The sequence below is a fragment of the Petaurus breviceps genome, unplaced genomic scaffold, assembly GCF_028583685.1.
Source record: "Petaurus breviceps papuanus isolate PSGF00001 unplaced genomic scaffold, PetGlider_PUasm1.0 181, whole genome shotgun sequence".
NCBI lineage: Eukaryota > Metazoa > Chordata > Mammalia > Diprotodontia > Petauridae > Petaurus > Petaurus breviceps.
Window position 1 is genome coordinate 17,454,554 of NW_027185784.1, and position 72,089 is coordinate 17,526,642.

General features: G+C 40.2%; 2 protein-coding genes across 2 annotated transcripts in view; one reads left to right on the forward strand and one right to left on the reverse strand.

Moving 5' to 3' along the window:
• The window catches only part of LRGUK (leucine rich repeats and guanylate kinase domain containing), a 127,847-nt gene extending 122,594 nt beyond the window's left edge, over positions 1–5,253 (forward strand). The window contains exon 20 of the mRNA XM_069087259.1: positions 4,629–5,253. Coding sequence (XP_068943360.1) covers positions 4,629–4,762 — 134 coding nt within the window. The 3' untranslated portion in view covers positions 4,763–5,253. The remainder of the gene's footprint in view (positions 1–4,628) is intronic.
• Positions 5,254–25,453: 20,200 nt separating this feature from the next.
• SLC35B4 (solute carrier family 35 member B4) lies at positions 25,454–58,113 on the reverse strand. Its single transcript, XM_069087260.1, has 10 exons — positions 57,808–58,113; positions 48,954–49,067; positions 45,106–45,208; positions 42,743–42,792; positions 40,177–40,258; positions 39,635–39,695; positions 36,436–36,545; positions 34,809–34,884; positions 29,733–29,808; positions 25,454–28,901 (listed from the first exon to the last, which is right to left on the reverse strand). Exons 1-10 carry the CDS (start codon positions 57,882–57,884, stop codon positions 28,655–28,657), a joined length of 996 nt encoding a protein of 331 aa, XP_068943361.1. The 5' UTR covers positions 57,885–58,113; the 3' UTR covers positions 25,454–28,654.
• Positions 58,114–72,089: the final 13,976 nt, after the last annotated feature.

The window sequence follows — 72,089 nt, forward strand, 5'->3', positions numbered from 1 at the left end:
GTAATTGGGAAATGTTTAACAAAATAAATAAAAATACAATAAAACATAGATAGTTAATGTGCTTTTCTAAATGACTCTGTGGCATGCAGGGTTCTTCATGTCCAGTTGAGTGGTTCCATTTCTACTTGAGTTTGATACCATTGTTGTAGACTGTTTGAAAACCTTAAGCATTCCTATGAAGAATGCTTTCTTGGAGAAGATAGTAGAAGGCCATTGAGCACTGAAGAACATTAGAAAATATTAAACTGACTGTATCATTTTGGAGGAGGACATCTAGATCTGTGATCTAGTTGACTTACTGTTGTAAGACCAAAGTCCTTGGCAACCCTTTCCAGGCTGTGAAAGTAGCAATTACAGTTGGTGTTTGGACAGCTCTTTAAGATTCACAAAGCACATTATCTTGTTTGATGTCACAACCACTCTGGGTGCTAGGTACTGCAAGTATTATTATCCCTGTTTTATAGATGTGGAAATTGATGTTCAGAGAGGCTGTGTTACTCATGATCATGCAGATAATAGGTATTAGAGGCAATATTCAATTCAACAAATATTCATTAAACTTCTACTATGTTCAAGGAATGATGCTAAGTGTTGGGGATGGAAAACCCCAAAGGAAACAGTCACTGGTAGGTAGAACATGTACAAAAATATCCATAATACAAATTATTTTAGGACACACAGAGAGAGTGCACACTAGCTACTAAAGGGACAAGGAAGGACTCTACACAGAAAGTGCCTGAGAGGAGTCTTGGAGGAAGGTAAAGACTCAGAGAGGCAGAGATAAGGAGGAAGTACAATCTAGGCACAAAGATGTAAGACTGTGGAGAGGCAGCTGCTGAATATAGGAACAGTATTGCCCACAGTCTTCAATTCTCTAAGCCAAACACCAATTCCTTCAACCCAGCTTCCTAGGATATGATCTCAAGGCTGCCCAACAATATTAGTTACCTCATTTGGACATGTTCTCTATATCTTGTCAGTGTCTTTCTAAAAATGTAATTCTCACTGGAAAAACATGATATTCTAATTGTCTGGCCAGTACAGTAAGACTACCACTTAATCTGATCTGAACATTGACTCTCTTAATACAGACTGAAATTGAATTAACTTTTTCAGCTGCCATGTTATCCTAAGATTGATATTGAATTTGTAGTTCAATAAAAAGCCCACATAGACTGTTTCATCTCCTTTTGGTGAACTTTATTATTTGAAGGAAAGTACAGGACTTTACCTTTGCCCTCATTAAATTTAATTTTATTAGATTTGGCCCACTGTTTTTAACATTTTAAAATCTTTTGGGATGCTGACGTCTCATTCAAAAATTCTTCCCTATTTTATGTCACCTGAAAAACTGACGAGCAATGCCATCTTTGCTTACATCCATGTCATTGATAAAAAAATGTTGACAAGCACAGGACCAAAGACAGATCCATTGGGGAATTCATTCTTACTGTCTAAGTTGTCATTAATTCATCAGTTGCTAGTCTCTTTGGATCTTCTTATTCGACCCGTGCTGAATCCACTGTACTACATCTTACTTAAGTCTCCATGTAACTCCCTCCTCACCATTTTGTTTGTAAGAATAGTATGAGATATTTTGTCAGAGATGTTCCTGAAATACCATTATATTGTGCACACAAAATTCTTTTGATTTACTATTTATACCTGCTCTGTGTAAGTAATCTCGTTACTTAGTCAAGAAAGGGAGGGGAAAGATAGGGTTGGTTTGGCTCTTCTTGCTGCCCACTTACATTTCTTTATTACAACATCCTTCAATTTCCCCAGGAATTTAAGGATTTTTAGTTTCCTTCTTAGGAAAAAAAGGTAGGGTGGTAGTGGTGGCATTCTATGATTCTTTCTTGATTCCTACCTTTTCTACCTACCTATTCTTTTCTTCCCCATAATTTTTAAAAGACCTCTTTCTGCCACTTTTCTTAGTATTCTAGGATGTTGTCCATCTCAGCCTGGCAGCTTTCACTCATTACCAGTACAGACCTGGTAACAAATTGTCACCATCTTTTCAAATAGATCTGGTTTCAGCTCCCCCTTAACCATTTTTGTCCTAGTTTTCCCCAATCCAAAGATCATTTTGCTTAGAAGGTAAATGTAAGATAAAAACGAATAGTTCTGCTTTCTTGTAGTCATCCATTGTCGCCATTCACCCTGGTCAATGTTTCTATCCCCTCCTTGATCTGCATCTCACCTGCAACATCTTACTAGCTTTTTTTTTAAGAGCCCTTTTCCTAGTGTATTGAGCATTGATCACCAAACTCCCTCATTCTGGTTGTTAGCACCCCTGACACTAACCTGATAGGATTGTATCACTCTTATATTCAAGTTTGATTACTTTCCTTTGTTCCTATTGTTTTAAAATTTTGAGTTGTCCAATGATCTCCAATTAAGTCTAAATAATTTCCCCCTTTTCCCTTTAAATTTCCATTAAATTCTTTTCCATTAAATTTCTTTTGGATCCTTCAGAATTGTATTCTAGAGAGATTTTCACTCCAGCCACTTGTTTACATCTTCATTCTGATTTTCTCTTCTAAAATCCCTTACCTTAAATTTGGGTGACAGTCATGACAACACTACCCTCGTCCCCAACATCTTCAGCTCCTTCCTCAGGACGGTGCAGTCCATAGCAATGCTTTCTGGATATCCTTTGGTGGGATCATTTGCCTGCACATGAATTACAAGAAAAGTATAGGTAGTGGTATTTGGGACATGCATCCCAGGCAGACAGCCGAAATCTTTTTTATTTCTGTCAAGTTTACAAAGAGCTTTTTGTCAGCTTTAGCAATCACCAATCGCTCCCTGTTTCATCTTTCTGTAACTTTTACTGGTAAGACCCTGATGGTACTCATGAATCATCCATATCAACAGCCCTCAAAGGCCAAGAAGCCACATCTTGCCCTCTCAGGAGGAGCCTTGTGCCTATTACTATAACTTAGCTTTGACTACTCAGTAAGTGGCCCTTCCTCTGCTTCTTTTTATTATGGTCTCCTGCCCTTTGGCCTTCTGATACAGCTTATGATTCTCCTTTCTGAAACTCTTTTCCTCTTTCTTTTCTCCCTAAAACACTTCTTCCATTTTTTTTTCAAAGAAGGCTTAATTTTTCCACTATAACTTGAAAAGCAGAGACATGTTATTCTCTAGGATGAAGACTGCCCTCTTCTTTGCAGAGGCATTTAGGGGGTGCCATATTGCACAGAGCACTGGGCCTGGAATCACAGAGATGAGTTCAAATCCAGCCACAGACATTTCTTGACTGTGTGACCCTGGGCAAGTCACAACTTCAGTTTCTTCAACTGTAAAATGGAAATAATGGTGATGATGATGATACTTCCCAGGGTTGTTGTGAGGATGAAATTATATTTATTTATACACACATATGTATATGTGTATACGTATGTGTACATACACACATCCATACATTTAATAACAGCATATTATCTGGCACATAGTAGGTGCTACATAAATGTTTCTTTCTTGTCCACCTTACATGTCCATGGTTACTTTCTGGTAGTTCACAGGAACTCTCTGAGGGGTCCCTAGATGATGGACCTTGCCCACCATATTTGCTAGAAGTGGGTTTTTCAGTCCCTTGTCATTTTTTGCTAGCAGTCTGTATGGCTAAATGTGTTGGTGAACTGCCCATTTTCCACATCTGTTAGCTCAACTATAAACTGGTACAAGGTTTATTTTGTCATTGGTGGCCTTCCCACCTTTTCTCACAACGTGAAGATGTTCTTTTCATCTGCTGCCTTCAGTTGGCAATTAATACTTTTCTGCCAAGCCCATATGGAAATAAAGTTACTCTGGTCGGTCCCCTGGGCCAGGGTCTAAAGCAAGAAAACACTTACCAGAAGGGGTGCTATTGAAATCAACCTAGTTATCGATCCATGGGTATATTTCTCTTCCCAATGAAACTCAGGCACATATTTGCTCCCCTAAGATAGACCTTAATCCTTTCATAACTCCAAATTATAAAGATATATCAGAACTCATACCTTCATGAACAAAAGGGTGAAGTTACAGCAGAGTTGATTTCAGATTATTAAGAGAAGTGTCCTTGCAATTCTAGCTTTCCGAAGTGGGAATGGGAGGTTGGCCTGGGAGCTAATAGAGTCACCCTCCCTGGAGATTTTCCTGGGAGAAGCTGGGTGAGCATCACCTTGTCAAGGATGCTGCAAAGAGAATCCTTGTCCAGGATTAGAGCGGCCTCAAGGCAGCTTCCTCCTCTGAGATGCTGGTATTCTGAGATCTTCCCAGTCCTGTTTCTAGAAGAATGTTTAGAAGGGGGAGGTGTTGAGGGAAAAGAAAAGGGATCTGGGCATTGGCACATTCCATTGGATACCCTCAGGGCACAGAATGAATGGCGGTGAAGAAGCTGAGCTTAACATCTCCTGCAACCCTTTTGCCTGTCTTTGGGCAAATGCCTAAATACCCTCTGGATCAATCTATCCCTACCCATACATGATGACTTCCACATGTGCTCACTGCTATTTAGCTCCCTCTTTACTTATGCTTCCCAATTTGCTTTGAAAGACTCTAGACCAGGAAAAGCCTCATTTTCCTCATCCTCCATACTGATGAGGGTTAAATATGTGTTTGTATTTTCATTTTTACAGATCAGTTAACTAAACCATCATTTGAATCATCTGATAAAAAGACCAGAGTAAAACCTGTCGCATACCAACCCACCATCCAGCTCGGTGCCAACACCAAAGTCGTCCTTCCTCCCATACCGCAATGCCGGAAATAGGCCAGTGCCGAATGTCTGCCTTCAAGAGGAAAAAATTGCTTTGCTCATGCCCACGCCCTCTATCTAACCTGGCTACTGATTCTAACTTTATCTTCTGCAACCAGATGCCTACAAAAGAATGCTCCATGTGCCTCTAGTACTCTCAATCAATCTCTTTATAACTCTCTGAATAGCTTCTGTCTTTTCAAAAGAAAAATGTGATTTATTTTTAGCTTCAAAAAATGACATTTCAGTTTTCTCCATAGCTATAAATGATTTTCCCAGCTGTTTCTTGCTTTGAAATGTCACAGAGAGCAGAAATCTCCTAAGATCCATGTGATGATATGTTCGTGGTGATTTTCAAATATTTTTAGGACTAAACTGGGGGCCGGCCTTAAGATTTCCCACTTGCCCCTTTGTAATATTGGTAGATATTCTATAATGAATTATTGTGGTGTTTAGATTAAGAAAGGATTAGGGAATTGCACATTATTTGTGGCTAACAGGCACTAACTATCTCTTTCAAAGGGAATCACCTTTGCATAAAATGTCTACATTTAAAAGCATTAGTGTGTATTTCTTAAATCTGATTTTTATTTTTAAGTTACATCCATTTTTCCCTTGAATAACTTCAATGATGTTAGGAAATAAAGAAAATAATGTTACGCCCTTCTGTTTCAAGTTAGATTCTTCTTGTCATTAACTAAATATTGTGGTCTGGCGGAAATGGTTTTCCAACCCACGTTCATCTTCATGACCATCAGAATCTTATCTTTATAGAAAAATCTAAGTAGTTAGAGAAATGCCATTGACTTTGTTTTTCCAGATATCTTCCACAAGTTGTTTTTAAGTCCCAACCAGTTCCTTTTGTGTTCTTCATTGGAGACCATCCGCTTAGCAGTTAGTCTCACATTTCACTTAGATTTGCAACTCAATGTTATGGATCCCTTCTGGATTGTGCTGTTAGTAGTACTTATTTTTTCCTAATATTTTTTCACTTTTCCCCTCACCTTGATTAAACTTTATATGAGTCCTGACCAAACTTCTCAGTAGGATCCATTATTTTAACTTAACTCATCATCATTAAATCAAATTAGTAATTGTTAGAGATGGTAATGGTAATTAATGGTGCTGGCCTCCAGCCAGGAAGACCCAAGTTCAAGTTCAATTTAGGACATAGACTATCTTTGGGGCCCTGGACAGACAAATCATTTAACCTCTCAGTGTCCCAGGCAGTGCATTAAAAGTTGCAGAATTTTGGCAAACAACTTCAGTTGCCAATTTGAAGTAGTAGAGAAAATTTCCCTATCTTAACAGAGCCATAGGGCCATCCTTATAGGTGCAAATCACACTAAATCTAGTGTAGCTTTATATCTCATGCTTGACTACATTTTTCTATTGATGCAAGTGGTGCCAAATACCAAAGAATTTCAAGAATTCAGCTTGTGAATAATTGCTTCGATTAAAATAAAACTGGCTTATGACATTCTGTCAATTGAAAAATCTATTAAACAGCATTTCCCATATTTCACCATCACCATAAAAATTGATGTTCATGATGATGTCCCCAAGTCACAGAAAGCTTTTTCAGGACCTTCACAAAGCAGATTTGGGCCCAATATAAAGAAAACGCTTCCTAGCAATTAGAGCTGTTTCAAAATGGAATGAGTCACCTTGCAAAGTAGGGACTTACCTTTCACAGAAAGTCTTCAAGTCAGGGCTGGATGACCACTTATTGTAAACATTATAAATGGGTAGAGGTTAGACCTTTACCCACAATTCTGTGTTTCTGAATAATAAAAGAGAAATGAAATTGTGTTCAATATAGTTTCATTATTAAATGGATTTTCTGGTGTCCTGCTTCTTTGAAAATTAATCATCTATATGTGGTAATTCACCACACCATATTTAACAAACCTTTATTAAATATTTTGTGTAAGTATGTATAATAACTTGTATAAGCGTAACTATGCTTATGTAGTAGGGATATAAAGACAGGAAACTTCTAGCACATGAATATTGGACCTAAGTGCAATGGAACTCTAGGAGCTCTGAGAATGGAGGATCTCCTTCATTTGGGGGCATCAGTTAAGATTTCATGAAGGAAGTAGCATCTGAATAGAGACTCGAAGAGAGAGAAGGATTTCAACAGACTGAAGTGAGGGCAAAATCTATTCCAGGCTCTGTGGACGGTAAATAGTCAACGAGATGAGAGGACATCATGAGAATGTGGGAAAGAGAGGAGTCTGGTTTGACTGGAGGAGGAAGGCAAAGGAGAAAAGACTAGAAGGGTAAGTTGAGGCCTGATAGAAGAGCTTTTTGGGTTCCAGGATCAGCAGTTCATATTTTATTTGGCATCAAGGAACTACCAAAAGTTTTCAAGCAGAAGCATGATCAGAGTAAGGTGCTGGGGAGCAAGAATATAAAGGGTGTATTAGAAGGTAGGGAGATTGGAAGCAAGAAGACCAGTTATAATAGCATTATAATAGACTTGGCAAGAAGAGATTAGAACCTGAATTAGAGGATTTGCAGTGAAAAGATGATTTGGATAGAGGCAGATTGATTGCTCGTTGGATGTGTGGCTTAAGGGAGAAGAGTCAAAGATACCCTCTAATTCTGGGCCTGGTGACTGGGAAGATGGTGATGGTGTAAGAAAGAAAACTCAGAGAAGGGCAGGTTCTTTGAGAAATGAAATGCAGATATGTTCACTTTGTGGAGCCTGTGGGACATTCTTATGGGGCTCTCCCATGGGAAGCTGAAAATGGGGAACTGCTGAGTTTTTGCCCATACTAAGTTGGTTGGTTACCCTGGTAGCTACTTAGCTCGTGTGTGTGTGTGTGTGAGTGTGTGTGAGTGTGTGTGTGTGTGTGAGCTCTCACTGCTTACAGGACACTCTCTTGGGTTCTTCCTACTCCTTCATTAAGTGCATTGCCTAACACCAAAGAGATTCTACCAAGTCTTCTTCTTTTTATTCTTTATAGTCATGACTGATTCTGTCAAGGGTGGCCTAGGTGCATTTGTAAAAGGCTCCTGCAGACCTTAAGCTACTGTGACTGTTTAGAATGTGAAATTCTGGCTGCCTGTAACCATCACAAATGCGGATTCATCTCTCCCAACCAGGAACAATATGGAGGGGCCCACCGTGTCCACCAACTGCTGCTAACGGGACAGGCAGGCCCGCCTGTCTGAAGCAGTGGGGCACCCTGAGAGAGGGACAGGAGGCAGCAAGTGCTGAGCAAGCAAAACCACCACCACCACTGCCTTTGCCACCATCTCCCCTCACAGCCTGATGGATTCAGCCCAAGACCCTGAGGCCAGGAACCGTGGGTGCAGGAATGCTTCCAGCCCAGCATCCACAGCCATCATCCTGAGAATCAGCTCCCATAGAGATGAAGCCAGGCAGGTGCTACATCCACACTGACTGAAGACCCAGAAGAGCCCGCTCTGGACACCAGAGTCCTTGGCCCATGGAAATGAGGCATTACCATCTGCTTTGCCCTTCTGCCCTAAGGACCATGACAATTTTCCATTTGATTTGTAGCTGAAACCTGCCACACACCTTGGTTCCCCCTTAGAACGTGAGCATCTTGAGAGCAGGACTGACTTTTTCCTTCTGTTGTAACCCCAGCACCTAGCACAGGGCTTTTTCACGTACTAAGGAATAAATAAATGCTTTATTTATTCATTTGTCAGCAACAAACAATTCCCCAAAGGTTTTAAAGCACATCACGATTTCTTGTTTGCTTTGAAACCCTAACTGAAGAGTCATGTTCAGTCTTGAGGGCCATTTTTTGGAAGCCCATTGACAATCTATGTAGTGACAGGGTAGTGCGAGGAGCTGGAAATCGGGTTACTTGAAGATCAGTTGAGAAAACTGAGGATGTTTTACCTAGATAACAGAAGATTTTGTGAGCACATGATAGGTGTCAGCAAATATTATAAGGGCTCTCTTGTGGAAAAGGGATTTATTTTACTTGACCACAAAGAACGGCCTAGGAACAATGGGTAGGTGTGGCAGAAAGGCAGTTTGAAATAAGGAAAAAGCTTCCTAACAATTAGAGCTATACAAGAGAAATGGACTACCTTGGTAAGTGGTCAGTTCCTGCTCACTGGAAGTCTTGTATCAGAAGTGGCATAGTCATTCATTGGGGATGTTGTGAAGGGAGTTTCCTGCTCAGGATTGGACTAGATGAGCTCAGAAATTAATAGGATCAGTGAGAAATTTAAAACTAGAAGAAACCTTAGAGATCACCTAATATGACCTCTGACTTCCCCAGAACACATTTGACTCAGTTGATCGCTCTCTCCTCCTAAATACTCTTTCTCTCTGGACTTTCATGACACGCATCTCTCCTGGTTTTCCTACCTATCTCAATTATAGTCTTTTGACTAGGGACTTTCCTTTCTTTGCCCCTTTATTCTCCCACTCCCAACATCCATTTCTAAGCCTTTGTCCTGCTCCACCTGACATGCCTCTACCCAGAGTTCTCCAAGGATGCTGTTTCATGGCTCTCTTGTGTCTCTTAGTATTGGCATAAATATGTACCAACTCAGCAACTCTCAGGTCATCTCTTGGCTCTGAAGCGTAGAGATGCTTGGGGCAAAAACAGATGGAACCTTTATGATCCCAAAAGTCATATATGTGAAGCTTGCATTTGCATGATGGCTTTTTAATGCTATTTCTTTCATGGGAGGGAGCTCAGATTCACTGGTACTCAGGCAACATTTTTCTTCTGTTTGGTTTAGAAAAATTATTGAGAAATCCATTATTCTAAATAATCAAAAGTGTCATTAACAGTGAGCATGTTATCCCAGATGACCAACAATTTTTCCTGGACAGAAAGGCTCTTTTGGTTGACTAGTTGTGATCAAAAATGTGCTTCTACGGGCAGCTAGGTGGAGCAGTGAATAGAGCACCAGCCCTGGAGTCAGGAGGACCTGAGTTCAAATACAGCCTCAGGCGTGTGACACACTTACTAGCCGTGTGACTTTGGGCAAGCCACTTAACCCCAATTGCCCTCCAAAAAAGCAAAAAAAAAATGTGCTTCCACTATAATTGGGGTAACTAGGTGTGCAAGTAGATAAAACTCCAGGCCTGGAGTCAGGAGGACCTGAGTTCAAATTTGGCCTTTGACACTTACCAGCTTTGTGACCCTGGGCAAATCACCTAACCCTATTTGCCTTAGTTTCTTCATCTGTAAAATGAACTGGAGAAGAAAATGGCCAACCACTTCCCTTTTCTTTGCCACAAAACCCCAACCAAGGTCACAAAGAGTTGGAAATGACTGAACAACTACCATAAGCAGTACAGGTTACTGTAGAGCAAAGTTGATTGTCTGGCAGGTTCTCCTTTTTACTCCCCCCTCACTTCTGGAAAAAGGAGCTGGTTTTTCCCAGACCTTCCCCGTTCTCTCCCACTGGGCCAGCTCAGGTTATAATATTCCCTTTGGTCCCCGCCCTTTCTGTCTTCCCTCTCCTTGCTTGCAGGCTCAGTTTTTGTTTTTGCCTAGGGCTCCCATATTTGAAATGACTCAGCCTGGGCTTGTGGTTTTTAGCCTACAGGCAAATTGGCTTAGATCCTGGTGGGTTCTTTCTTGAAGTTTAAAGAAAGCTTATTAATACACGTTATAGATGAAATCTTTTTATTTTTTGCCTTTTTTGGAGGGGGGAAGACAGGGAAATTGGGGTTAAATGACTTGCCCAAGGTCACACAGCTAGTGTCAAGTGTCTGAGGCAGGATTTGAACTCAGGTCCTCCTGACTCCAGGACCGATACTCTGTTCACTGTGCCTCCTAGCCACTGCTCAATGAAATCATAATAGTCTCCAGATCAGAATAAATTCTCCATCATCAGGACAGTATTTGGTACCATCATATATATACAGAGGCCAGCTAGGTGATTCTGCAGCCTGGAGTCAGGAAGATGCGAGTTGAAATCTGACCTGACACACTTACTAGCTGTGTGACTTGCTTGTGTCAGTTTCCTCATCTGTAAAATGAGCTGGAGAAGAAAATTGCAACCCATTCCAGTATCTTACACACACACACACGACGCTGTTCAAACATTTCAATTATGTCTCTCTGTGACCTCATTGGGGAGCAGGTGGGGATGCTTTATTTGCAAAGACCCTGGAGTGATTTGCCATTTCCTTCTCCAGTTCATTTTACAGATGAGGAAACTAAAGAAAACAGGGTTAAATGACTTGCCCAGGGTCGCACAGCCAGTAAGTACCTGAGGCCAGATTTGAATTCATGAAGATGACTCTTCCCGATTCCAAGCCCAGTGCCCTATCCACTCACTGTACCACCTAGCTACCCAATATGTTACATACATGTACATAGATACACATGTATGTACATATGTACACATAGGCACACCCCTGTACAGACATAGAGCGAGAAAGCTGAAAGTGATTTTCACACTTTGGGGGCTGTTTCTCAGGGGCTATCATTCAACAAGCTCTGCATGAATTCTTTTTTCCACTGGGAGGCTGCCTCAAGCTTAGCCTACTTACTGCACTAAGTCCTCAGTCCCAGCACACACATTCCAAGAGATCCTCAGGGACATTATTGCTGTGACCATGACATGTTTTAGGGTTTTTTGGGTGTCGCAGCTCTGCTCCCAGCCTGTCTCCTCTCTTTCTCCATTCTCTCAATCACTACTTCAAAAGGTCCCACTAGAGTGGCAAACCCTTGCCTCCAGCTATGGGTCCATGATGCACCCCTAGTCTCTTGCTGGGTCAGGAAGACTATGAATGCCAAGATCCCCAGCTGTCCTGTGGACACTTCCTCTTCCACTTGAAAGAGTCAGCTTCTCTCAAAGGCTCCCATATATGTGCATGTTGTGATGGAACCAATGGGTGCTTCCCCCATCAAAAAAAAAAAAATCCTGTTACCACCAGTTCCTGACACCATTTTTCATCCTTATAGAACTGAGCAATGACTTCAGAATGAAACCCAAATGGAACCCTGTGAGCCACATAGCTTTCTGATAGCTCATTTGATTTGCCCAAACCTTTTTCCTGTTTGATCATTTGCTCACAGCAACAAACTCAAGCAGGTATGTGTGTGTGTGTGTTTTTCTTTCTTTGAGTTTATTGTCAGTGATGTGTCTTAAAAAGAAAACAGAAACAATTGTTTTCCTTTCCTTCTACATTGTATAGCGAGGCTAAATATTCCCCAAAATCACCATCCTTTTTTGTAAGGAGATACAATGAGGGGCCGCTAGATGGCACAGTGGATAGAGTGCTAGATCTGGTCAGAAAGATTCCTTTTCCTCAGTTCAAATCTGGTCTCAGACACTTAGTAGCTGTGTGACCCTGGGCAAGTCACTTAACCCTGTTTGCTTCAGTTTCCTTAACTGTAAAATGAGGTGGAGAAGGAAATGGTTAACCACTCCAGTATCTTTGCCAAGAAAACCCCAAATGGGGTCAGACATAACTGAAATGACTGAACAAACAAACAACAACAAGGAGAGAGTGTGAGGGTTAGGGGAAAATGGAATATTGAGCATAAAAGTGGTGTTTTGTTATGGTCCAGAATAATGGGATTTCATGGTGATACAGAGGAGCTTTTAGATATGGTTTCCAGGGAAATGTCCTGAGCACTGTGATTTAGTCCAAAGATCACTGCCCTAGGAGGCAGGAGATCTGGGTTCTAATCTCAGTCCTTACAGAAACCATTTATTTGATCATGGGTAAACCAAGTCTTCCTCTCTGGGCTTCAGTTTTCTCATCTTTGAAATGAGGGGGCTGGTCTGGATAACACCTTTCAGCTCACATTCTACAACTTTCTGACAGCAAATGTTGATGGCATATAATAATAGATATAACATGGCATAATGCTGGGGTTCTTTGCCTTTTTGGGGGGTCATGGCAGTAGTCTTCAGTAGTCTGGCAAGCCTATGAACTACTCAGAACAATATTTTTAAATGCATGAAATAAAATACAATGGATTACAAAGGAAACCAAAGGCTGGTGAAAATATTTTTAAAATATTTTATTTTTCCCCAGATTACATGTAAAAACTATTTTTAACATTTATTTTTTAGAATTTTCAGTTCCAAATTCTCTCCCTTCTCTCTCCCCTTCCTGAGAGAGTAAGCAATTTTATATAGATTGTACATGTGCAATTCTGCAAAACATATTCACATGTTATTCATGTTGGGAAAGAAAACAGACACCGTCCTGCCATACCAGGGGAAAATAAATGAAAAAGAATACGCTTTGATTGTCATTTAGAATCCAACAGTTCTTTTCTCAAAGGTGGATATCCCTTTTTATCATAGTTTTTTGGAATTGCCTTAGATCATTATACTGCTAAGAACAGCTAAGTCATTCACAGATGACCATCACATAATGTTGCTGTTACTGTGCACAATGTTCTCCTAGTTGTGCTGACTTAATTTTGCATCAGTTCATGTAAGTCTTTCCATGTCTGTCTAAAACCAACTTGCTCATCATTTCTTGAAGCACAGTAATATTCCATCACCATCATGTACCACAACTTGTTTAGCCATTCCCCAATTGATAGGCATCCCCTCAATTTCTAATTCTTGACTACCACCAAAACACACACAATTTACAAAAAGGTCCTTCTCCTCCGCCCCCACTCCCCGCCCCACTCCTTCTTAACCTTGTTAACAGATCTAGTTGTGTTATTGCTGGGTCAAAGGGTATGTACAGTTTTATAGCCCATTGGGTATAGTTTCAAATTGCTCTCCAGAATGGTTAGATCAGTTGACCAATCTGTTAGTCTCCCAATTTTCCCACATCCTCTCCAACATTTATCATCTTCCTTTTCTGTAATATTAGCCAATTTGATGGAGGTGAGATGGTACCTCAGAGTTGTTTTAATTTGCATTTCTCTAATCAACAGTGATTTAGAGCATTTTTTCATATGACTCTATGCAGCTTTGATTCCTTCATCTGAAAACTGCTTGTTCATATCCTCTGACCATTTGTAAATTGGGGAATGACTCATTTTCTTATAAATTTGACTCCATTTTCTACATATTTGAGAAGTGAGGCTTTTATCAGAGACACTTGCTATAAAATTTTTTTGTAGCTTGTATTTTTTTTTAATTCAAGTTCATGGAGTCCCTTATACTTCTCCAGATAAAGAATTCCCAGCACAATGGATAGAGATCAGCCTTGTGGCTACAAGTCCTGTCTCCAACACTTCCTGGAAATGTGAACACAGGCAAATCACTTCCGATACATTCTGTGTGTGACTATAGGCAAATCACTTAACCTGTCAGTGCCATAAGCAACTATCCGTGATGATAAATTACAGGTGGCTAGGTGGTACAGTGGATAGAGCACTGACCCTGGAGTCAGAAGGACCTAAGTTCAAATCTGGCCGCAGACACTTACCAACTGTGTGACCCTGGACAAGTCATTTAACCTCAGTTTCTTCAGGGAAGGAAATGGCACACCACTCCAGTATCTGTGCCAAAAAAACCCAAATGAGATCACATAGAGATGGGCATGACCCAAATGACTCAACAACAATACTGATCTGCAATGATGGAGTTACTTACAGTGATGAAATCCAAAGTCTTGCTGCCCATCACACTACATTATAACCTCTTCTTTGTTTGCAACAGTGCTGTGAGTCAGCAATGAGGCAGGTCCTTAAGGCTGGCTGGGCATGCCACTGATCTGTGATCTTTCCATCGTCATGCCATTGGTAACACCCAGCTATGGAGCTTGCCATCTGCTCTACCACCACGTCTTTTCTCGAGAGCCGTTGTTTGTCTAGTCACCCTTCCCCCATCTCCACTTGGGAAGATGCCTTTGTGAATCCAAATGCAGAAATTGACATTTTTCACTATTCAGCCTCATCTTAGTAGATATAGACAATCATTCTTCTTCCTTAAGAATCTGGGGGGAGGGGGGGAGGTGCCTAGGTGGCACAGTGAATAGAGCACCAGCCCTAGAGTCAGGAGGACCTGAGTTCAAATCTGGCCTCAGACATTTAACACAAAACTAGCTGTGTGACCTTGGGCAAGTCACTTAACCCCAATTGCCCTTCCAAAAGAAAAAAAGAAGAATCTGGGGTGGGGGGGAGCATTCTGATTCTATCATCCAATGTTAATTGACCCTCCCAACTCCATGTCATGTACACATTTCATAAGTATGTGGTCTATTCATTTGACTTCTAAGGCAAGGATAAAAATGTTGAACAGGTCAGAGTCAAGGGCAGGCAGAGTTTTCTAACATTCTTTATTAATCATCCTCAGTGGCAACTGTCCTTGCTTCCTTCTGTAAGAATAATAGCTAGTGGGGCGGCTAGGTGGCACAGTGAATACAGCACCAGCCCTAGAGTCAGGAGGACCTGAGTTCAAATCTGGCCTCAGACAAAAGACACACTTGCTAGCCATGCAACCTGGGGGAAGTCACAACCCCAATTGCCCTGCCCTCCCCCCTCCAAAAAGAAACAAAAAAGAATAATAGCTAGCATCTGTATAAGACTTTAAGGTTTGCAAAGTACTTTCCACATATTATAGCATTTGTTCCTTACAACAATCCTTTGAGGCAGGGGCTGTTATAAATGGAAGCTGAGAGGGGTTAAGGGACTTGCCCAAGGTCACACAGCTAATAAGTAAGTCTCTAAGGCAGGATTTGAACTCAACATTTCCTGACTCTAAGTCTAGTACTCTTTCCACTCTGCCACCTGGTTGCCTTTATAAATGTGACCCAGTGGATAGAACACAGAACCTGGAGTTAGGAAGACCCAAGTTCAAATCCAGCCTTAGACTTTCCCTAGCTATGAGACCTTGGGCAAGTCATTTTGTCTGCTTCAGACAGATAATAAATAACACCTCCCTCTCAGGGTTGTTGTGAGGATCAAATGAAATAATAATAGTAAAGTGCTTAACACAGTGACTGGCACATAGTAGGTGTTATTTAAATGTTAATTGTTGTTAAAATCTGCATGGTTTGATGACTTCCCTGTGTAACCACATTGGTATTTTTAGAGGGCTTGACTTTTACTTTCCCTGTCAGTAGTAGTGGTACCATCTGATCAGGATTTAATTCTTGAGAATATCTCATGCTTCTTGAGTAGTCATTTCTAATGTTCTCTTTTCTGAAATGAAGGAGTCGGACTAAATGATTGCTAAACCAGAGACATGATTAGGACTGGGTGATTGGCGCTTTAAAGTTTTAGAACATTGAATTTTCAAGGGCACAATATTTGAAATCACGATCTTTTAAAAAGATTAGTCACTTTTAAAACCTTTTTACATTTACATATTGATAATACATTCATTCCTTCATTAGTGTAGAAACTACTGAGCTTAGGAGCTAGTGGGCAAGAATGGGATTGTCTTCAAGATGGCATAGGGAAAGGAAGCACCAAAGTCATCTCTAACGAGTACTCTGGGAAGGATAAACAAGGAACACCAGACACAGAAATGGTGACAAAACCCCAAGAGAAACTACAGAAAGCGCATTTTGCAGGCCCAGGTCCAGAGTCTGGGGGCACCAGGAAAGTAACCAGGGATACAAAGGCAAAATAGGGAAACAATCTCTGCCCTCAAGAAGCTTACCTCCTGCTGCCACAAGGCAACCTAAGTACCTTCCTAGATACAATGTGATCCTGTTGGACTGAAGTGAAAATCAAGTGTGACCATCTGTTTGGGAACCATAAGTCACCATGTAAACAACAACCTGCCAGAGGCATCAGGGAGAAATCCAAAATCACATTAAATTATTTAGGTCCCTCCACAAGAAAAAAATATTTACAGAGAAAAAGAGAAGAGACTTTTCGAGCTCCATCAAGGAAAGGACGCTCTTAACCCTGGAGAATGTGGCAATTGTCAGCTGCTTCTACAGTTAATCACCCACAAATGCCATTTGCTGCTTTCTTTAATCCACTAAGAATATTGTCTCTTTACATAATTAACAGGACTTTGCATCCGAGTTAATGGAGTAGGAAAAAGCCCGCAAGGGAGTTTATCTTAATAATATATCCATTGTATCCATGGGGGAGAGGGGAGCTATATGGCCCAGGGTAGGAGAGAAGTTAGATATCTCCTTTTATAGAGTTGTTGTAAACAGTTGGAAAGTAGTGATTGGAAAAGTAAGGAAGAGGGAATGAGTTACTAATCTTGGCAGACCCAAAGCTGCCTTCCTTGATAAACATTTGTGTTATTATACTTTGGTTGCTGACAAGTTGTAATTGGACATTGACACTGATTGAAGGGGAAAAAAGAGGTGACTTTTAAAAGAGAATTAATTAGCCTAATGAAGAAGGTAACAAAATTCAAATCTCAGGCTCTGGCAGCTGCAGAACAGAAGTGAATTGTCGGAGTGTTTGAATGGCTTTCTTCCCCTCAAAATTTTCCCCCTGTTTTGATGATTTTTCTCTTCCTAGGTTTAAAAGCAATTAAAATGTGTCATTCTCCTCCCCCCTCCCCCACTTAAAAAGGGGGATTATGTTTCAAAGAGAAAAAAAATCACAGTTTCCTACTTTTGCACTAGAAAACTGATTATTGTTGCTTCTGATAATTATAAATGTAGACTTTGCACCAATTTATACTTAAACTAAGTGTTTAAGGAAAATTGGGACAGCTAGGGGGGTGAAGTGGATAGAGCACTGGGCTTGGAATCAAGAAACTCACCTATATAGTTCAAATCCAGCTTCAGACATTTACTGATTGTGTGACCCTGGGCAAGTCACTTAACCCAGTTTGCCTCAGTTACTCATCTGTAAAATGAGTTGGAGAAGGGAGAAAATGGTAAACCAATCCACTGTCTTTGCCAAGAAAAACCCAGTTTGGGGGTTATGAGGAGTCAGACGTGACTGAACAATAAGCTAAGGAGAATGGTACATTTCAATGTGCAATGTTGTTCAAATATAAGTTTGTTTTCAAAAGGTTGGCCAGGGGTGGCTAGGTGGCACAGTGAATACAGCACCAGCCCTGGAGTCAGGAGGACCCGAGTTCAAATGTGACCTCAGACACTTAACACTTACTAGCTGTGTGAACTTGGGCAAGTCACTTAACCCCAATTGCCTTCCAAAAAGCAAAAAAAAAAAAAAAAAGTTGGCCAGTCCAATAAACATTAGGTACCTACTATCTGTCAGTCACTTTTAACAAAAATACAGTACCTACCCACCAGTCTACTGGGTGAAATCAGGCAGGAAAGTGGGAAGGGGAGAAGGTCAGGGAGTACCCAGCAGGGGAGCATCTTGTTCTACGGAGTTGAAACCAGGGAGAACAGCAGACATAGACTGGAGTAAGTCAAGAAAGTCCACTTTCTGCCCTCTATAAAAGAAGGTATTGGGAGGAATTTGGAAGGCTGCCCTCCGGCCCTCCTATCAGCTGGGAGAAGGCTTAGGAAGGTGGTGTCAATCAAGGCTTGAGTTAGCAGCATGCTGATGAGTTTAACCTGGGAGGAGTATCTTGTTCCTCAGAATGGAAACCAAGCGAAGCAGCAGGTGCAGAATGCAGTGGTCTCTTGAAGCTGATTTGGGGGGGGGGGGGTTGGGGAGAAGGACTGCAGCAATTCTAGAAGACTAAAAGCTAAGGAATGGAGGGATTGCAATATGCACTAGTGAGCAGATTGAAGTATAAAGATGCAAATACCACAGGTTCATGATACATTGACATATCACTGGCATAATAAATCCCACCCCAAATAACAATCCTATTGCCAAGTCATTCTATCCCTAGGTTTCTACATTTTAAAAGCTCGCTTTTAAGATGAGATGCTCCTAGGGGTTGGGGGTGTTGTGCCACACCTTAAACTCTTATTGGCTGACCCCTTAGTAAACCATCCAATCTCTTAAACCTATGATATGTCATGCTTTCCAGATCTTGGGGATTTTAGTGGCTTATACAAGGTCAAAATTACTTAAGAGTGGTTTCTGGCTGCAATGAGAGAAGCAGAATGAGAAGGGCATGGTCCTGCTGCACTCTCCTGTCCTTTTTGGCTACATCTGGAAAACTGGGTTCAGTGGGGGGGAAAGATGGGGGTGCCACGCTTTTTGAAAGGACGTTGAAAGCTGGCACCTATTTAGAACCCTTGTATCAGGATGAAGAAAGAACTTGAAACCATTCCCTATGAGGATCAGTGGGAAGAACTAGAGATACTTAACCTAGAGAAAGAAGACTCTGAAATGTATATGATTGATGGCTGTGAATAGAGGCCTGTGCTTGAAGTCAGGAAGACTGAGGTTCAGGTATGTGAGCTGATTGTTAAATTTCCAGTGTGAGCATTTATGGTTGGCCCCGCTACATATCAGGCCTTGATTGATTGCTTTATTGATTGTCTAGACTTGAGAAAATGATGGAGAAAATGTTAATAATGCAGGTTAAACTAAAAAGGGTGCCCTTGTGAACATTTCCCTCTTCAAAATCCAGTTGTTTAACATTTATTAGCACATCTGCCAAGATTCAATCTCACCTCATACACTTTCTAGGTAGGTGACACTGGACAGATCCCTTAACCTTAAGCTTTCTTCCAAACTCAAAACCTATATTTTGCAAATGAGATTTACATTTGTGTTGTTTTGCCTGAGAAAAGAGTAGAAATTGTAGTGAAGTAGCTTTAGGTTCACTCCGAATATCAGAGCTAACCAAGAAATGCTTCAGATAGGAGTAACAGGCACATAATGTTTAACAAAACATTTTGTGCAGGTCTAGCACACCAAGTAGTCATGTCCAAACTTTAAGGATAACCTGAATCCCAAACTCATCTGTGGCCCGACAGTCACCTGGAGCTGGACAGCTGACAGAAAGCTAGATGGCTAACATAGGCAGGGGAATCAGAATCTAGATAAGGACTAGAAAAATGGACTAAAACAAATACAAATGGAATTTAATTTAATCTTGAAAATCTTAAAATAAATAATTATAAAATCTGATTTTTAAATTAAAAAATCAGTTCCAGAAATAGAAGATGGGGGGAGGGGAGGAAAAGACAGAAACATGTGAAAAAAAGATCTGAATATTTGAATCCTCCAAGAATTTTTTGTTTTGTTGGTGTCAGTACTCACTCCATCCACAGATCGAAACCCTTCCAAACCTTATTAGATCATTTGTAGACCATCTTCAAACTGAGGGAGGGAAGGCAAAATAAAATTCATCACCCTGTGGCCAAATGAGTCTCTCCAAATTTAACTTGACTGATCTTCAGTCCACTGATAGGCCATACTTGAAGCCTTCCCAACTTGGTAGAACACACCAAAGCTTGGGCTTTGTCAATACAACCATTGGAAAATTCAGGGTCTCATCTATGCCACATATGTATGAGAAGAGGCTTTTACAAGGAAGAGGGGGTAGGTATAGTATCCACTAGTACAAATAGTGTGGGGGCAGTATCTTTTTGCATTCTTCCCTGGTCAGGCAACATCTGGGGTATTGTGTACAGTTCTAGATATCATATTGTAGGGAAGCCATTAAAAAGCTTCAGAGAAGGATGACACATGTGAATAAGCTGAAAGATCTGGAGGTGTCTTTAAGTATTAGATGGGCTGGTACAGTGAAAAAGGGATTGGACTAACTCTCCTTAGCTCCCAGTGGACAGGACTAGGAACAATGGGCGGTGGCTAGAGAAAGGCAGATTTTGATTGGATAGGAGGACGAGGTTCAATTACAACTATCCAAAAATACGTCTGCCTTAGGTCATGAGTTCATGATTTCTGGGTCTTTAAGTGGAAACCAAATGACCACTTGTCAGAAATACTGCAAAGGGGTTTCCTATTATTCCTACAGAGGTTGAATTCATTGAATTCTTAGATCTCTTCTGATTTCTGAGATTCTGTGAACAGCATGCTAAATCGGTAAAATGTGGATTAAGAAACAATGAGGAATTGAAATAATCCAAATGTTATGATGGAGCAATGATAGATTTCCAAATATTTATACATTATAAACCTATTTATGTAACAAGTTTGTTTGTAGTGTGAATATGGTATAGTGCAAAGCTTTGTATGCTGCATTGGAAAGAACAGTGAACATGGAAAACATGGCCTGATGTGTTCATTCTGCATTTACAGCAGCAACTATGGACATAATGATGGATTTAACATTTAACATCCCAATTTCTTCATCTGCAAAAGAGATATAATTCTGGTACTACCTACCTCCTCTTAAGGGACCTTCTTCATAGGCAAGTTTTAAAAAGAGTATCTTTGCTCTGTTCGTTGTCTTCTATCCCAAATCTACTATAATTGCATTTGGTGGTCAGAGAAATTTGAAGTTGAAACTTGTCTAAAAAAAAAATACATTTGAACACAACAAACAGTTCTCAACAAACCCTTAAGGAAGCTGTCTTAAAAAAAAGTTCACAAGACTGCTCACAGAAAAGAGGGATGTCTTTCTCACTTTTAATGTATGATAATGACATTTAATCCTTGGTTTGGACTAGTGTTGCTGCCTGGTCCAGTGGTCACCATTGCTGTATTCTGCAGTGCGCTGTGCTATTGGCAACACACAGAGGATAGTGAAGTTTGATAATGCCATCTGCTAAAAGTTCTCAGAAGTGAACTATAGTTTCTTCTCCTCAAGGGTCATGTTTACTTTTAGCTCTGCAATTTCAAACACTGGATGTAATACTACTCAGTGATTGGCAAATCCCATGACTACCAAGATATTATGCTTCCGGAGACTGATGGATCTTCAGAGGAGCCAAAAACTGCACCTGGTAGTAATTACAAACTCAGGACTGTTTGAGCATGTCATGGCCCTTTCTTTCTGACAAAGTTACTCTGTGATTTTAAAGAGATGAATTTCAATTATGCTACATTAAGTGCCAAATCGCTCATCTGCTTTTTCTTTTAATTTGCTGTATTTGTGGCTAGTGCACCTGAAAGAGCACACTGGCTGTGGTTAATCTTAGAGAGAACTGCCTTCTCATCAGATTTACCTGAAAGCAACTGGTTTTAGATTAAGATAGTCAGGACGTTCTGACTTTGCAGAGCTGATACCAGGGTCTTTTAAGTTTTACTGATGATTGCATTGAGCCGATAAAAACTTGAGAAAGTTAGACTGATCCTTTAAACATTCTGGGGCATAAATAAATAGGCTGAGAAGTGTTTCGTGGTTGATCCAGCTGGTAATCATTACAAAGAAGATACTTACATATGTTTATAGTAAAAAACAAAAACCAACACACACCCTCCACTCTGATGCCCACCTCCTCCTCCAGTGTGAAAAACAGAACATTTTAAAAGTTGCATAGGGGGCGGCCAGGTAGCACAGCGAGTAAGAGCACCAGCTCCAGTGTTGAGAAGACCTGGAGATCGAATCCCGGGCTCAGACACTTAGCACCCACCCAGAAACACCTGGATGTGTAACCTTGAGCAAGTCACTTAACCCCAATTGCTTTAAAAAAAAAAGTTGCATAGACTCTTGAAAAGCAATAGTAAACACCTGTAAGAAGTTTATCACTTAAAAAGCACAAATAATGGCTACACAATTCAGAATAGAAATGTTATGTGCCTGTTGAGTTATTTTAGAAGCTAAGAACTTTAGCTACATAATGACAAAATAACAGTTTGGCAAAATGATTTTATTCACAAACTATCCTTTCACCCTTAATTCACTATTCAAAATATTGATAAGACTGAGTAGTTCATGTATTTCATGACACAGTTCACAAAATGAATAATCACTCTGTCATTACCTGACTTTAGAACAGACCTCAGACTGCCCCAAACTCCATTTCTTCCACCCCCCACTACTGTTCATGGTGTCCAACTATTCATGACCCCCTTGGGGGTTTTCTTGGCAGGGATACTGAACTAGTTTGCAATTTCCTCCTCCAGTTCATTTTACAGATAAGGAAACTGAGGCAAACAGGATTAAGTGACCTGCTCAAGGCCACACAGCTAAGTGTCTGAGGCCAGATTTGAATTGAGTAAGAGAAGTCTGTTGGACTTCAGGCCCAGAACTCTATCCTATCCACTGTGCATCCCACAGGCTGTCCTGAAATCTCCTTTCATGCCTGGTTTTTTTGGGGGTTTAGTATCTACATATACCCTTTGGAGTGAAGGGAACTGCACATACAAGAACAGTCCTATCACTGTTTACTAAAACTTCCTTGCACTTTTTAACACCATTGTTTCTTTCTTCGGTTTTTAGAGGTCATTCATTGTCCATAAAAGTCAGTATCAGTAAGGTAACATTAACCCAAGTTTGGCTTAGGTGCTGAGTGCCTCGTGCTTTGCAGGTATCTGGCAGGAATCATACCCTATCATGTTCCTTAGCAGAGTGCCTCACTTTACCAAATGAGGAATTTGGATAATGAAAGTTTAAAAACTCAAAACACATTTCTGGAGTAATAATAGGACAAGCACTTCAGCGTGCTCTGTAAAGCCCATATTATCACACCACGCTCAAGCCATTACTTTCATTGACCCTTGGGAGTAGCAGGGACACTATCTTTGATTACAGATGGAAGGACCCATGACTAGAACCTCAATCTCTACTAGAGGCTGCCCTTAGAGGACACAGATGAGGCTTGGTGGGGGGAAGGTGAGACTATGAGAGGAACTGATGCTGGACAAATGAAATGCTCATTAAAAGAAAGAATATCTATTTGGAGTAGAATTTAAATGAAAAGCTTTCAGGAAGTGGCAAAATAGCTCGATGTTATATAAAATGCAGATAAGGTTTATCATTTTCATTTTTGAAATTTCAAAGGAAATTTTGCAGACTATTAAGAGGAAAAGGAATAAGTGAATACCAGTGTAACAACTGTGGATGATTTTTTTTTCCTCCAAGACCAGACAGTTACACTCAACAGTCATCAATGAGATCCATCAACCTCTTCATACAAACTAGACTAGACCACGGGAACATTAGGAAGGCAATTCCCTTAAATAACATTAATGAAACTTCGGTGCTGCTCTAATGGGTATCCATTTGCCCTTATATCCAGGCATTAATGAATGCAGGGTATGTATATTGTTCTACTCTTCTACCAGCTTATCTGAATAGCAAAAAAGCCCAATAGCTGACCGATTTACTGACAGCTATCCTGTTATGTATTAGTGAATATTTTGTTATTCCCCTCCTCCAGCAGGATAGTAGTGTCGCCTCCTATCCGCATCCCATCTCTTTTGCTAGCCACAAAATCAAGAACCCAGATGTGACTGATGCCCTGGACAGTAAAAGCCATCAGAACACATCTAGAAAACCATGGTCTGGGCAAAGAGAACATAAACAACTTGTTCACCATACTAGCCTATGATGCCATGTGAGGAAACTGCCGAATAAATGTTGAGCAACTAGTCACAAAGCTAACTGTGCTAGGAAAGAAAATTAATATGAAGAACCTCAGTTCTAGCTTGTTGTTCTGCCTGTGTAAGCCACTGAATGTGGGAATATACTCAATGTATTGTACAGATAGATCAATCTATCTATATAATGTATACACTCACATCTATACATACATGTCATGTCATAGCTAACATCTGTCAGGAAATTTAGTTTATATTTGTGCTAAAGTTTCTGTTCTCAATTTAATGATGGGTTACCTCCTTAATAGGAGGAATTATCTTCTTTCTTTATGATTAAAAAATGCTTGAATTTATTTCAAATAAATGAAAAAAAAAGCCCCTAAATTTAGAATCTTTACTTCAGATCTTTCTGATATGGCCCTAAAAATGTGCACATGTACATCTGGTCAAGTTTTACTAGAGTTCTTTAATGTACTAAATTATCCATCTCTGAATGTACAATATTAATATTAATAGATACATATATAGCATTGGTTCAGGGCCAGTTCATTGGTTCAGAAATTAATCCTGAACTAATAAGTCTTGATTCTGATCCCCATGCCCAGCTGACACTGTTGGGGAGAGAGAGCTAGGTAGAAAACACACACACATATGTAGACACTCTTCCCATTACAGTCTCATATATATATGGATATATATATATCTCCACAATCTGTCATATCCACTTTTGCCAATATGATTGTGTCCACCCAAACATAATACACAGGTACACATAGACAGAATATTCAATGCAAACACCCAAGTATTCATAAACTCAGTGAATAGCTGGGTAAACTGTTGGTAGATTATGTGGGTTATTAGGTGAAAAGGACACATGAACTGATCAGTAGCAGAAAAGTGGAGGTTGGTAGTGGCAGGGGAGACCAGACAGGCAGACAGAGAAAAAAAATAGTGTAGATTGGCAGAAGAGTAGAGACATTTTTGAAAAGTGACCAAAGGATTCTACTGGAGTCCTTAAAAAAAAAAAACTAGAAGAGGTTTGTTTCTCAAAGTCTTTTTTTTTTCTTTTTGGAGGGTAATTGGGGTTAAGTGACTTGCCCAAGTCACATGGCTAGTTTGTGTGTGTGTGTGTGTGTGTTAAGTGTCTGAGGCCAGATTTGAACTTGGGTCCTCTTGACTCCAGGGCCGGTGCTCTATTCACTGTGCCACCTAGCCACCCCTGTTATGCAAAGTCTTGGAAAGATCAGTTTAACTCTTAATTTTTAGTACTAGCCAAATTGAAGCATTGTAGCATCTTGTTACAAATTATTGGTTAAAATGAAGGAACATACAAGGCTGTGCATGTGTGTGCACAGTCAGATAGATAGATATATATACACACACTAAAGCTGGATAGTGGTTGATCCTTTAGAATCTAGGGATTTACCATAAACATAACACAGTATGAGGAAAAATAACAGTTGTTTTAGTTGAATGAAAAAGCCAGTATGAGATCCAAAATGAAGGAAATATGAACCAATTAAAGAACTGAAAAAGATAAAGCCTTTAATAGATGACAAGACTTGTAAATGAAATGCAGCTGTGAGTTGAGCTAAGTACAAATATCCATCATTACCACTTTCACATTTAGTTCGGAAGACCTGCCAATTTGTTACTCGATTTGGTGTTCACACATGAATACTAACACACACACACACACACACACACACACACACACACACACGCTATATACCTTTCAGATCAATGTTACTTGTTATTGATCTTTGCTCTAGCTTCAGAGTTTTAAATTCCTTTTGGCACCAAAGTTCATCTTGTAAACAGCAACCCTCTCCATCCAAAGCACAACTGAGGTCGAGACACAATATTTCATAAAGAAAAAGAACATCCCTTGTTCCAATAGGTGAAGTACTCACTCACTAAATATTTGCTGAATTGAATTTATTAAATTAAACTGAACTGATGTTTGCCATACCAGTTCCTGTGCCTTTCTAATAAAGGTTAAAAATAATCAATAGTGGGTCACAAAACCAAAGAGGATAAGTGAGTAATAAAACAGTGTGGGAGAACAATATTCCAACTGCTTGCCCGGCAGATTTCTTGATCCAAATTGCTAAGAGCAGAAACCTTAGGTGCCAACCCTTGATTTTGCTGCGAAGTAAACTTGTTTCATTGTCCTCCTGAGTTCTAGTCTTTCAGACTTATGGAGTGTCCTTATTACCATAAATAGATGTTGTAAGCAGATCAAAGGAAACACATAGAGCACCAAAAGTGGAATCTTATGCCCATCTCAAGGATTTAATTGTGTAAAAACAAATGTACCTTATGCCTATCGAAATGAAGCTTAACACAAGCCTGTATTTTTACATAAGCATAAAAGCAGCCCCAGGATAGTGATGGAATCAGTCGAGTTCCTATTAAAGAAGTCGAACAAATGCTTTTTGTTTCTGGTTTTTCTTTAAGTGAATGATTAGTAATATGTAGCAAGTTCATTATAGATCTTTTCAAACTCTTTGGGCTGGATTCATATCCAATTTTGCGTCCTTCAGCATCAAACACTACTGGTATTTGGTATTAATACTGACATATTAACATTTAAGAATCACAGTTCAATTTTAACACCAGAATTTAGGTGGGCAAACAAATATCTTTACAAGAGGAAAGTTGAGGCAGGTCAAATGCCTTCTGGAAGATGACCTCAAAATTTCTGAGCACAAAAGCTTGCAATATTGTTACTAGGCTCCATTCTGTAAACACAAGAGAGCACAGCCAAGCTATAGTCTGGGAAGCGTTCAGGAAACTCACTTGTTGAGTCGTTTCAGTCATTTCCGACTCTACATGAGCCTATGTGAGGTTTTCTTGGCAAAGATACTGGACTGGTTTGCCATTTCCTTCTCCAGCACATTTTACAGATAAGCAAACTGAAGCAAACAGGGTTAAGTGACCTGCCCAGGGTCACACAGCTAGAAGTGTCTGAGGCCAGATTTGAACTCAGGGTCCTCCTGACTCCAGGGTCCAAGAACTATCCATTGCTCCACCTAGCTGCCCAGAAACTCATACTGGCTTTTATGTGAAAAAGGGACATTCCACTCTATACATTTAATTTTGCACCTGTCAAAAAACTGGACAGTCTATTTTTTCAATATGCCAAGAGAAGCAGCATCCTGCCTCATCCTCTATTATCAAAGGGTCCCAGTGCCTCAGCCCTTCCTTCCTCTCCTTGGCCTCCCAGGGTCTGAGCTCTCTTTAAGGTTTAGCTCAGGCTCTCGCTCCATCCATGTCTGACCCTCCTAGCTGTTAGCATGACTCTCCCTCCTTGGGTTTTCTTGAGCTGTGTGTCCCAGGACAGTACATCCCCTGAGGGCAAGAGCTGCTCTTCCTTTCTGTATCCCAAGCCTAGAGCAGTACTTTGCACAAAGAAGGCCCTTCCAAAATATCTGAATTAAATTGCATTATTGAAGGGACACTTACAGCAGTAAAGTGAGACCTGTGCTGAGAAAGATTTAAGGAATAATGGCTTCTGGAAACCTCCTATTCCACCTCCAAATGATTTCTCAAACTGAAAATTACATTCTCTTGATTTTCAGAAGGAAACTCAATTTATGAAATGATCAAAATAGAGGCAAATACTATTTTTAATTGTCTAACAAGAGACAAGAGGTACAGATACATCATAAAACAGAATAGTATTTACCACATTCCCATGATACTTTGTGGTAAGAGTTTGGTTTTAATATAATTGTGATTTGACCTGATATAACTTTATGTAAAATTAAAATCTCCTTGGTGTGTGACAGGCTTTGGTTTTCGTGTACTTTACCAAAGTTCCAGAGCAGAGTGGACATTCCCTGGTCAAAAGGCCTTTTGATGCCTTATTGATCTGTCTCCTCAGAACAGAGTGAATACAAAAGTCCTAAGGGAGTAACCTCGTTTTGCAGCTTCTGATCAGGGCCAGCCAGCATGAAGCAAGCGTGTTCACTGTTGTCGTGAAGATGCCACCTTTACATCAAGGACCTCATCTTTACCCAACTTACTCAGTACAGGACCCTTCCACAAAGGCTAGCTGTGGACCAGAGCAGGTCCTAATACGACTGTGCTTGTCATTGGATTGTTTCAGGGCTACTGCAATCAGGGAACTCATTGAACGTGTCATCATCGCTTTACCTTTGGATGGATAGATGAGACATGAGGACAAATGAAACCATTAGTAGAGAAGAGGTGGCGCTGCCGCCTGACCCGCTGCAGGCTCAGAGCCACATATCACTACTGCTCAGTTAATTAACCATTTGACTGTTGGGTGATTGTGTCAGGCGGGTCTGAGTGGTTCACTGTTGCTGGTGATAGAGTAGGACTAGGGCTATCTATCAGCTGCTGTGAAAAGGCTAATCCTGTCTGAGACTACTGGTATAAAATCAGGTCCTTCACATCCCTGGAATTGAATAAATACATATCTTGAACACTTTAATAAAAATACAAACGGATACTCTGCTCAAGAGAACAGAACTACTCCTTTTCTACATCTGAGTTGGGGGATGGATGCTTCATCCAGCAGCGGCAAATATTGGTCAGAACAGACGTCAGGAATACTAAAATTCCCTCTACAGGAGGATTCCCTGCTAGGTATTTGGGTCTATGCTGGGGGATGTAAGCTTTAAAGAAAGTGGGACGGTAGCCAGACTCTCACCACCCTCCCAAGTCCAGGAGAGTCTATCCCAGATGAACCTCAGTCCTTCTTGTCCTCTTTCTCGGGCTGCCTCCTGGACACCCCTAGGCTGTTCCATACCTCGGTGTACATCAAGGTTCCAACAAAGACAAACATGGTGCCCAACCAATGCCAGAGGGTGAAAGGGTTCTGGAAGTAGAGGATGGAGAAGATGAGGCTGACAAATTTGCGTAGTGTCACCACCAGTGTGACGGTGAGGGAGGTGCATTCTGTGGTCAGGATGAACACACCCCGGATGCAGACGTACCTGGAGGGCAGAGGTTAAGGGGCTTTTTCAGAAGTCAGGGTGATAGCAGCAGTGGTGTGAAGTCCACTGACTTAAGGATCAGGAGCCTGAGGGCCTGTTCAGCAGATTATCCTGCAGAATTCCTGCCATTCCAACCACAGGCCTCAGTTCAACTATGTCTAAAACTTTCTGCTATTGGCTCTAAACCTTTCTGTGTGATTTTAGCAACTTAACCCCACCCCCTGAGGTTCTTCAGTTTCATCCTATGACTCCTCTTTGGGGTTTATGATATTGTCACTTGACTTCCTGACACCACTCAATGTCCCATGACTACAAAGGAATGTGCCTGACTTCCACAAAGCAAACAAGAAAATCAGCCTCACTGCCTTACCATGATACAAATTTTTAAAATTGCTTAAAATTTATTCAAATCATTTTGAAATTCTTTTTCTGGGTTTCAGGGCACCCCTTAAGAGGCTGGGATGTTTAACCCAGTATTACACATTACCAAATCCAATTGGTATGTAAATCCTTACATCACTCACTGCATCTTCTCTACACACAGCTATTCCCCTTAAACACGTTTCTTATCTCAGGTGTCACACCACCTATCTGCTCACCACGTCTCCACAATTAGCATCTCTGTTCTGTCAGCTTTTGACAAACATTGCAATATCATCTTTCAGCAAGGAGATTTCAGGAAGGGCCATTTTTCTCCTTGTTCCCTGCAGGAAAGGTATAGAGATAAGAAATCAAAGCTGTGTCCCAGCGCTCTGAGAATAAAAGGATGTGGGCACCTCCTCCCTGCTGGACAAAGGTAGGGGCAGCAGCACAACAGAGACCAAAGGATACTGAGTGAAGATGTTCATGAGGAGGTAGAACCACATGATGGGCATCGTTACACCAACAACTGGAACCTGATACATCTCTGGAAGGATCACAAGAAAACAAAGACATGCGTGAATGTTCATCGGTTTTGACCAAAAGAATACAGGCTGAATGGGAGGCGAACGTGGTCCTTCTGCCTACGGCATCTCATGAGAGGTTATGACAGAAGGAGGATCAGTAGGAAGAACTTTGCCCTCCTACTTCACCAACTGCTTCAGTCCATGTCACCCCAAGAAACTGTCAAACTCATTCCTCCAATCAAACCATAAATAAGATTATTTCAATAAATTCCGATTGTTTTTTCCTTCAAAGAGCCCAGGTCCCGAGCTCCCTACTTTGCAAATGAAAACAAGGACACACTGAAGATAAAAAATGATGATGTGAAGTCACACAGGGTCATGGCATTAATGCCAAGGCCTCTTCAAGCCTCAAATTCTTATTTGTGCTAAGGTGCCTCCTGCTGCTTATGTTCTAAACCAGAATCCGTGTCGGATTGGACTGCAGGGCTAACAATGGAAGATGGATGCAGGTGTTGTGAGGCTGCAAATAGAGTGGCTAATTGCAGTTCTGCATGGGAAAGTGGGCAAAGGGCTGGTTTATGTGACCCCAGGGTGCCTGGAAACGGGCCTGCACATGATGAGTGAGGGAGCAGCGAGGAGACAGTGGCTGCTGCGAGGCAGCATTTCAGATGGGCACATGAAAGCAGAGAGCAAGAGCAGCTGGGTAGGAAGAAGTCAGAGGATCCTGGGACCAATGGGGGTCTCCCTTCCTGTGTGGTCACCTAGGACCATGAGGAAGGCATGCATGGCGGCCTCCTTCTTAGCCCATCCCTCCCTCCTCCACCAACACACGACAGACACCAGCAGCAGAGAAGAGTGAAAAGAGCTGGGGGCTTAGCTCCTGTCCAGCAGAGCCCTGGGAATTATGGAAAGCTGAGCTCGCCATCACATTTCCGATTCAGGTGTGTACCCAGGGAGACTGGGGACAATGAGAGGAACGCATGGGCCCCTTAACACCTTCCCTGTTGCTCTGGATGGTTTGATGGGGAGGATGAAGAGCCTGGGTAGCCAGTACAGTTCCCTGTTCAACAAAACTGCCTACAGCAGTCGAAACTCACTGTTCTGGGGGAGCTAGTGATTATATCTACGTTCATTTTTTTCAAGGGAATAAGAAAGAGACTTAGTTTTCTGGAAACAGCTCCACATGTTTTCACTGGATTAAATATGGGAAAGCTGTTGTAAGGACTAGGAAACTGGAGAGGGTTTCACTTAACTGCCAAGTACTTCTGATGGAGGAGAAAGACACTGCTAGAAAAGCTCCTGAGCATTAATGAGTTCTGATCAATGTTTAGTCACCCATACACGACATAGGATGTTGTAGCTTCGATGCTGAGCATGGGGGAGCTCAAGAGACCTTTGCTTGATCACGTAAAGGAGTTCTGCCAGATGAAAGCCATGAGAGGTCCGGACAGGATCTTTAAGAAGGAGTGAGTAAAGCTGTTCATGAGGATGCCCCGCTCTAGACAACCTGGAGGTTGATAGACGTGCTCCTTTAGCTAACTGTGTGAAGGCCCAGAACAACCAAAGGACTGGGAACAGGATAAGGGCCAATGAAAAAATGATTCTGTCAATTCAGGGCCAGCGAACAAAGGCAGAACTTCCAGAATTGACCGTGCAGGGCAGCTGTGAACTAGGACTCTGATTTGGGCCCTGGGTTAGCTGGCTTATCTGACTGGGGGCTGAGAGAGCTTGTGGGTAGACAGAAGGAAATGAGCAAACAGCTACTTGTCAGTCAGACCTCAGCTTCCCAGGGTATAGCAGTAACTGCATCCACCTTGGTCAATGTTTCTACCACAGGCCCTAGGTCACCCAATGGAGACGCAGGCAGTGTCATCTCAGTCTCAATACAAAATATGGGCCCATCCTTCCCAAAGACCACAGGCTTCAGTATTAATAATAAACTCTGAATATTTACATAACACTCTATAGTCTGTAAAGTATTTTAATACATTATGATCTCATTCATGTCTCCAAACCACACTTGGAGGTTTGTCCTACAATACAAACAGCATTATCTGCATTTTACAGATAAGAGAACTGAGGCACAGGGAGGGTCATACATCTGCCTCAGACATGGGACTGAAGCACACAGGTCCTTGCTGACTACAGTTAGGATTCCATCCAATATACGCCAGACTGATTCTGCCACAAAGGCAAGGCCTAGGATCCAGAGTCACCTCAGATGAGAGGCTACAAGTGAATGAGATGTGGTTTATGGGTAGAAGAGAGCTGACCAACAGCCTCCCTGCTTTGAGGGGGGTCTGAGAAGCTTTGTGTCTGGGCTGTACAGCCTATGATTTAGGAGTGAAAGGATCATAGAGATCACCCCCTCTAGTCCCCTCACTTCAGAATTATGGAAACAGGGAAGCTAGGTGGCACAGTGCAGAGCACCGGCCCTGGAATCAGGAGGACCTGGGTTCAAATCTGGCCTCAGACATTTAACATGTACTAGCTGTGTGACCTTGGGCAAGTCACTTAACCCAATTGCCCAGCCTTCCCCCCCTCCAAAAAAAAAAAGCAAAATTATGGAAACTGAGGCCTGGAGATGTTAAGTCACAGAAGTACTTGGCAATAGGGCCTGGAATGCTGCAGACTTTTCAACCCAGGTCTCCAGAAAGGGGCAGGAAAAATGATGAGGGTACTCTCTGTACTGCTCAGGTCCCTAAGTGAAAGCAGAAGGGAGGGCCAGCACAAAGATGGCTGGAGGCTGCTAGAGAGGGCAATGCTGAGACTAGCCTTTGCCAGTGGAGAACATCTGGCCTGGCAGGAGACATCAGGCACCTGAGCCCTTATACAAGGAGTGAGCCTCGGAGGGGCTAGGCGTTCTCTCCCTAGAGCATGGGGGGACTCTGGGCTTCACCCCCCAAGGGAGAAAGGGAGCACAGAGCTTGCAGGGTTGGCATGCTGTCTGCTGGGAGATTAACAGGGAAAGGTAGAAACAGGCCTCATTACCTGCATGCAGAAGGGAAAGAGAACAAGCAGTTGCTTTGTGCCAGGAAGTGCTTTACAGTCATTACCTCACAACAACCCTATGAGGTAGGTCCTGTTATTACCCTGTTATACAGTTGAGGAAACTGAGACAAACAGGTGAAGTGACTTGCCCAAGGTCACATAGCCAGAAAGTATCTGTGCCCATATTTGAACTCAGGTCTTCCTAACTCCAGGCCCTGCCCTCTGCACTGTGCTGCTCCCTAGCCATGTCGGGAGAACTACTTTGCCACCTCTAGTCACTGAAGAAGAAGAGGATGCTTAAAAAGGGAATGACTGAAATTTCATGGGCATATTTCAAGACATCAGAAAAAATATGAGACTGGATTGTGGTTCTAAGAGCTTGAGTACTGTGATGCAGTTGTGGTGATGAAGGTATATTCAGAGTATACCTTGGGTGTGTGAGTGGGATGAAAGGTAGTGGCTCTAGGGAATGTGTAGGGATATGTGCTTAACAGGACAGCAGGTGGTCACAGAACACCTTCATGGGGTAAGGAGTGTCTGGAAGGGTTGAGGCCTACCACACCAGCGTATCACCAGCACATACCCAGTGAGCCCCTCTGATCTCTGCTCTCCAGGCCCATTTCCTGCTGATACTTCCTGCCTCTTGGCATCACCTGTTCCTGCCTTCTATAACGCGGGCCTTCGGAGGCCTCAAGGACACAACATCCCCCCTGCTTCCCTCAGCCCCTGATATTCTGCCTAGAGTCATTCCTCGATGGTTCCCTCATCCTCTCCTCAAGGCAATAATTCTTTACCCCAGGAAGCTGAAATTCAGGCCCCATTCTCCATCTCTAGCTGCCTACTCTTCCTTCCCATTCCCTTCAACCCACCTCCCTCCAATATTGCACCACAGATCTCACCAACCCATATTCTTGATCCATAATTAACAAACGTGCCTCCATCTTAAACCTTCTCCTTCATCTTCTGGTCCTCACGGAGACCTGGCTCCCTTACAGTGATACTTTCTCTAGCCACCCTTTCCGGTAATTGGCTACATGGTCACTCAGACCCCCTGCCTGGTATATCCTGGTGACAGAGTTGTAATAAATCTCATTCCCCACTACCACACTCAGCAATTTCCCCTGCTTTGAGGGTCACACTATTCAAGTTTATCACCCAAGCCACATCCTGGGGGTCATGACATTCCTTTCCTTTCTCAAGGAGTTCAGCGTCTGGTTCCCAGCCTCCCTCCTTTCCCAATTCCTGCCCTCACATTAGGGAACTTCAATATAGATATTGATTTTTCCTCAAATAACCTAACTTTCCAGTGCCTAAGTTTTCAGTTTGATTTCCATGAGACTCCACTATTCCACCTACTTCCACACTGAAAAAGACATACCTGCCATCACCCTCAGTTGTCCATTTCCTTTCTCAAGAATGCCAATTCCTTTATCTAACAGTAAATTTCTATCATTCCATCTTTTCTTCTGCTTTACAATACTTAAGCCATTCTCCCTCTTCACCATGATTTCCAAACTTGCCACCCCTCACTTCCTTTCTAGACCATTCTGAACTCTCTTATCTCTTCCCTCAAGCCCTTGGGAAACCAGTTCAACTCTACACTATCCTTTATGCCTAAATCCCTTGCCCTACAAGTGATCATGGTACTGCACCAGGCAACCTAAGCCCCTGAGATAATGTTTTGTATATGATCCTGCTTCTACAGCCCTGGCCACACAAGCCTTACCTTGAGCTGCATTGTTAAAAATACAAAGACACTTGAATCAGGAGACTGTTACTAATTTGTTTAATAAAGGATAAAAATTATGACATATAAGTGATGTAGAATTTAAACTTCTGGTCATTATAGTTTAATTATTTTGCTTCATCATCTCCAAAATACCCATCAATATTAACAAGAAAATAGTAAAGACACTGAAATGTGTGCACACATTTGCTTGGACCATTAAAAAATGAGTTAGAAGACCCTGCTTCAGAAAATGCCAATTATCTCTTCATTGTATGAAAAATATTTCAATTCCAAACTTACCAGATTTATTAAAAAGAAGTGCATGATCATAGATATCAGAAGCCAGGAAGATGAAGCCAGGGAGTGGCAGGGCATGCTACAGGAAGAAACAGAAATAAAGGGGAATTAAAATGCAACACCGTAAGACAACAATTACCAAAATGTTTCTATGAATTCCTAAGGTATTTGGTGAGCTGTTGTTTATGCAAGACCAGTCCAGATGTAACACAATTTCAGTAAGGAAAGCAATGACTAATTAGTAAGTTTATTGTGTTGCTAATATCTACATGACACTCCCAGACACTTTACATCATCTAAATGACATGGTCCTTGATCAAAAAACAAAACAGACATCACAGACAAGAAAGACATCATTAATATGGGGGAAGGAGTTTGCAGGGTTAGGGACTGGACTTGTGATGTTTTTGCTACAGGGAACTCTGGGAAGAGGAAAGTCCCTTTAGCAATATAGGGTTGCACCTTCGATGCAACTTTCAGCCCTAGACAGTCATCTAGAGCATTGAAAAGTTAAGTGAGTTGCCTAGTCACACAGCCAGTATGTGTCAGGGGTGGGACCTGAACTCCGGTCTTCTTGGCTTTGAGAGTTTTGTTGCCTTTAATGAGATCTCATTTATATACAAATGTATATACATATATGCAAATACACAAACATATATACAGATGTGTGTATATATGTGCATATAATTGCACATTTCCCCCCACCGTGATAACTATATAGGTTTTACTTTGTGTAAATGTACGTACAAGACTGAATATAAACTCCAGAATTATAGAGACTGAATTGTGGGAAGGCTGGGGAAATGCGGCAAGGGCAAACACAGGGTGGGGAAAAGAGGGAGAGGGCGGGAGAAGGGCAAAGGCGAAGGAATCACAGGCAGAAATGAAAATCTAAGGAAACAGTAGCAGCATCGTTGTCCAGCTCCTACCGCTCAGTGCTCCTTCAACATCTCTCCGGCTGGCTGTCTACGACTCCAAGCCAGGGAGCAAACGTCAGAGCCGTCTGCTAGGTGAGGCCCCGTGCCTTGGAAGGAGAGGGAGGGCCCCTAAGCTTGGCAGTGGAAGATGGAGAGGGAGGGCATCAGGGGGCTCCAGCCAAATGAGGCCTCCCAAGCCTTGGACCCATCAAACTGCCCACTCCACACTGCTCCTTGCCCGCCTTTCCCTGAGGTGCAAGCTGACTTCTTTACCCCTTCAAGTCTGCGCTTAACAGTCGCATGATTTCACTGCATTGAAAACAGGCTTTGGAGGAAAAGGTTGCTCCACAGATGACGTGGTTGGGGCTCTTAGCAGCGTGCCTTGGTAGCATTTAGCACAGTGCCTGGCAAGTGTTCAATATATGTTTACTGACTGGCTGACTAACTGTGGTCAGCAGAGATTCTAATGAACACTGGCATGATGCTCATGCAGTTTAAGCAGGCTTCCTTACCTGGTGACACAGATTTTACATTGTTAGTAACAGATTCCATTCTGTGAGGTCCTCCTATGCTTTATTAACTTAACAAACTGATCTGATCCATCAACTGTGTGGAAAAAAGTTCTAACTTCATTTGAGGTGTAAATGTGTCCCCTCGTGAGGGGCACTACTCAGTCACTTAAGTCTCTCCCAATAAGTTGAGCAGTTTCTTACATTATAAAACAAAGCCTCCTTGGAATGTTTCCCAAATTGCTTATACAGTGTCTCTTGGAAGATGCCCATCCTTGCTGACATCAGAAGGGCAAAGGTCAGAGCAGCGATCCCTGGAAAACAAACAGAATGCTAACAACTCAGATCTTTTGGTTTTTCTCCTTTTAGTTTGCAGAATCATGAGAAGTAAACATTTAGCCTTATCCTAAAAAAAAGAATGAATAGGACAGATGCTTAAAAACTCTCTAAAGAATCTGTAATTTCTTAGTTAAAAATTCAAGCAAATTTATATTAGGTGTTAAAATATGTCACATTCCAAATGAGACAACAGCCTAAGCAGGGGTGGGAGGTCAGGCATGCCTAAACTCAACTCCTACCTGTAACATTTCCTCAGTCATCTCGCAAAATCACTGCAATTGTCTGTGTCACTTCAACTGTCTCCCAGTCCTGACTTGAAACAACAAAGCATATTTACTTCCTAACGACACTGTGAAGATCAACTAGTTTAAGATGCATAAGCTCACTTAAAAGAGGAAACAGTACCACCCAGATGACGCATTTTCTGATTAATTTAAAATTCTGTCCTGTCAGTAAATGGATTCAGAGGTAAGAACATCTTTTCTTTTTAAGGTGAATTTTCAAAGCACAATGCAGGTAGTGATTTTCTTCCAATCCTAGCTTTATGCCTCACCTTCAGTCTGGCCAGTTCCAATACAATCCTGATTCCTTTGATAGCCACTTCAAAAGCTGTCACTGAGTTTCAGTCCCTTCCTCATAAAATAAGGGGCCAAAGGACAAAGGTGATGTTTTAAGAAGAATTCTTCAGTTATCTGGACAGGATCTACTGGTGTTCAAATTACCATGGAATTTCATAATGCTATTATCATCTTTATGTTTCCATTGGCTCAGAATCTTCATTATTTCATCTGTGAGATTATTTAGAACTTTATTAAAATATTTTTCTTCTCTTCAGCGGTTTGCTTTATATGCTAACAATAACTACCTAACTATCCTTGACCTATTTCTGGTAAGAAGTACCTGCTTCCAAGAAAAGGAAATTCTAAAACTCTACCACTTCAGCAATAAACATACCTAATTACATTGCTTTTTTATGTTAATATAAGCCTCCTCTTTTAAAAATGCTTTATTAGAAATGAGACCAGTACAATCAAATCTGCTTGTAACTATTTATGTTAAAATCAATTATTCCAATGCAGATGGTAATCCACATCCCCTTTAGGATTCTTTGTCCTTTCATCCTCATTTGCTTTTCCTCACATGACTATGGTTAGTGTGTATGCCATGCCATTCTTTTGGCTTTAATTTTTTCGCTTTTGCTTTGCATTATTTCATAAAAGTCTTTCCCAACTTCTTTGCATTCCTCACATTCTATCATATTAATGGTATCACCATTTAATCTTCACCCTGTTGCTGGACATTTAGGTTGCTTCCAGCTACAATCTGCAATTGCATAAAATGCTGACATGGTCTCCTCTTTAGACCAAAATAAACGGTGGGTGGGGGAGGGGGGGCGGGGAGGGGAGATGTTGGACTTCTCCTACAGCCTTTTACACTTTAAGAGTAGGGCCCACACAGTTACTCAATCTTTTTCAATGGATAGTGACCAATTAGGCTACACATCTTCATCTTGTAATGTTATCATTGGAAAAGCACATTAAAATTACAAATAGGATAAACTGAATAAACCTTTGCAGAGCTTCAAACTGAAGATTTATTCTTACTTGAGAAATGCTGAGTGTGCTTAATTGTCAAATGTGGAAACTGGGAAGTGAAAGATAATAACAATAATGCTCAGCACTAACACAGCATCTTTCATCGGAACAACACAGGGGCCTGTCTGTAAACATTACTTCATTCATCTTTCTAAGAACTCAGAGAAGTGGGAAGATATTTATTCTATAACTATATGTTTCCATGGGCTCTGATTCTTATAGGCAGAGAAGAGAAGGCACAACAGTTGTACTCTCTGCACTCAGCTAAACAGAAGAGGGAAACGGGATTCAAGAAATGTTATGGACTAACTGGCTTAATAACCATTTAACTGTTCTATACATTGGCACAGAGCACAACTGTCTAATGCTCTAATTTCTCCTTCTAGATGCTCACAAAGCTTCTTGCTTCCAATCCATTCTAGAATTTCCATAAGAATGGCCTACAGAGAACTCCTACTCTCCTCATTTTCAGCTCTTCTCTCCTCTCCTTTTGCAGTGAATAAGGTCTGTATTCCTTCTAGTAGGTGTCACTTCCAGAGACAGGGCTTCCCAAGCTCAGGAGACTTACCAGGGAAAATACTAGCCTCGATTCATGCAGATTTAGAGGAGGAATAACTACATAATATATACCAATCATTCTCATCATCTCGGCATATTCTTTGAATTCTCATCAGACAGAATCAACAGTAACATTTCTCCTGAGTTTCACTACAGAAGTAGAAATGAATTAAATGCTTTTCTATCAGTGACCCCAAGAAAATGCCAAAATACCCAGTAGGGCCATCATTTCATGAAGAAAATTAATTATGACTAAAGAATGAAGAAAGAATCTCCATTTCATGAAAAGATCATACATCACAGACTTGATACTGAAAAGTGTCACTGAAAAGTAGAATTCTTCCCATCTCCCCCTCTGATCTGCCTCCCATCCCACACTAGCAACCAAGGGCAATTTGACCAAAGCAATATGAAATCTTCATTGTAAATCAGGTTAGTACTTGTGCACTTGGGTGAGTGAGATGGTGAGGGACCTATAGCTATCTCATAAAGACCAGTTCAAGGAACCAGGGATTGCTTAGCCTGAAGAAAAGGAAACTTGGAAGGATGATGAATCTGAAGAGCATGGAAGAAGGCTTAAATTCCTTATTTTGCTTGACCTATGAGAAAAGAATGAGAACTCTGTGAGCTCTGTGAGTGTTTGTAACGTGCTTAGTACAGAGTACTCAGGACATGGTGGGCCCTATATGAAGGCTTGATGCTTCTTCTATAGTGAAACTTTCCCTTTCTTGGATTGTCTTTCTTGTTTCTTAGATGGTAGTGATCAGAATTAAGTTATTCTACTCCCAAATGCTTCCCCCTCTTTCCCGGAATAATTTCTTTAGCAAAAGCTATCTGTCTAGGTAGGAGAAAACAGCAGCAAACAGAACTACAGAGACAAAATTAGTTTTACTACAATTAGCAGTACTAACCTAGTAGCCACCATGCAAATGCCTGGACTCCTTCGTTCTCACCCAATCTGGACTGGGATGCCTGGGAGGCAAAAAAAAAAAAGGGGGGGGGGGAATACAGAGATTACAAAACAAACTGTATACCAGGTAACTGTTTTCAGATGTAAAGGAAATATTTCTAAGTTAAACACCTCCAGTGCACTCATCTTAGAATGGGTGGTCTATCCTTCTGTCAAACACTTGGAAGAATTTTACTATTTGTCGCTGGGAGCTCTGCCCCAATCCATAATATTTAGAATAAGTTTTGGGAAGATGCTTTGGTCCAGGCCTAGATTTCAGTAGGGGACAGAACTCCCAGTATCGAAACTTCATCCACCAATGCATATTAGCAATTTGCCTATACCTAGCAGCTCAGCTGCCTAAGACACTGAGAAACTAAGGGACTTGCTCATGATCATAGAGGTTGGATGTATTAGAGGAGGCAGTACTTGAACCCACGGTTCTTGACCGCAAGACTGGACATCTATTCATTATACTAAGGGGAAAAATCTTCGTGAACTTACCACTTGTTTTGCAGACATAAAAGTGCAGATAAAAATCCCCATAGACACCAGAGCAATGGAGGTATATTTGGAGATACTGTATCTGCACAAAGAATGAAAGTACTTTAAGGTTTCATATATTAATTTCCAGTAGGTATTTCTAGTCTGACACTGCAAAAGGCACAATTTGCAGAGGTAACAAAAGGAGGGAATCAGCTGCGAGTTCATTCCACATAAACATATTCAGGAATGAGCATATGGATGCATTTCTAAAACACTCCTGCCTCCTACAGTGAGGTATCCCCATTAGCAGTTTACTCTAAATAAGGCTACTTTGCTCTAACGTCTCCTAAAGCATCTTAGCAAACCTTAATTTGGGTCTACTGCTCCTTCTGTTTCTAGGAAGCATGGTGTGGAGGTGAGCAGGAAACACATTAGGTATGAGGGGAAAATAGAATATCAGACCTATGTGGCTGATTTCAATGCTCAGAAAATCATCTGCTTCTTCATCCCAGGATAAGGGGAGAAGGGATAAACAAACAAAGCCATCTCTGAGCAAGCCTCCTTTGAAATCCTGGCCTATCAGGCTAAAAACTATACCTATTGGACTGAGCAATGAAGATGGTAGAGATACTTAAAAATGACTGAAATAAAATTAAGTTCCTAATGTGCTGAGGTAGCAGAGGGGAGCATAAGAAAATGAAGTTGGGAAGAGAAGAAATCCAAGCTAGAAGGGACATAATCTTGTAAGTGATGAGAGGTTGTTTTATAAGATACTTCAGAGGGGCAGCCAGGTAGCACAGTGAGTAAGAGCACCGGCTCCAGTGTTGAGAAGACCTGCAGATCGAATCCCGGGCTCAGACACTTAGCACCCACCCAGAAACACCTGGCTGTGTAACCTTGAGCAAGTTACTTAACCCCGATTGCTTAGGGGAGGCCAGGTGGCTCAGCGAGTAAGAGCACCAGCTCCAGTGTCGGGATGACCTGGATCAAATCCGGGCTCAGATACTCAGCACCACACCCAGAAGTAATAACTGGCCGTGTAACCTTGAGCAAGTTACTTAACCCCGACTGCTTAAAAAAAAAAAAAAAGATACTTCAGAAAGTGGAACATGCCAAAAGATTTTTTTTAATGGTGTGAGAGATTGAGAGATAGTAACTTCTCAAATCAATGTAAAAAAAAAAAAGTAACTTCTCAATTCAAAAATATTAACTTCTGACCTACATGCCAACTTTCTCATCTATAAAAACTACAAGAATGATCTGTCCATATATCAATACTTCTGATAAAATTGTGAGCAGGTAAGAGGCAAGATTTTGCAAACAATTTTCTCATATCATATCTTTACAGTCATAAAATTCATTAAAAGGCTCAGAGAATATAAGATCCTAAAATGTTAAATATTTGTAGACTCCAAAAAAGCATCTGACTCTGTAGAGCATAATAGACAGACTCTTCTGTAACAAAGAATCTCATCTTTGATAAATTCAGTCAGAGAGAACCCTATTCAAATGGCCCTCCAATCACTAATGTCAAGAGAGAAAGAAAACAGAGACAAAACACTAAGTGGATAGACCAAGAACCTGGCCCAGTATGATAACTCTTAAATCCATAAATTGCCCAAGAAGTGGGCTGGTTCCTATATGCAAAATATGCCTGAACATTATATCAATATGTAAACTGCAACAAGTCGGGAGGAATGAAATCTACTGAATGTTACTCATTTGGTGACCAACTAGGCCTTAGAAAAAATGCCCTGCAGGGCAATTACCCTTTCTATGACATAAACACTTATCACCTAAAAAGTCAAGCGTCTTCCAATCTGAATCCACAAATTACTAAAGAAAAATTTCCAGTAAAGTAGGTCGACATTTGAAGACAAATCAATACAATCAGAAGGATAATACCAGAGAAGATGCTATCCTGAAATATCTTATTAAATATGCTTCTCTATAGTACTTTACAATTTACCATCGAGACCTGGGAAAGACCTTAATTTAGAATGACCCAAGGTCACTCACTACATCCAGGGCCACCACCACTTGTCTTGACTTTTGTCTCACCACTGGACTCCAATGACTCCATAGGAGTAAGGTTGATGACTTTGCTCAGCTCTGCCTCACTTATATGCAATTCATGGGCAAGTCAAGACATCATCCTCATGTCATTGGTCCTCTTCAAGAACAAAAGATGAACCACAACAATTTGACTTTAATAGGAATTTCATTTTAACCCACATAATTTCTCTTTAGTTCATTATGAATACTAAATACATCTAGACTAATAAGAACAGTTGGTTAGCACAGGATGTACAATCAACCAAGACCTGAAGTTCAATAACTGTAGAGACCAGTTACTTTGATACAGAGAAAGAACCTGTTTGATGGCTACAAATCTTATCTGTGACCCTGGTCAACTACTTGACAAATGTGAGATCTTGATCACAAGGGGAACTAAGGGAGAAGGTGTAGATGGCTCAGAAAAAAATTCAATACAATTACTGGAAAAGTAATTCAAGATTTCTATCTTGTTAATTCTGTTCAGTGATATATCACCTGTAGATAAGGAAGGGGAATTGCTACTTACCTTTTCTTCAAAATGATAATGCCCAGAATCATATTGGCAATTAGAGAACCCTATAAAAAGAGAACAGAAACAAAGTCAGCACACTGAAGCCAAAAAGCCGCAAAACTCAGTTACAAGTATAAAGAAAACAGGTCAGAAAGACAAAATATTAGGATGAATAATTAATGAGGTTCAACTATTCAAACATGGCAAAAATAGTTTCAGTCATAAAATAAACAACCATTGGAAATATCAAAACCACTGAAGGTCATGACGGTGCTACTACTAAAGATGTTGGTGAAAAGTACAAGTAATAATCATTTGTAAAAGGGAATACGGAGAATATAAACAAATGAAATTCAAAGGCCTCATCTCAACAGAGTTCACCTTTCTGTTCTATCAAACTTTTAATAAAAGCTAACAGTACATGCAGAATCTAATGGCGTTCAAGTATCAATGAAAGAAAAGCACATAAGTCTTTATATCAAATTTCTCTGATAAAAATTTGATAGTCAAGACCTATAAACAATTAACAGATGACTGAGATATATATATGTGTGTGTATATATGTAAATATATATGAACACATATATATTTATATATATGCATAAATATGATCAAAAATCATTCTCCAGTAAATAAATGGTCAAAGGATATGAGCAAATAGTTTTCAAAAGAACTGCAAACTATTAACAGCCATATGAAAGAATGCTACAAAACACTAGTAATTAAGAGAAATGTAAATGAAAGCACCCCCAAGGTTTTACTTTACATTCTACAAACTGGCAAAGATGATAAAAGATGGTAATAGTCAATGGTGGAGGAGGAGGGTTGAGGGAAGATAACCTCACTAGGACCCTGCTGGAGATGTGAATCAGCATAGTCATACTGGAAAGCAATTTGGAATTATGCAAATAAAATAACTAAAATGTCCAGACTCTTTAATCCAAAGATTGTACTACAAGGTTTATGCCTCATGGAGGCCACTGATTAGAAGAAGGTCCCCATATACACCAAAATTTTTATAGCAGAACTTTTTGTGATAAAAAAAAAATCAGAAACAAAGTAGCTGCCAATGAACTAAGGAATAGCTAAACAAATTGTGGTACATGAATATTACTGTATTATAAGAAATGACAACTGTGAATACAAAGAAGCATGGAAAGAGCCATATGAACTGATACAAAGTAAAGCAGGCAGAGACAAGAAAACAATATATACAATGACTACAGCTAAGTAAAAGGAAAGAACCACACACACACACACACACACACACACACACACACACACAAAATAATCCAAAGTGACTATTGCAAGATTACAAAGAATGAACATGGCTCCAGAGAAGAGATATAAGAAGACATACCTACCTCACTCCTTTCAGAGATGAGGGTCATGAATGTGGTACATTACATATATTTTCAGATCTCTGTAATGTATTTGTTGGAATTTTTCTTTTTTTTTCTTTAAAAAAACATTACTTGTTTATACTAAATAGCTCTCTGGGAAGGAAATGGGGAATGATACTGGGAAAAATTTTGGTGCTACAAAAAAAATCAATAAAAATGTACTTTATAAAGAAAAAAGGCACAAGTGTCTCTTCTCTGGGAAACTATAAGCAATCAAAAAAGTATTCACTGGAGTGTCTACTCTATGCCTAGAATTTGAAAGGTTATACGAATTACAAAAATAGGAACAGATGACTGGAAAGTACCTTTGAAAATAGCATATTCTACCTCAAAAGAATTCCAGGCAATACAAAAATTTGCTTATGCTTCCCCATCTAACTAAGTGTATCCTCTGGAGTCCTCACTAACCACATCAAAATCTTTCATAGCTCTTCTCTGGACCCTTTGTTCTTGTTGCTATACATTCCACATTGAGCCATTCCATATACATAAGAGAGAAAAGAAAGGTGGGACAGCTATAGAAATAATACTATTCTTGCAATAAAATTTGCTTTTAATTACCTCAAATCACAGAAAAAAAACCCTTCTGAACTTAATAAAAGAAAAAGAAGTAAATTAGGGCTGGAATAACATTAAGTTTTCATATGAAATCAAACAATTATAAGTTCACATGAAAATCAATATTTCTATTTTCCTAGAGGACTTATCTTAATCAAACACTTAAACATTTAACTAAAAAAAAAACACTGAGAGAAAAGAAATAAAGACAAAGGAAAAACTTTTATATTTCTTTCCTTTTCTACTACAGTAACCAACCACCCATCCACATATGGTAAAGACCAGCATCCAGCCAGCCCATTTTCACATAATGAGATCCACTTATCACAAGATGAACTCCCTACTTTCGCTATATCATGTCTATAAAGCTAACTTTTAACAAGAGTAAACACATTCAGTGATCCAGGCAGCACTTACTGATCTAAATATCATATGCAGCGGCATGGCAATGTTGAGATTTAGAGCATAATTATTCACCACACTGACAGTGAAGAACATGGTCACCATGATGGCATAATACCTGCAAGGGAATTATAAAAGTACATCACACAGAATCTACCATATTTTAAACACCAATTTTAGAAGATAATATTTCTATTTCTGGGAAAATTCGAAGTAATGTATTTATTTTATATATGTGTAAAAAGTCATTGCTATTATCATCTAATGCCATATTTTTGGTTCTGCCAACAGAACTCCTCATCTTCTCCCCCTCCTCCTCTCTTTCCCCTCTTCCAAATTTCCTGTTAGTGTCAAAGGCGCCACCATTCTCCCATTCACTCAGGCTTACAATCCATACTCTCACTCAGTGTATGGAGCCAATCTGTGGCCAAGTCTTGTTGTTTTTGCATATGGTTCTTTTCTCCCTTCTCCCTACTCATATAGTCATCACTCTGTATAGTACAGCAGGCACTTAATATTTGTTCCTTTTTCTTCCTTTGTTGACTATCTTTTATCAATTTTAACTCCTTTATAATGTGATTACAGAGTTAGAGTATTAGTAGCAGCAAGTACAATTATACAAAGGGTGATGTTCATCAACATTTTCAAACACTTCTTTCTTCATACCAGTCAAGTCCAAATCTCCCATTGTTAGTGGCAACCTGGCCATCATGAATTTAAAGCTCCATCTTTATACTGAGAATAATGATACTTTACATGTATCCTTCTCATAATACTCTCATATAAATCTGCAAACAAAGAAGATGCATTCCAATGACATGCTCTTAGTTAAAAATTTCAGAAATTGGTGGAAAAAGCATTGGGAATAGAAATACATCCTAGAATATCAGATACACAGGATTATAGCAAATAAAAGCACTGCATACTAAAAAACAGTGAATGAGTCAGAAAATATAACACTTTTAACAGTGCTATAAAGTGCTTTTTGCATGATGACCCTATGGGGTAGGTAGTGTAAACAGGATTATTCCATTTTACAAATGAGCTTTGAGGGTGAGTGTTTGGATTTCAAACCACAGTATTCCAACACCAAATCCCAAGTCCTTCCATTCTACTCTGCCGACCCTAGCTAGCTGGCAGGATTGGATAAGATATGGCCATTTCTGAAATGCAATGCCATTCTACCTCAGGGTCACAAATTTGCAGTAGAAAGTGAAAGAAAAAAAAAAGGAATTACAAGACCTAGCCTCCCTCCCCCCAATTAAAAAAAAAAGATGACTACAGTATTAGTAGCCTAAGTTCAAAAAGGATTCTTCATGAAAATTTCTACAAAATACCAACCAAACTTTAACCTTCAAACTTGGGTGCAATAGTATTAAAAGCATCTCTCCCTCCCCGCTCTGATACCCTCTTTCCCTCTCTCTCTGTCTCTCTCTCTCTGTCTCTCCCTCTCTCTGTCTCTCTCTCTCTCTTACACACACACACACACACACACACACACACACACACACACACACAATGCACAATCTAGTGACAGCTTTCTATATAAAATACTCAGAATTAAATGTCTTTCCCTTCTATTTCAGTCTCAGTGAGAACAGTGAGCTTTCAGATAAACTGTTGAATACTTATATGACTCTTTTCCCTTTGGGCTACTTTAATGAAGTTTTGTACTTTAAGATATTATAAATTTGGACTAGTGGCTCTAGTTGCTGCTATAGAATTAAAACAAGTTTCAACTTAATTTTGCTATCCATTTTTTCAAAACTAAAACCAAATAAATTCTATCTACTTTTAATTTCTGCTTTTCTTCCTTTTTAATAGAAAAGTTAAAAAAAAAAAACCCAGTCTACCAAACTCCACCTGAGCACAGGTAGACTAGAATGTCTGGCTGACCCCACACTAATTATTCACAACATATTTTATATGTATATACATCACTTGCTATCTTCATCACAATTGCTTTAAGGCAGTGCCATGTGTTCTAAGGGGAGACAGAAGGCCCACTGATTGACAGTATAGCCCAAGATTCTGTTCTGGGTCTTCTTCTCTTTAATCTATATACTGTCTCACTTGGTATTCTCCTTGGTTTCCATGGATTCAATTACTATCTCTCTGCATGATTCCCAGATCTATGTATCCAGTTTGATATTACCAACTCCCTATCAGACATTCTGAACTAAATGACCCAAAGAAATCTCAAACTCAATATGTCTGAAAGTGAACTCACTATATTTTCCTCCAAACCTTCCCCTCTTTTTAAATTTGCTTATTATTGTTGAGGATATCACCATCCTTCAGTCACCCAGGTTCAAAATCTCGGTGTTATCCTCACCTCCTTCCTCTCGCTCCCTCATATCCCATCAAGTGCCAAATCTTGTTGTTTTTACCTTCCCAACAGTTATGTCACCTGCTCTCCACTCACACAACCACTGCCCTCATTCTGGACTCAACCCATTTCAATGGACAACTGCAGCAGCCTTCTAATTGGCCCCATGTGCCCCAAATTTCTTGCCACTGCAATCCCAAAGCGATTTTCCCAAAGTATACTATGTCACTAATCAAACTCTAGGTACTCCCCGTAACCTCTAGGATCAAATACAAAGTCCTTTGCTTAGTATTAAAAAGCTCTTTATAACCTCAACCCTTTCTGACCATATAAATTATTCTCTTCTATAACCTGGCTATCACAGTCTACTTGCTGTTTCTTGAACACAGCATTTCACATCAGTAACTTTGCATTGCCTAAATCCTTCATGTCTAAACCGCTCTGCCTCCTCACTTATGGCTCTTAGAAATCTGGATTTTTTTCTTTCTCATGGTTTTTCCCATTCATTATAATTCTTCTATGAAACATAATTAATGTGAAAATGTGTTTAATAGGAATATATATGTAGAGCCCATATCAGATTGCAAGTGTTTTTGGGGAGGGAGGGGGAAAAACTTAAAACTTATGGAAGTGAATGTTGAAAACTAAAAGTAAATAATTTAATAAAAAAAATAAAGAACAAGGCAAAAAGCAAAAAAAAATCTAGATTTCAGGGCGGCTAGGTGGTGCAGTGAATAGAGCATCAGCCCTGGAGTCAGGAGGACCTGAGTTCAAATATGACCTCAGACACTTAACATTTACTAGTCATGTGACCTTTAGCAAGTCACTTAACCCCAAATTGCCCTACCTTCCCCCCTCCAAAAGAAAAAAAAAAGCAAAAAAAAAAAGATATCTGGATTTCCATTAAGACAAATAAATTAACACCTGGTATAGGAAGGCTCTCCTGGTCTTCCCTCCTTCCCAGTTTCTTGAGTCTTCCCCAGTAAGGTCATTTTCCAGCTATATGTTATCTTGTATGTATCTGTTTAACATGTTTTCTCCCCCATTAGAATGTAAGTTTCTTGGAGGGACAGTTACATAGCCACCGTGCTTAGCCCAGGCCGGGCACTGCTAAGTGCTGGCAGGTGTTTAAGAAATGCCAGTTGAATGAATGGCTGAGTGGCTAATGGAAGAGGGCGGGACCTGAAATTAAAAAAGACTTGAACAAAACAGATTCAAAGACACTTTGGACACTTACCATGGGAAAGCCATTTCTCTCCTCCTAGCTTCAGTTTCTTCATATATAAAATTCAAATAATAATATTTGTACTACCTACAAGGTTGCTGTGATGCTCAAACAACATAATGTATCTGATGCTTTTCAAACCTTAAAGTGCTGTTAAAACATTAGACAACTCTTGAAGTTCAAGAAAATGGACGATTTCACAGATGTCTTTGCCACAGGTCTTATGGAAGTCTCAGACTTTTCTGCATTTAGGTACAAGAGACGCCCTCACATGATTCATAAAGGCAAAGAAAATTTTAACTTCCATACCTTATTGGAATAGCAGGTCTCTTCCTTCCCAAGTTAGCTTCAAAGATAAAGCCTTCCACGGCTATAAATAAAAACTGTGCAAATGTCACGATGTTCCCACATCCTGGATGTCTCCTGAACAGTGGGTAGGAGTGAGAGGGGAGAAAAATAAGTGAAATGAGAACAAGGTCATTTATATGACACAAGATAGCTTGATGATTCCAGAATACAGAGAATAAATTTCTATAACATATGATCTCCTTTATCTGTGTTTTCACATGCCAGTCATCCATAACTTAGAGAAAAATGCCTCTATGCAGACTCTTTTCTAACAAAATCCATCAAATTGGTGAGTTGGGCATCAATCTGGTGCAATATATTCCTTGAATTGATAATATAAGTTCAGCCTAATAAAACTAACTACATGTAGTCATTGGGATCCTCACATAACCAGAATGTTTTCATTCACTACCCCCACTAAAATGGGAAGACAAAGGATAAGGAATAAAATTTGATGAGATCTCTATACTCTTTTTATATCTAGCCTAACCCAGAATTTCTGAGATTATTACAGAAAACAGAAATTTCCCAGAGATTTGGGGGCAAAGTAGGTGATCTTCTACAGGAAGAGAGCCAGAAAGGATCCCCCATATTGAAAAATTCCCCTGCGCCACTCCTTAAAGGGAGGTTTCAAGAATTCCTATTGCCTATGTTGCTTAGGCCCTAGATACCCTTTACTCTACTGGAGTTCAGCTGGCCACCAGGAGTTTACAAAGAAGACAACTGAGCAGTGTCTGCAACTTCCTCAAGCTACAAGGTATTTTATTTTATTCTTTTAAATTGTTTTATTCATTTTAAACTTAGCTACAAGGTATTTTAAATATTTCTGCTCTTCCCTATCCCTTCAACATTTTATATTTCCATGATGAACATCCCAACTCAAATCTCCCATGGTTCCTTCTACCCCTATTCTTTCAGTTGACAATCTTATCTCATATTTTACAGGAAAAAAAAAAACAGAGCCATTTGCCCTTAACTCCCTGTTCTCCTATCTCACTCACATGCCTTCTGCCAATCTTTGTTCCTTCACTCATCTCACATGATGAGGTGGACTTACTCCTTACCAAGGCTAACCCCTTGGGAATCCTATTCCACCCCATCTCCTCCGTAACTATGTAACTGTTTTCTAAATTTTTTTAAAGCCATCCTAAAGGTTTGGCTCAAATCTACGATGGCCAATACTTAATTATTCCCAAATAACCATTCAATCATTCTCAGTGGTGCTGCTCTCTCCACCCTCCTGTTGATGTCCACACTCATCAAAAAGTATACCACATATATCAAAATCCCAAAGTTGGTGTCTGTGGAGATATCCACATCTTCCAAAGTGAGACAGCTTCAAAATAAGAAATTGGAATAAAGGTCTCATCTTTTAACTAGATTGACCTGATCATACCTTTTCCATTGCTCTGTCTCACATTCATTGTTTCTATTATATCTATGAACACAGTATTTTTTATATCCTCTTGCCCAACCCTCTGTATCATTATATAAATGCTGAGAGCTGAGTGAGACAGATCTAAGAGGATATCAACTCACAAAAACACAGCCCATAAATGCAGGCAACTGGTGGGTGCAGCAATCATGATAAGAAGCTCAAGCACTGAACAGGAAAAGCCTGTTCTATCATTATTTCCACAAAAGGAAGAGCAGCCTACTGTCCCCAATAAGAAACCTGACACTCGGGGCGGCCAGGTGGCTCAGTGAGTAAGAGCACCGGCTCCAGTGTCGGGATGACCTGGGGATCAAATCTGGGCTCAGATACTTAGCACCACACCCAGAAATAACTGGCCGTGTAACCTAGAGCAAGTTACTTAACCCTGATTGCTTTAAAAAAAAAAAAAAAACCTGCCACTGCCATTCTGAAAGGAACCCCAGAAGCTGCTCGATCATTGTCCAGATTTTGCTGTCTAACCTAGACATCATTCTACAGTTGCACTAGGATATAATATATGCAGTGAGAGGAAATGACCAGTTTTATATTATAAGTAAAATTACATATTGATGTGATCGAATATTGTAAAATGTAATGAAAATGTGATATTTGTATAATTCATATGTTCAAGTTAAAAGGCGGCGGGGCCATGAAGTGGAGAAGACTTTCCAAAAGATTTTAGTTATTTTATTTTATTAAAAGGGATACACTCACACACACACACCCCCAAATAAGGGGGGAAAAGAATTAATAAGGAATTTTAGTCATAGTCATTGATTCTATGAACATTTCAAAAAAGAAATATGTCTATCATTCAAGAGTCTGAAAGATGAGTTAGAATGTTTGTAGCATGGAGAGATATGCTTTGCTTTAAGCAAATATGATAAAAGAAGACCAGGATTGAAAAATAAGATTTATGCAAAAGATAAATTAAGGATTATCTTAGCTTGATAAAAGAATATTTTATTTTATAAAATTATTTCCCTAAGAATATTTATGTGTCAAGTTTCCTGAGCACATTTTAATATATGATTCTGCTTACAAAAATTCTCTTTATGGGGTTTACATAGAAAGCAATATGGTTCAGGTTGGGGGTTGAACTAGACGACTTCTGAGGTCCCTCCTAATTTAAACATACCACAATCCTAACACATTTTATCTAAAAATAAGACATATTTGCACTTGGCATTACTAATTTCTTTTAAAATATTTAAAAATAATATTTAGATCTTTTGCTTTTATATAACCTATGTTTCTCACTATGATCCCTCCTCTACTTCCTCCCAGAGAGCAATCCTTTATAATAAAAAGAGAAAGAAAAAAGTAACACAAAACAATGTATTAAAAAGCCTGATATTATGTAGCAGTCCACACCCATGGTCCCCCATCACTGCAAAAATGGTGCTGATGTATCTTCTCACATCTCTTCTTTGGGGTCAAATTTGGACATTAAAATTTCATGGCACTGCTTCTTGTAATTGTTCTTTCCTCTAACACTGTTGTAGTCACTGTACATATTGTTTCCTTGGTTCTATTTACTTCATTTTTCATCAGTTCACATAAGTCTTTCAGTGCTTCTCTGCCATCATTATATCTTACAGCATTGCAATATTCCATTACATTCATGTACCACAATGTATTTAACCATTCCCTAATCAATAGGCATCTATTTTGTTTTCAATTCTTTGCTAGTACAAAAAAGGACTGTTACAAATACTCTGGTGAATATGGGGCCTTTCTTTGTGTCACTGACCTCCTTGGGGTATTGTAATAGGAATGTAAATTTTAAAGATCTTCCCTGCCCCTAGGCTAATGTGCACCTGAAGCCTGGGGTGGGAGGCTTGTTTTTCAGTAGATACTTCTTGATTGGCTAGTGAGTCAATAAGGTTGTTACATTCTCTGAGCCAGGAGAAGGCTATATAAGCCCTGATGTGTAGCTTTGTTTTGGGACTCACTTTGAGAAGTGTTTTGTGATTTGATCTGAATTCTGGGAAGCCGTTGTTGAGAGTCCCCCGGCTTTGAAAAACCCAGAATGTGGAAACCCAGATGTTGACTGGGTATGGATGTAATGGTTGGACAGTTTGGAAATCTGTCTATTTGATGTTTCTGTCTTGATAATTCTGCCTGTATACTTTGAGGTTCAGGGTGCTGACCTTTTCTCCTGAACAAGGTAAACGATATATGTCTGACTGATTAAAGTAAGCTTGTTAACCCATTTTGAGTTGCTTTCCTTTAACAAAGCAGATCCAAGAACCTGTGTGAGCAGGCACCCTGGGGACACTGGGGTGCTTGCTGCAACAGGTATATGCCAATAATAGAATCTCTGAATAAAATTGCTTTATGTTTACTATACAATAGTGAGAATCTGGTTCCTTGGACAATGCATATAGTAATTTGAAGCAAGTATCATCAACACAACTAAACTGAGCACCTGCTCTACACACAATGCTGTGCTTGATGTCACGGATACAAAAGGAGTATGTGCTAAGTGCCTGACCTCAAAGAGCTTATAATTTGGGTGGGAAGACTAAATCTGTCGATGCAAATGCTCAGAATGCTCCATCTACCAGTTTGCTCTGAAGATGCCAGAACTGGATTTGTCAAAGTCCATACGTGTTAGTTTTGTTATTGTTGTTATTTTGGGGACGTGAAAGAGTTTGGAGCCAATCTGTGATTTCATGGTGTTGTAATGCGAATGTAAATTTTAAAGATCTTCCCTGCCCCTAGGCTAGAGTGCACCAGAAGCCTGGGGAGGGAGGCTTGTTTTTCAGTAGATACTTTTTGATTGGCCAGTGGGTCAAAAAGGTTGTTACATTCTCTGAGCCAGGAGAAGGCTATATAAGCACTGATGTGTAGCTTTGTTTTGGGGACTCACTTTGAGAAGTATTCTGTGATTTGATCTGAATTCTGGGAAGCCGTTGTTGAGAGTCCCCCGGCTTTGAAAAACCCAGAATGTGGAAACCCAGATGTTGACTGGGTATGGATGTAATGGTTGGACAGTTTGGAAATCTGTCTACTTGATGTTTCTGTCTTGATAATTATGCCTGTATACTTTGAGGTTCAGGGTGCTGACCTTTTCTCCTGAACAAGGTAAACGATATATGTCTGACTGATTAAAGTAAGCTTGTTAACCCATTTTGAGTTGCTTTCCTTTAACAAAGCAGATCCAAGAACCTGTGGTAGCTGCAAACCCTGAGGACGCTTGGGGTGCTTGCTGCTACAGGTGTACAGTACTATTTGTGAGGAAACTCTTTCTAAGAATGTAAGTTGTTTTGCTTTGCTTTTTAAAGAGTCTTGGTGCCCTCCTCCCCTCTGTGACTTACACTGGGTCAGAGGCACACAGGTTTTGGGGGGCTCTGAAGCACCACATCACGCTGCCTCTTTAAACTTAGAAGGATAACAAAAGAAAAGCCTCTAAAAGAAAAAAGTTTCTCATTTATTAAAAAAAAAAAAAGGCCAAAATAATGAAAGAATAAACTAAAGGAAGAAGCAGTGAGGTACAGAGTATGACAACCTTCATGCTGGGGGACATGAGATAAGGTATGGCCAGTACTCAAGGTGATCATAGATGCTGAGTTTTCTAACTTTGAGAAGATGGAAAGAGCATGAGAAAAAGCTAAAAGATGAAAGGAAGTTTGTTAATAATAAAATGGGGTTTCTGAAGGGCCTAATGAAAGAGAAAAACAGCTACATGAGGATTCAGGAGGAGAACTGAACTGAGATGGGTGGGGATAGAGGCATGGAGAGATGTGGAAGTAGGAGTTTTGGATTGCATAGACTACAGCTCTTAATCAAAGTTGTGGGAGTTTGCCAGTCAAGGATGAACTGGAGGTCCCATTCTTATCAAGAGTCCTGAGAGGAGGGGTGGCCAGGTAGCACAGCAAGTAAGAGCACCGGCCCCAGTGTTGGGATGACCTGGGGATTGAATGTGGGCTCAGATACTTAGCACCACAACCAGAAATAACTAGCAGTGTAAACTTGAGCAAGTTACTTAACCCCAATTGCTAAAAAAAAAAAAAAAAAGAGTCCTGAGAGGATAGAAGATGATGTCATTCTGCTAGGTTGGATGAGATACTGAAATGTATCACGTACACTCTATTTATCATTGCTAGTTATATTGAATTAGAGCCCTCCTCTAACGTGTCACTCCTGTTGGAGCATGGAGAAGACCCTGGGTTAAGACATAAGATATATACATGAAAGCTCTGGCATATCTCAACAAGCTAGAAACTCTTCAGGTAGAGACCTTATAATTGCATACTTATGAGGATTAGCCCAGCTAAGTCTAGAGAGGCCTATTCACAAGTCACCAAGTGACAAATTTGTTAAGCTTCTGCAACTTAGGAAAAGCATCAGTTAAATTGCAGAGTATTAAAGGACTAGCAATCAGTCATTTTCTCCAAGATTGTATATCTCTAAGCAAATCTCTATTTCAGTTTCTTTCCTCAAGATAGAGAAAAGCCATCGATGTGTAAGCCTTTAGATGTTCTTCAACAGCATTGGAGCTTCAAAGGACTTGAGAGATTAATATCCTTATTTAACAAATGAGAAAAGTCCCAAAGAGGTCAAATGACTTATCCTAATTAGAATGAGATCCTAAGTTTCCTGGCATCCATTCTAAGACTCTTACCATGACAAATGGTTCCCACTTATAGAACTTCAATATTATATAAAAAAAAATTCAGAGATACAAAGAGATAAAATTTGAGTACTAATTCACTTTATAAAAGATACCAGCATAAGAGAAAACACAGTGTAGTAGATGGAAAACCTCACTAGGCAAATCACTTAATCTCTCAGGGCAATCAGAAAACTTTCTAAAACTTTAAATTTCAAGTCAGATGCAATAGGTATGGACACCAAGTGTCCAAGAAACTAAAACACAGCCAGGATCAGATTAAAATGTAAATATTTAACAAAATAAACAGCTGATTGGTTTTGTTCTTAATTCTCAAAGAGGACCAAAATGACATCACTATTTTGGAGTCAAGATACAGTGTGTCTATGGCTGATCAGATCAAAACAAGCTCAGGAGGCTGGATCACAGGTCAGTAACTAACCACATAAGCCCTTGGAGTGGAGATGTCTCTAAATTTGCACAGGTTCTTTTGAGCTATTACACTTCTGCTTTGCTCACAGAGAACAGTGCCTTCTTTAAAGCAAGCTTGCCATGCTGGGCATCCATTACCAACAAAATAAATAGGAATACAATAAAACATAGATAATGTTAATCTTTGGTTTTAAAGTCACTATTCTGCCTGCTGGGATCCTAATGTAACCATCAGTAATGTCTTTTCTATTTGAGTTTGACACCTCTGTTCTACACCAATGAAATTGAAGAGCTGGACAAAAATAAAAAGAAGCCACCTTAGTACATGTAAATTCATCTGATTTATAAAATTCAATTTATATACAACTTTTCAAGAACCCATCAAATGCACCCATGATATACTCTAAGATTCTAGAGTTGATCACATAGTCTAACATTACACAGTCCTTGCTAGGATTTAATTCTAACTAATAGCATTCTCAGGACTAATTCTCTGCACACCTACAGATTGTCCCTCCCATGGCTGATGACACTATTATACTGGTCTTTTTGCTCATTTATATTTTGATCTCCTTTTCAGGTATACATAGATTAAAGAACCCAATAATTTTTTTGCTCATAACTAGCTTGTAGGACATTAGAACAAAGCAAAAACTCCACTGAATATACTTGGGGTAGAACACTTATTTCAGTAATACCCTATCAAAGCAGCAGGACAGCCAAAGGAATTTCTAGGATGAACAAGGAAAGGTATTAAAATCTTTGAATATATGCTCAAGAAGTGACTGTGCAGGGCCATGGACTACTGGGAAAGAAGTTAACCATCATTTTGAAAATCTCTCCACAGGCTTCACTTCCAAAAGGGTCCGCCATACACACAAAGACTAAATATTCCTGGATTAGATGATCCCCGAAGTCCAAATAAAAGTGACCAAAGACTGGAACTGGTGTCAAAGATAAATGACTAGACCTGTGACTTCTTTGGGATAGTAGTTTCTTGGGTAAAGGAATTCCCTCTAACTTAAGAGAGTTGCCTAAAGCACTGAAAAGTCAAGTGATTTGCCCAGTGTCCCAGAATCAGAGCAAGACTTGAACCCAGATTTTGCTGGCTACCAAGCAGACTTATCCACTCCCTCACTTTTCCTCTCCCAGTCAAAGACACTATTCAAATCACTGCTCTAATCCCCCACCTATCTTTCCATTCTTATAGTGAATCGTCTCCACACACTATATGACCCAACTACACTGGCCTACACACTATTCCTCCACCAGAGCATTCCAATCTCCCATTTCCATGTCTTTGAACCAGCTGTCCCTCACAACTGGAATAATAGTTTGCCTAATCTCCACCTTCTGGCTTCCCTGACCTCCTTTAAGATTCAGCTCCAATTCTACCTTCTATAGTTGTGAGATTACTTCCCATTTACTCTGTGTATATATAGTGTATGTACATAGTTATTTGTATGTTGCCTCTCCCATTAAAACATACCCTTTAAGTTTTTGCCTTTCTTCGAATACCAAGTGATTAGCACAATGTCAGATACTGGAAAACAGAAAATTTTTAATAAATGCTTATTGACTTGATTCATCATTTATGACCTAGAATATATTCTTTAAAGTCTCTGGTTCTCAGTTTTCACATCTGGTAAAATGAAGGCTAGATGTTCTTTACAAGCTCTAAAAAGAAGAGTCTATAGTCTTGAGGGTTTCTCCCCATCTGTGAAATGAAATTGGTCAAGCTAAGCAGTGTAGTGGGTAGTGTGCTGCTCTGGAGTGAGCAAAAGCTAGGTTCAAAGCGACCTTCGGCCTCAGTGGCCCTGGGCAGGTCACTGACTTTCTCTCAGCCTCAGTCTCCTCATGTGTGTAATTATAACGGGACCTGCCTCATCAGGCAGCCGCGAGACTCAAATGAGAGGAAGGAAGGCTAAATGGCTTTGCAAACCTTAGAGTCCTATAGGAACGCCTAGGGGGGCGGGGGTGATGATGAGAGCCTCCAGGGATGTCCTGCAGGAGGCTGCGGGACAGGTAACAGTGGGAAGCCTCCTACACCGTCGGCCTCCCTGACTCTCAGAGGGACTCTGCTTCCCCTGCTTCCCCCCTCCCCTCTCTTCCCCTGGCTCTCCTTTCCTCCTTCCTCCTCCCTCTTCCCCTTCCCTCTCCCCCGCTCCCTGCCTGGGGGCCCCCTCCCCTCTGGATCCCTCCTTCCCCTCTCCCCGTACCCCGCCCCTCCGAGCCCGGCGCCGGGCCACCCCGGACTAACGACCGGAGGGGGGCGCGCCTCCTCCTCCCCGGGCGGGCCGCGCCCATCTCCCGTGGGTGAGGTCACTTACCTGGCCAGGAGCTCCAGGAAGATCACGTTACTGCAACAGCCGGCGAACACCAGGCCAACAGCGCAAGCCTGGTGCATGGTGGCCTGGTTCGGAATTGGGGGTGGCTGGAGCGGGCTGCTTACGCCGCTGTCCCAGGGCGCCGGGCTGCTCCGTCCACCTCAGCCAAGAACATCGCCTCCTCCGGGGGCTCCGGGGGCTCCCGAGGCAGCACAGGCTTCCCACTCCCCCCTGAGGAGCTGTAGTTTCCAGGCTACCCCGTGCCCATTCAGAAGAGGGGGCTCGCCGGCAGGGGCGGGACTACAGCTCCCAGAATTCCGAGCGCCCTCACGTGGAACCAGCCCGCTGGAGAGGCCGCCAGTCCCCGTGAGCCTCTGCGAGAGCGATGCTTGCTGGGATTTGAAGTCCCTTTGCTGTCACTCCTGGGGCTTTGCAGGCGGAAGACTACCCAGGGCTTCTTGATTGCACCCTCTGTTGATTGCTAAGAGAAATCACTAGCAAAACTCTGTCCACTTAAAGGAGCTATTGTTGCAACAGAGAAGCTCACGCCAGCAAGGATTTATTAAGCCCCTACTGTGTGCCAGGCACTATCCCTAAAGCCCTGCTCTAAGTTTAGAGTCACACTAGCAGTTTTTTCAGGAATGTAGTAATAGTTCCCATTCATTCTTGCTTTTATAAAAGTCCTGTGGGGTGATGGGTAAATGAAAATATCATTCCTCATCTTACAAATAAGCAAACTAAAATTTGGAAAAGAATGTTCCTAGAAAAAACTCACACAACTAATAAGGATCAAGGCTAGGATTAAAACTGAGTTCTTATGACTCCAGATATGGCCCACTTTTCATTATACAATGAAGAGAGAGGATTGTTGTAATGGATCTTATTAGAAAAGCGTTGTGTTATGTTTCCTCCAAGCTATATAGAAATTTATATAAATTTTCTAGAAAAGACAGGACAGCTTTTAAGTCTATACTGCAAATGAAAATTTGGCAATAAGATTAGACAATATTTGTAGTGTGGTTTTAGTCATTTCTATAGAAAAAAAAGTTAGCTGAATTGTGTGCTAAATGCTTTGAGACATCTATTATCCTCAACTGTAAAATGAGAAGGTTGCACAAGATATCTTTAAAGGTCTTTTCCTCTTTATGCTATATTCGGTAAAGCCCTTTGGACTAGCGGGGAAAGTGCTGCATTCAGAAGCCCTGTGTGCTAATGCCTCTGCTGGCTCTGTGTAATGGGAATGACCTAATTCGGGTGCTTGTTTTGAGGATCAGATGAGCTCAGCTTCTAAACCTTAAAGCACTATGTACATATTTGCCGTTACTAAGTTAAATGTCTTAAGAAGAGAAAATAAAAAACCTTCATTGATATTCATTGTGTACACTGCCGATATAATTGGATTCAGAGGTTTAGGCATCACACCGGGGCCAGTCCCCATTCAGCCCCACTCACCTGGGAGCCCAGAGCCGCCAAGCGCCCAGCCTGCTTGGTCGGCTGGTCGGCTAGGTGTGTGACCGCAGTGGCAGTAACGTGATCGTAGCCAGAAAAAAAAAAAAGTTCGTAGCCAGGTGAATGACCTAGAGGGTGGCTGGGACAAATGGGGGGGGGGATTTCTGTAAGGAAGGTAAACTTCCTGCCAAATGGACCTTAACACTTGTGGCACTCCTCTCTCCTGGACAATGCTGAAGAGACAATGATTAATTCTTGCTCAATCTTTTTTCCCTCACTTTCCTCATAGGTCATTAAAACCTTCTATCCTTACATGGCTTCAGCACAGATTAAATAGATTACATTTGATTTGTATTAATTTGGGACTGGAAACTTCCTGATGAGATTTTAGTAGATACCTTTATCTCACCAGCTACTCATTTATCAATCCTCTCATAGTTTGATATGCATTAAATATGGCTATTTGAATTCATTTTAGGATGGTTCTCCTTAGCTTCCTTTTCAAAGAGTGCCATCATCTTGACCTTGTTTGCCCTCAGAATTTGGGGATCTTATTTGGGACTTGCTGAATACTACACACTGATTGTAATAGGATTAATTTCTGACTACTATTGCTATTTATTTCATTTTGTAAACTCACAAATTATTCAGATTTTACTTTTGTATGTGTGTTTGCTTACTTAAGCTAGAGATGATTAAATGATCTCCAAAGTCCCTTTCATTTCTAAGATTTTTTAAAATCAGTGACATGTTATTGTAGCACCTGAGTCCCCCATGAAAACTATTCCAAATTTAAAGTCCTCACAGGGTCCACAGCCACTCAAAATCGGAGCTAACAATGTCTCATTTATATAGCTAGCTAGTAGTTAACAATCAGCCAGAAACCCTAATGGTTCAAAGTAAAAGCTCTTCATAAAATATTATAGTTAAAAAAGTAGCCACAAATCATTTCTCCCATTAATCTAGGTATAATTTCCCTGAAATAGACATACTTCAGTGAGAAGAGTGAAGATATATAGTAAAGACATATGTCTAGGGCACATGAACAACTCGCAACCAAGACAAGGCAATGTGTTGTGGTAATGTCATCACACCAGTTCCATTGAACATGCTCTCTATTTGTTTTATAGTTTCTGACAGACAATTTCTACTAGTTACTGAGAGCAGCAATCAGACAGTGATTGTCCAGTCTTATGACTGCCTTCCTTAGTACAGTCATCCCTTCCACATCTCAAATTTCCCCATCACGTTTTTGATATATCACAGGCTGGCATATAAAACTAAATAGGAATTTTTTGGAGGTTTGCAGAAGTCACAGACAACATGCAAAGGCCAGCAGATGACATAGAAAAAATTTAGAAACTTAGAAATGCATAAAATATATGTATAGTATTGTATATCAACATATTTATCTTTTAATACCATAATAATTCAGACTTCTCTGCTACAGAGAGAGGGCCAAAAATTTTACACTGATTTTCCAGATCAAGGGGGCACAGTTCCCCTAACCCCTGTGGTGTGGAAGGGATAACTGTATCTGTTCTCCATCTAAGCTCTTGTCTTTCAAGATGCAATGGTAGGTTAACAACTTTTGAGTAATACCTTGCTGTGATCCACCAAACTCAGCTAATGGCCAAATGTCAGGCAGAGTCCCAGGCTAAGTACCCCTTGTTTATAGAGGGGATTCAATAAATTCTTGTTAAATTGAATCTGAGTACGTAAGTATACAGGTATTCTCTTGCATGTATTTTCACATAAACCTCACCTGACTTAGGCAAGCCACATTTCTGGGTCTTGATTTTTTCATTTGGAAAGTAAAGGAATTAAATTAGGTATGTTTGTGTATACACGCATATGTGTATATATATATGTGTGTGCGTGTATACATACACATATAAATAAATGTATTTACATATATTTGTCATCTCTCTTTCTGCCTGTTTCTTCAAACTAGGTATCCCCTAGATATCCTATATTCAACATGTCCAAAACTGAACTCATTATCTTTCTTCCCAAACCCTCTCCTCTTCCTTACTTCCATATTACTGTTGAGGGCACCACCATCCTCCCAGTCACCACAATCACAACCTAGGTGTCACCCTCAACTCCTCACTTCTCTTTCATACCCCAACCCTCATATCCATTGCCAAGACCTTTTGATTCTACCTTCATTACCACTGTAGCATATGCCCTTTCTTTCCCGACACTACCACCACCCTGGTACAGACTCTTATCACCTCACACCTGGACCATTTCAGTAGTTGGGCTCCCTGCCTCAACTCTCTGTCCACTCTAGTCATCCTCCACTCAGCTATCAAAGTGACCCAAAAGTGCAGGTCTTACCATGTTCAAATTCCCTCCCATCCCCTAAAATCTAATGGCTTCTATTCACCTCCAGAATTAAATACAAAATCTTCTATTTGACATTCACAATCCTTCATCATTGATCTTCTTCTTTTTTTCTTCCTCTTCCTTCTTGAAGAGGACCAAAATGACATCATGATGTTGAAGTCAAGGTACAATGTGTCCAATTGTGGCTGATCAGAACAGTATGAACTCAGAAGGCCCTGCTACAGGAGTCAGGCACAAATAATCCATGTGAACGTTTGGAGCAGCGAAGGCTCTAAATCTGGGCATCTCATGTTTCTTTTAAGCTATTATGATTCTCAAAATCCTTCATAACCTGCCCCTCGCCCCTACCCTTACAGTTTTTTTACACCGTCTACCCCATGAGGTACTTGTGATCCAATGATGCTAACCTTGAACAAGACATTCTATCTCCCAATATGGGGCATTTTTCCTGGCTGTCCCTCATGCCTGGAATCTCTTCATCCTTACCTCCACCTTCTAGTTTCCCTGAAGTCCCATCTTCTGCAAAATCCCATTTTCCGTAAAAATGCTTTCTTAATCTCTTCATTCCATCCAATCTCTTAACTGATTATTTCCAATTCATTCTGTCTGTAGCTTGTTTGTATATAGCTGTTTGTACTTCTGCCTCTTCCATTAGATTGTGAGTTCCCCGAGAGCAGGAACTGTTTTTGCCTTGTGTTGTATTCGCATAGTGCCTAGTATACAATCGATGCTTAATAAATGTCTGTTGATTGACCGAATCAATATCACCCAAAGTAATAAGTGAATTGAGGGTGTCCTAGAACCTTTGCTTGTACTTCAATTTGTCGTCCACTTCTGAATTGGAGAGGGGAATCCCAAACTCTTTAATTGCTATAGGGATTAAGTATTAATGTCCAATCTATTATATTTTATCATAGATTTCATATGTATGCATTGAATATATTTGTGTATATGTATATGGGGGGGAAGGGAATAAGTATTTATATAAGCACCTGCTATATGCCAGGCACTTTATTAAGTGCCTTTTTTAATTTTTGCAAGTATCTCACTTAATATATACATATAAGTATACTTAACGAAGAGAAAGAAACATGTCATTGTGGATAGAATGCTGGCCTTGGAATTAGGAGTTCTGAGTTTAATACCTGCCTCTGACCCATATTGTCTGGGAGACTTAATGACAAGTCACTCTTTTAAGACCGTAAGTTGCAGAATGCTTTCTATCTACATTGGTGAAGGGATATTCTAGGCACGAAGGAAATCATAGGTCTAAACCAAAACCGACAATGTACCTATGTAGCTGGAATCTGGACTTATCTCCCAAACCCAGGCTCACCCTAGGGCAGACCTACACAACCTTCAGCCTGCCAAAGGATTTCAGGCAGCCTGCTAAAAATGTAGAGGAAAACATCTACATTTTCCCAGGCCCATTTGAAAGTGCCCAACTAGTTTGGTTGCTCACCTGAGAGTGAATGGGTAATTTCCAGTTGCCTGCAGATTCTAAATCCCTTCAGGGAGAGCTTGATGTCAGAGAAAGATCTGTCCTGACCAGATTTTCTTCTGAGATAGGAAGCTGATTGTTCCTGTGTTTTTTGTTTGCTTCTTTTTTTTATTACCTTTGTGTTGGGAAAGGCTATTTCGAGAATACCTAGAGATTTAGCTCTCCTCAGCAATATCCAAGACAATTCCAGAAGACTCATGATGGAAAATACTGAGAGAGAATAAATGCAGAGAAAGACCTGTGGAGTCTGAATGCAGATTGAAGCATACTATTTTCACTTTTTTTTGTTTTCTCCTTTTGTCCAATTTCTTCTTTCACAATATGACTAATGTGGAAATATGCTTAACATAATTGCAGAAGTATAACATATATCAGATTGCTTGCTGTCTTGGGGAGGAAGGAGGGAGAATGGGAAAAAAATTTGGAACTCAGAATCTTATAAAAAATAAATGTTGAGGGGCTGGAGTCAGGAGGATCTGAGTTCAAATCTGGCCTCAGACACTTAACACTTACTAGCTATGTGACCTTGGGCAAGTCACTTAGCCCCAATTGCCCTGCCTTCCCCCCTCCAAAAAAACAAAAATCAAATCAATCAATGTTGAAAACTATCTTTACATGTAATTGGAAAAAAATACTATTTACAATAAAAAAAATTACCAAGAGAGGCACTTGTTGAATACCAAACCAACAGAAAACTTCAATAAATTTGTAAAGTGATGCTTTTTAGTTGAATCTGCATGACTTGGTATTTGGGAGAAATTGTGAATTTGGTCTAGCCATGTGGTGACTGCACAGAGATCTGTGTCACTCTAGATTCCAAGACTTTTCCCTATGGCACTGGGGAAGAAAGGGAAAAGTCAATAATTATGCCTGCCAGGGACCCAAGAGAATTATTTTTTATTGAGGACCTGGGTAATGTTCAAAATGTACTGTGTCCAATTTGCTGAGGTTGGAAAGGTTTTTAAACAGGGGGGAGGGGGTAATGGAGCTGGTGAACCTACACACTGGTCCAGAAGGTACATGATGATGGATGGAAGGAAGGGCCCTGCTCTCTTATTTGGAGCTTGCCTGAGCACATAACTGGTTCTGGTCAGCTAATGGATGCTAAATAGGAATGTTGATTGATTGCTGAGCTGAGACCAAGTATACGTTCAAAAAGGCACTAAAAAGACTCAAAAAGTTCCCTTTCCTGGCATGTCTGAATAAGAAGACAGGGACTTCAGTGTTGCCACTGAGTGGGGAAAGGGTCTTGTGTCCTCTCTTACCCAGAGGAAGGGTGGAAGAAAGGAAGGAAGGAAGGAAATAAGCATTTATTAAGTGCCTACTCTGTGCTAGAAATCTTTTTTAATTTATTTAGTTATTTATTAAATTATTTCTTTTTAGTTTTCAATATTCACTTCCGTAAGTTTAAGATTTTCTCCCCCTCTGTTCCCAAGACTGCTTGCAATCTGACATGGGCTCTACACATACATTCCTATTAAACACATTTTCATATTCATTATGTTGCATAGGAGAATTATAACCAATGGGAAAAACCGTGAGAAAGAAAAACAAAATAAAATAAAATAAAAACAAAAAAGAAAATAGTCTGCTTTGCTCTGAATTATGATTCCATAGTTCTCTGGATGTGGCTGGCATTTTCTATCATGTGTCCTTTGGAATTGTTTTAGGTCCCTGCATTGCTGAGAAGGGCTAATTCTATCAAAATCAGTCCTCACACCGTGCCAGAACTTTACAAACATCTTATTTGATCCTCAAAACAACACTGTGAGGTAGGTGCTGTTATTACCCCCATGTTACAGTTAAGAAAACCAAGGTAGATAGAATTCAAGTGACTTACCCAGGACCACACAGTAAGTGTCTGAGGCTGGACTTGAGTTCAGGTCTTTCTAAGTTCATGCCCAAGTTCATGCTTTTGAGTCACCCAGAATTGTCATGAAACTGAGAACTGATGGCCCTGCTATTGTTTCTATCATGGTGGTTTCTTTCTTTTCTGCTTTTGGGTGAAAATGTGGAAGATGGCTATGTTTTTGTGATCAGGAGAGTGAGTCCTCCTGAGTTCATGCTTCTATTGGCCAATAGTCACATGGTGAAGAGCAAAGTCCTGAGTGACCAGTTGGACCCACCATAAATCAGACAGTTCTAACAGTTCAGCTGTCCAACAAATTAATTTTTAATATCCTTGCTAATTAAAAAATAAAGTTTAAATTAAAAGATAGAACTTTGGGCTGAGTTTAATGGAATGAAATTTAATAAGAATAAATACAAAGGTAATATTTTTTGAACCAAGCATAGAACTTTACCATTACAAGATGAGGGATTCCTGGCTAGATAACAATTAGTTTGACAAGGATGTGAAGGTGTTAGTGGACTGGAAGCTCATCTTAAGTCAACGGTGTAATTAATATGGCAGGCAAGAAAGTTAGTGCTATCCTTTGCTACTGAGAAAAATACCATCTAGAAGGAGAAAGGTGGTAATTCTGCCATGACCTGCATGGTCAGTACACAATCTGGAGAACTGTGTTCAGTTCAGGGAATCACATTCTAGAAAGGACTAGAGAAGCTGGAATGTGTGCAGATAAGAGTGACCAAAATGGTGGGAGAACTGGAACACCAACCATATGAGTGATTGATTTAAAGGACCAAAGATGTTCAGCCTGGAGGAGAAAAGACAAAGGAATATATGACAGCTATCTTCAAATAGTGAGAAGACTGTCATATAGAATGGCGATTAAACTTGTTTTTCTTGTCTCTAAAGGGCAGGACTGATAACAGTGAATGGAATAAGTAGAAAGGCAGATTTAGGAATAATAATAATGACAATGATAAAATTTAATGATAGCTTAGTTTTCAGATAGTACTTTAAAGTTTGCAAAGTGCTTTACAAGAATTATTTCATTTGGTCATCACAAAACTCAGGGAGGTAGGTGCTATTGTTTCCCCCACTTTACAGATGAGGAAACTGAGGCAGACAGAAGTTAAAGGATTTACCCAGGGTCACACAATGTCTGAGGTCATATTTGAACTTGGGTCTTCTTGACTCTAGGTATAGCACTCTATCCCCTATGCCCCCTAACTGCTTCACAAGGGGAAATTTCCTAACAATTTGAGCTATGCAAAAGTGGGATGGAATGTTTTGAGAAGCAGTGATTTCCCTCAATAGAGGTCTTGAAGAAGAGCGGGGATGATCACTTCTGGGGATGGCATGAAAAGGATTCTTGGTCACTTATGGGTTGGTTAAAATGACCACGGAGGCTTCTTCTACTTCTTAGATTCTGTGATCCCAATTTTTTTGACACTGCATAATTTATATACGCAGATAGATTGCTTTGGGTACCTCTAAAGATTGAGAAAGCATTTCCTGCACAGCTCCAAGCACTGTACTAAGTGCTAGGGATACAGACACACAAATAAACAATGGTTCTCCTGTTTAAGGAGCTTGCATCCTAATAGGAGGAGAGAGCCCATCTAAGGGGACAGTTGCCAGGGAAGAGATTTGGTCCAAAAATTTATTAGGGTGATGTATGGGGCCTTAGTGGGTCTGCTTAACACACTTGTTTCATTAACAATGACAGAATTAATTTGATCATGGTTCTTTAACTGAAGCAGGGGTGCCGTTGGTGTTAGAGTTTGTGCTCAGCAGCAAGGCATGTTATGAGAAAATAGTAGAGGAGTAGGGAGTGAAATGAAACATAACTGGGAATTGCCTGAAATGTGGGCAGGCTGGGGCAGTTACCAATGAAGACAGTAGGGCCCTCAGGCGGATGTTTCTGAGATGGAAGGGTTAGTGTTAGTGGACTGGAAGCTCATCTTAAGTCAACGGTGTAATTAAATATGGCAGGCAAGAAAGTTAGTGCTGTCCTTTGCTACTGAGAAAAATACTATCTAGAAGGAGGAAGGTGGTAATTCTGCCATGTCCTGCATGGTCGGTACACAATCTGGAAAACTGTGTTCAGTTCAGGGAATCATATTCTCCAAGGCTCTGAAGTCTTGAATTCTCCGAGTCTCTGAAGGGGTGTAAGAAGATGGCACTCAAACCATACTTGTCACAATTGAAATGAATTCTCTTTCCAATGAACCATTTCTCTACTTTGTCCAAGTTGGTTTTGAATGAATATTCTTTTAGTGTGTTATTTTTGCATATAGTTTCTAGCAGCCTAGCCTTTGGGGGTTATCACCACCAAAGCTACTATGCCTTCTCTCAAATGCATTGTCCAAGATACTGATTAAAATACTAAGGAATAATAAGTCCTATGGGATAGAATGATATGTCCCTTACAGTTGACAGCTCTAAAGATTAGTTACCTAATTTGTTTTAACTGCTTTTCCATAGCTATAAAATGTGAATGATTTTCTCCTTCTAATTCTATTACACAGATGTTGAGTTACAAAGACTTTGAACTGTGAACAAGAAAGGAAATATATAAATAAAACCTAGGCATTATTATAAAGCAAAAAAAAGTGTTGCTTATTTCATAGGTAAGAAAAATTTTAAATGTAATTTCTTCAAGGATATTATTAAAAGACAAATTTCTTCTCTGCTACTCAATTTTCCCCTTGAGTCTTGCCTGGAAAATACTCTTTTGGAAAAAAAGAAAACAAAACTTTAAGCAGTACTAATCTTTAGCCTATATGCTTTTATTATGTCTCCTTTATGGTCATAAAAGGAGGTGATAGTTGAATGTTGAAAGTATATTTTTAATGTCTAGTTATAAATGTAAGTTCAATTGAGCTTTTTTATTATTTAACTTTCATAATACATTAATTATTAAAAAAAACTATTAAAGTGAAAACCAGAGAAGGGGGCAGAATTAAACACTTAATTTTGGACATTCTGCGTGTGTTTAACTATTTGGAGGTTGTTTTTTCCTTGTTCCTTATAGATAAACCCTCTCTTGGGGTGGTAAATCCAAATACTAAATGAAGATACTCCTATTACATTTTTTAAATTTAAAAAATGGTGTCAACTTGATTCTTTTCTGAAAACAGGGCATATATCAATAGCACTTTCACTATGTTCCCGATTCTCTTGTATAATATAATACTTAAAGTAAAAAATTGATTCTTCAAAGGTTCAATTCCCTTCCCATGCTGACCAAAAAATGGTCCCAACTAGGACAATAAGTTAGTATATACAAAGACGCTACTGACCCATGTATCACTCAATGCATGTTCTCTGACTGTTTTTCCTTTTGGTAATTGGTGTACATGGATTCAACCATACTTGTGCCATGTTTCCCCTTGTGTATTTGTGAGCCAACTGACCAATTACAATATAGTCTATAGTCATAAGATAGAATACAGACTTTGGCCTCATTAGTTCTGAGCTTTAGCTAATTGTCAGAACCATGTTAGAGCAGTATCCTTTTTCCATACCTTCTTCCTCTGCCCATTGATTGGTTTATGAAAAATAAACCAAGGATAAGGTCCCTGTTTAATTATTGTGTATTCATATTATGTAAAGATCATATATAACCTATATGTGTATATATATCTACCTCTATCTATAGATAGATAGATATGTCTCTTAAAGATTTGTAATTTCTTTGCTATAGGGAATTTCTGGATAAAGAAATTCCCTCTACCAATGCAAACCATACCCTTCTCTACCTTAGTGAAGAAATTAATTTTAATGCTGTATCATTTGATTATTAATATTAATTTGTAATATTCTCTTCTCTGTTCAAATGGCCATTTCTTCTTTTACCTTAAAAGAGAAACCCATCCTGGCACGTTCTAGCTGAGGGATGTAATCTAATTCCCAGACCCAGACCCAGGTCCAGAAACAAAAGTAAGAGCAAGCACCCTCACTTTTGTTTGCTCTCTAAACAAAAGCCAGCCCAAGCTGGATTGTTTTGCTGGTACACATCCATTTGCCCCTCATCAAGATTTGGGGTGACCTGGTATAGTAAAAGGAAACCACGACAGTAAAAGCCTGGCTGAGATGGCTTGTTTTTTTTCTACCCAAAGATGGCTAGAGGAAGCTGGGTTTCATAAAACATTTAGCATTCTGTTTAATTAAGTGCTAGAGAAGGGCGTGTCAACCATATTGAAAGCCATTTTTCCTAACTGCTGTGAAGCTCTAGGGATCTGCCCCTCTAAGGAGTCGTCTGTCTCCACTTCCCCTTCCCTTATCCTCCCTCCAGCTCTCACTCCTGGTCTTTTGGCACAAAACAGAGACAAGCTTTTAAGATCCCTCTATTTACCAGGTTGCATGTCCCAGCTGGTGAAGGATACCCTACTTGGATAATTGCCTCTGCTTTCCCTTTGTTAAATTCCAGGCCCCATATTAGAGAATTGCCTATAGTCCTAAAAGTTGAAATGACTTGCCCAAGGTCAGGCAGCCAGTATGTGTAATAGACAAGACTTAAATTCATATCTTCCTGGCTCTAAGGCCGGCTCTCTATCCATTACACCACACTGTCTCTCACATCTCTTAGCTACTAAAAATTTTCTCTTCTCACCTAAGCTCAGCAGATATCACCTAGAATTCTAAGATCATAGGCTCTAAAGCATGTTTCCTAATATCTATTAATAATAAAAACTTAAGGAGCAATAAGCATTTTTAAAGAGATGTAATACAGGGCAAGAATTGGAAACCTGTGATTTCATTTGTGGGCATTTTGAGCGGGAAGGACCCAGGACAGATGAAAGACTTGTAGAATTTAGAGCAGTTTACAGATGAAGAAACTGAGTCATAGAGAGCCATTAAGTGCTTTGTCCCAGATCATACAACTGCTAAGTGTCTAAGGCAGGATTTGAACTCGGGTCTTCTTGAGATCATAATCATCATCCTATCTCCTGGTCCATTTTATCCTCTCAAAGGTGGTAGTAGTGGTATAAGTGGTGGTGATATTAGTAATAAAACAAAGAAAATAGGAACACAGGGAGCCAGCCTAGAATCACGTAGTATATCTTTGCAAAGACATAATTAATACGGGCGACCAGGGATTTGCTGGTAGAAATGGGCAATGGGAGATCACACTTCCTCCCTGTCAAAACTGCTGTTTGTGGCTCACCTGTGGCATTATGACTACCCTCTGGTTATCATGCCTCTCTTCCAATTTAACTGAATTTGTCCTCAGTTAAACAAACAAACAAACCAAAAAACCTCTTGGATATAGCTCTGATGCAGAGTTTAGCATCTGGAAGAATTCCCTTCCCCTATTCGAGGCACCACATCATTCAAGAATACTGCTTAAAGGGAATAGCGATCCCTAATACTGCTACCATCTGGTCCGGAAAAACATCTTTCTGAAATTTCTTGGTTCCAAGAAATGGGTAGGAAGATATTCAAAACTTGGTGATGAAGTTAATTAATGGGCAAGAGACTTAATTACTACTTGGGGGTCCAGTGGAATGGTAATGCTAAATTTTAGTTAAGGGAAAACACAGGGATGAGCAGGGAAATAGATCTGAAACTGATTACCTGTGTCCCTACCTCCACCTCAAGCTTACCCAATTACCACTGCTACTCTGATTGGAATATTGAAGAAATGCATTACTCTATGTCTCCTTTCCTTATTCCACATTTGTGTATGTCTTCTGAGACAAAAGAGAACACAAAAGTCATGTGATTTTTCTTATTGTTCTAAGGGGCCCTGCTTTTCTAGTAGTCCCATATGGCACCTTTGGCTTCCATGTACAGACTTCAGTGAATATGGATACCTTGATTTGCTTGAGCGCCCCAACTATGCAGGTAACCAGAAGGACTGTATGAGGGCTGGTTGTATTGGCTTGACAGACCAACAATCTTTTGTGGTGACTGAAAGTAAACCTAACTGGACATACAGAAAATCAGCAACTCTGAAACCATTTAAGCTCATACTAGTTTTGAAGCAGACCCTGGGTAATTTGGTGGTTTATGAAACTTCAAGAGACATCCCTATCTTCAGAAACTTTATGGGTTTTGGAGACAATCTTATCTCCAGAGATTCCCCTAACTTTGATCAGGGGACTCTCAGAATTATCCTGTTTTTGGAGACATCTCCTCATCAGGCATTAAACTATGGACTGCTTATCACCAAGGATGCTTTCTGATTTGTGTATTAAAGGGGCACAGCTTTGACACCTGGCATTCCTCACACACACCACTTGGGGATGGGACTTACTGACTCATTCCTTTCTAAGCCCACCTTCCCCCCCCAAAAAAAAATTCCTTACATTCCCTTGTTTAAAAGGTATATAAACTCTTCCCATCCATTACCTGGCATCCTATTCAGCACAGGCTGAATAGTACCCATTCAAATGTTATTTTTTTTCTTCCCTGCATAATAAAAATCTTTCTTTGATTTCATAGGCATCATCTTCCTCTGATTTGTTGCCTTTAGGGAAAAGGGGGATTTAAATCTTAAGAACTGGTTTTGCATTCTCCAGGCTCTTTCCCTTTGGGAGAAAGAGAGATCCAAATTCCCTCAGAAGGGCATTTGCCTCCATCTACACTTCCATATGCTCAGTTTGAAGTTATAATATGACCAATATATTATTTCATTTTTTAATGAGCTTTTCAGACACAATGAGAAATAGCATGGTATAGTGGTTTGAGAGCTGGCCTTAAAACCAAAAGGACCTGTGTTTAAATCTTCCCTTTGATAAATACTAGCTGGGAAGCATGACCATGGAAAGCTCACTTTACTTCTCAGTGCTCTATGAACTCTCTATGATAATAAATTACAGATAAGTTACCTGCCTGTATTGGTAGAATGAATTTCCTTACCAGGAGTTCCATATACTAAAGGAATATACCATATACCAAGGTCTCTTCCATATCCTTTCAGACATAACTGGGTAAATACAGCCTCCTCTTCTTGAGGGAGTCTACATCATGATGCAATTATTTTGCTTTCCATTAAGTGTGTATGTGTCTCAGCTCAGCCTATGGTTATTTTTTGTGATTAGTATTGAGATGATCATTTCAAGGTCACCCAATACTATCCATTAGAGTGGAGACAGGCTATAGTAACAGTTCCTTTACCTTGTATCT

Excerpts from the sequence above, each read along its gene's own strand:
- SLC35B4 (XM_069087260.1), bottom strand. The coding sequence starts at position 57,884 with ATGCACCAGGCTTGCGCTGTTGGCCTGGTGTTCGCCGGCTGTTGCAGT. Across the intron at positions 45,209-48,953 it reads AGACCTGCTATTCCAATAAG|GTATTATGCCATCATGGTGA; the intron begins GTATGGAAGTTA and ends ATTCCCTTGCAG. Across the intron at positions 40,259-42,742 it reads ATTATCATTTTGAAGAAAAG|ATACAGTATCTCCAAATATA; the intron begins GTAAGTAGCAAT and ends TTCTTTGTGCAG.